This window comes from Lactuca saligna, chromosome 2, assembly GCF_052625555.1.
Source record: "Lactuca saligna cultivar CGN05327 chromosome 2, ASM5262555v1, whole genome shotgun sequence".
Lineage (NCBI taxonomy): Eukaryota > Viridiplantae > Streptophyta > Magnoliopsida > Asterales > Asteraceae > Lactuca > Lactuca saligna.
The window spans coordinates 48,405,475-48,477,563 of NC_136418.1; positions in this window are offsets into that span (position 1 = coordinate 48,405,475).

Below are 72,089 nucleotides of genomic sequence, written 5' to 3' on the forward strand. Positions count from 1 at the left end.
TATGTAGCGAAAGAATAAAGCAGTGGAGGAAGATGCTTGATGGTGTCCGACGTGTCTCAGATGAGAGGATACAACACTGATGGTGGGAATGAAGACAAAGAACAGTAGAATCTATGCTTTACCACCAAACCACTCAGCGAGCACTTCAGCGAACTTGATGAACTGATCAAGAAGGTACAATCAGTTTTCGTCTCATTTAAAGTCCCACAATGCTCATATGAAAAGGAATTAAAAAATGTTAATTCAAGAATCTCTCATCTGGATAGTAGTTTAACTCAAACTCGGGTCACCAATTCTAACCTAACTGATCAATTAAGCAGGGTGTCTTTGAAGAGTGAGGAATGGCGGATGTGGATTGAACTGAAGGAGTCAGAGTTAATCAAAATAAAAGATGAAAACATCTACTTGCAAAGAGATAACTTAAAGCTTTTGAAACAGCAAAATGTTTTTTGTCTGATTGCCAAACGTCTTTATACTAATATTACTCAGCTTCATTTAAATTGTGAAATAGGGCAAAAGATTCATCGCATGATTTTACCCTTTCTTGAATTTAAGGAAGATGAAATTGATGCTGATGCATTTAATTGTGAGAGTATTATTTCGTCTGAGGATGTTAATCCAACATATTTATATGGACTGGACAAAATTGAATCTTTCATAAAATCCAAGGACCACAAGAATATGCTCAAAAAATCTTTTGGATGAAAATGATAAACTGAAGCTTAGAACCGAAACTATACAAGAATTTGACTCACTGAATGTCAACTTAAGCTCGGAAAATAAAATTGATGTTGAAAATGCATCTGAGCTTAATGAGGACGATAACATAAGTGAAATTTCTGTAGAAGACATAGTTGATTGCTTAGAATTTGTCAAAAATGAACCCGAGAAGCACAAAAATCTCATCTCAGAAAATTCTGTGGAATTCGCTCGGTTGTCCCAACAAAAGTCCCCGATTCTTGTAGAGAAGGCAGTTGTATACCAAAAAGTTAGGACCACTCCGAATCAGGTATACAAAGTCACTGGTGTAACCGAACATCAGACTACTGAACTAACAGCTATTGTGAACGAAGACAATGCTGATGGTTGTGATGAGTTCTTCTGGTCGGCTCCCATTGATAATGCTGATGAAACGGTAGGTATGTCTGAAAGGACTTCATGGAAAAGCAAAGGCAGATACGTTCCAAAACCTTTAAATAAACCTGATTGCTTCAACGTGGCAAGTACCAGTGGAACGAAAGATGTTCCTCAAGAGAAAGAAATTCCTGCAAAAGAAGTCACATCTCCAAGCAAAACAACATCCGATCAGAGTGGTTCAACCAATGAACATAAAGCTAACGTCCATCATCGACCAAAGCAGATGAGAAGTCAAAAACGGGAAAGGAATCAGAGATACAGGAAAAATCTTTCCGAAAGAAAACAGTTTTGGCGATCGCAAAATGCCTATTTCTCACATCATGACAGAAATTTAAAACCAGCGAAAAATCCCGAGGGATCGACAGAGAGTAACAACAACAGAAAGCAGAGGTTCGGTTCTGAGCAGAACAACAACCGAAAGCAGAGGTTCGGTTCTGAGCAGAACAACAACCAAAATCAGAGGTTCGGGTCAGAGCACAACAACAACCGAACAAATAGATTCGGTTCAAAGAATGATTTCAACCAAAAACACAGGTTCGGTTCGGGAAATAAAAGAAGTCAAAACTCTAAAGTTGGTCTTACCGTTTGTCAAAAGCAGAAGAGTCACCTAGGTTCTTCAATCAAGAAGTCATACCGTTCTGAGTCATCTCTTCCTAACTCTTCTAACTCCACAAAATCCTCTGTCTCCTCTCGTGCTAAAGTCCACTCTATTTTTTCTCAAAAGTCTCAGTCTTCAGCTGATCAAAAATGGAAACAGAAGGTTTCAGATACTGAATCAAAATTAATTCCAAAACCGTTAATTCCAAATAAAATCAAAGTTTTCACCATCAAAAGAAAAGACAATAAAACACTAATAAAAAGGACATATGTTGTTGACATCTCTCTTACTAATCCCGCAAACAACTCACGAGGACCCAAAAAGCTCTGGGTTCCTAAATCTACTTAATTTTTGCAGGTTATCAGTGACGAGCAGTATGATGAAGAATGGTACATTGACAGTGGCTGCTCGCGTCACATGACAGGGAGGAAGGAAGAACTAAGGGAATTCAGATCTCTTTCAAATGGTGGAAATGTCAAATTTGGGAACAATTCCTTCGGAACAATCAAAGGCTACGGGATGATTACAAACGGTGATTTTTCAATCAGGAAAGTTGCATATGTTGAGGGGTTACAACATAATCTCATCAGTGTATCTCAGCTAGTTGGAGGTACAGGTCTCAAAGTCTCATTCGATGATGAAGGTTCATAAATTATTGAGAAGAAGAAGAACAAAGTTATTCTCCAATCAGAGCACAAAGAAGACTCTCTCATCTCAACTTCAAAGATATCAACAAACTTGTCACTGGAAGTCATGTGAGGGGTCTCCCATTGCTCAAATATGATAGAGATCATCTGTGTGCTGCATGTGAAATGGGAAAGCAGAGTCGTCAAAGTCACCCATCCATAATAAACACTAAAGTCGTTGAACCACTGGAATTACTTCATATTGACTTATGTGGTCTATCTTCTGTAGAAAGTATTGGTGGTAGCAAGTATATTCTTGTTATTGTTGATGACTTTTCACGTTTTACATGGGTGTTCTTTCTGAAGCTTAAATCTGAAGCAACTCACAAGTTAAAAGTGTTCATCAAGCAGATTGAAGTTCAGCTGAAGAAGGTCGTTCGCAACATCAGAAGTGACAATGGGTTGGAATTCAAAAATAAAGAATTTGAAGAATTCCTGGAAGAAAAAGGGATCAGTCACAACTTCTCTGCTCCCTACACACCTCAACAGAACGGGATTGTCGAAAGACGAAACCTATCCTTATGTGAAGCTGCCCGAACAATGCTAAGTTTTGCTTCCTTACCTTTATATTTTTGGGATGATGCTATTTCTGCTGCTTGTTTTACACAGAACAGGTCGTATCTTAACAAACGCTTCACTCTCACTCCTTATGAGATCATCAACAACAGGAAGCCAAATGTGAAGTTTTTCCATGTGTTCGGTTCCTGAAGTAACATACGCAAATATAGTTATTAGACTTATCCAAGTGGGAGCCTGTTGGATAAGGTGTCTAACTCCATAATTTATTTGGTATATACTTGACCCAACCCGACATGGTCCATTTGGGTTGCATCTCATCCAAACTATTTATGGATAATTTTATGAGAGTTATACACATATGTTTATTAATATATTATAACTTATACTATATTAATATGAGGTTATGTTATTTAATTAGTTTTAGTCTTAAATTAATTATGAATTAATTTAGAGATTAAAAGGAAGACTAATTAAATTGTGGGCTATTATATTTTATATAGTGTGGGCTAATACTCATTTGTTAATGGGCTAAGCTAATATGGAAGTCCATGGATGATCCATGGAGTTTTTAACCCATGGATCCTTGGAAAAGGAAAGGTCATGGGTTATTAGGGTTTCACCCTAACCATGCACACTATATAAGCATGCTTATGGAGCATGAAATGGAGCCCTAGTGTAACTAGTGAACTAGTGTGTGTGAGCTTGTGTGTGGCCGAAATATACAAGTGTATATACTCTGTAAAAGTTTTCCAAGAGTTTGTGGTGTTTTGTGATTCCATTTGAGGCATTCACACTATTGGTGCTTGGCCCTCAAACTCCTCAAGAACCAAACACATCAAAAAAGGTATGTAATCTCTTCTAACTGTTTATGTTGAAATGTTCCCCATGCCATGTTAGATAGGTTATAAACCTTGGAAAATTATTATTTTGCATGTATTTAGACAAACATAAATCCAAGGTTTATTAGGGTTGCATGCACACTTAGGAAGTGTTAGATTGCTCAAAACCCAACACAAGGACCCTGTCGGGAGATGCACTGTGATAAATGGAACAGGAAGGGGCACACTGCCTGTTTTTATAAGGCCCCGAAGAAAACAATCACCCAGATCCGTGGTATTTGAGTAAGCAGGTGGAGGTAGGGAATATAGGTGGAGTGGGGAGAGTTTTGGAAATAGGTGATGATGAATCTGTAGCAGAACCACGGTGGTCACGGATACGTTTCTCCTCGATAAATCTTATGCATGCATACTCTTCGAAAGTGGAGCGGAGAGGGGTTTCGGGAGCCACAAATTTAAGAACTTACTCAAACAACAACCACAAACACTAAAGGAAACATTTATCGTAGAAATGGCTAACGTAAAGACTGAGAGAACTAGCGACATATATATATATATATATATATATATATATATATATATATATATATATATATATATATATATATATATATATATATATATATATATATATATATGAGATGCACCCTCACTCTAAATAACTACTCTTTCCAAATAGACCTTATGCGGTCTCAATAAAAAGTTTCGATATTATCATCGGCATGGATTGGTTGAGCCCCCATCGTGATGACATCCTATGTTATCATAAAGTCGTTCACCGTAGTCTACCGAGTGGTGAAACCCTATTCGTCTATTGCGACAAACCATGCATGAACTTTTGAATCATCTCATGCATCGAGACACAGAAGTACCAACGAAAGGAATACCATGTGTTCTTAGCCCACGTGGTAGAAGGGAATCAGGAAGCGAAAGACTTAAAGAGCATTCTTGAGGTCTGTGATTTTTCCGACATTTTTCCTGGAGATCTCCCTGGAGTACTACCAGAACGCCAAGTCGAGTTCAGAATCAACTTAATCGCTGGAGCTACCCATGTAGCCAAAATCACCTTATCATCAAGCACCAACAGAGATGCGGGAACTATCCAGTGAAATAAACGAACTGCTCAGCAAGGGACTCATCAAACCGAGCTTCTCACCCTACGGACCACTGGTCTTGTTCGTGAAGAAAAAGGATGGATCGTTCAGTATGTGGATCGAATACTGTGACCTAAACAAACTAACCATTAAGATCCGATACCCTCTACCGCGTATAGACGACTTGTTCGACCAACTTCAAGGAGCAAGCTACTTTTCAAAATTGATTTAAGATCCTGGAATCACTAGTTACGAGTTCTAGAGGAAGATGTTCCCAAGACAGCCTTCTGAACTCACTATGGTCACTACGAGTTTGTAGTGATGCCCTTCGGACAAACCAATGCACTCGTAGTGTTTATGGATTTAATGAACAGGGTTGGTCTTCCTTACTTAGATAAATTTGTGATAGTATTCATAGATTGTTGTGAACCTCTCTTACCTGGAATGTTTAGCTCGCACTCGTTATTGCTCAACAACTAACCTGGAACGAAATTCAGTTCATTTAATTATGCTTGGAACAAAAGTAAGGAAGACAGAATGCGAACATGTGATGGGATTCGGCTTGGCTCAAGTTTCTCTTTTGTTCTGTGATATATTGATTTGAAGCTAAAGGTTATGAAATTGGATTCACATCGTGATGCTCGGAATGAAAATGATTTCAATTTTGTATCAACGATCTTGGAATGAACTTAGATTCGGTTGCTTGTGCTTGAAACGAAAGTGCCCTGAAGTGGTGGTATTCGGAGTTACAAGACATTCCAGTCAGGCCCGTACATCAGGGGTATAAGGGGATGATGACATGAACATACATTTGTGGTCCCTATATCTTTAGCATCTTGGCAATATCAGATCACTTTTGGAACTTGTTACAAATTAAAGAGAAAATGATGCATAATTACCATTCCAAACCCTGTATTTCAGCAAGTGACAGTTTACGCTTAATATTTAGAAAAGTTTGCAAATTTGTGGGCTGGTGAACAATTTTGGATTTTTTAACGCACATATTTATTCGTTAATAGCAAAAAAAAGATTCCATGAAGTCTTGGCAGTTCGAAAAGTCGTTTTTCATGATAAAAACAAATGTTTACAACTTTTTCAGATTTTATACTTCATTGTGTATACCATTTTGTCACGGGGAGCACAATAATTATTTATCCATTAAAGATCATTCTCATGACCAATTGAAGGCTTTATAATCATGTTTTTGATTATAAATCAGGGGAGAAATTGGTATGACCATTTAAAATTGGATTTGTGCCTTTTCAAATGTGAAGATTTTTTATAAAGCTTATGGTAGAATGATGAACATTTCTTTTACAGTAGCAGTTCTCCATTGAGCTCTTCTATAGCTTTTACGGAAAAGTATCCTTTACAGTAGTTGTTCTTCATCGAGCTCTTCTAAGTACTTTTATCTCTCCGACTTCTAGTATTTTCTCGATCGAGTGGCGTTACGAATCTTAATATTTGGGTGTTACATGAAATTTTTGGTGGCTTATATCATTAGCTTATTTGAAGATCATTGTGACTTGGAACAGGAGCTCTTCAAAGACAAGAAGTGATTTGATTTCTTTGTTCTAAAATGGGCTTTTTAAGCGGGTTTGGCTTTATTGAAGATCTTTGGGATTACATCAAAAAAGGAAGTTTAAAAACATTACTTCAGTGCTTGGTTTTTGTATATATCCTAGAACCTGTGGTGGAAGACTATTGAAGAATCAAGATGCGTGGATTGCTTCAAATATTCCTCGTTGCAAGATCTTTTATTATTTTCTAGATGGTTATTTTGGAAGTTAAATATTGCATCCATTCCATACTTTGAGGGGGAGATTGTAGGGTTTCAAAGTACTCCATGGATGATGGTAATGGGCCCCTTGATGAATTGTAGGTTAAAAGCCCAAGACATGTCTTTTCCTATAAATAGTCATGTATTATTCATAATTAGGGGTATGACTGAGGCAAAATGTAGCCGCCACCTTGTGGGGTTTCCTATAGAGTTATATTCTTATTCTTAAATTGTAATATGTTCCTCATAATTGAATAAATCGAGTGATCATTCGACACATCTTCATATTTGTGTTTGTTCTTGTTTTCGCATCTTGTTCATCAAATCACAATTAGGGTTTAAGTCCCAACAAATAACAATAGGACCTAGTGGCTGAACTTACTGCCAACATTCTAAGGGCGAAAGTTCTGCGAATATCTAAAACAATCAAAGAGCATCAACATGGAGATAAAATTACATAAACCAAAAATTAAATATCCTAATTTAAACTAAATACATACCATAGTAAAACTACTAAAAATAATAAGCCTAATAAATTTAAAATAAACTAAAAATAACATAAAAATTAAAAGGATAAACTACGTCACTTGTCATCCTCATCATCATGTTGTCGTGTTCCTAATGTGCTTGCTCTATCACCCCTCTGCCTATATGATGGAGGAAAGGTAACTGGATGATGATACCCCTATGAATCTAAGAACCTAGTCAATACTCCCTTAAACCACTGTTGTCTACCCTCCACTATATCAAAGCATTCGTCCATGTGCTGAAATCTCTCGTCCATGCCTTGAGCAAGGTAACGAATATGTATCTCTAGCTTAGGTCCCTGTTGCACTCCTCGAGGAGCAAGTCGACCCGTCTGGACTCTCTATGGCTCAAGTGCTAGTGCAAAATCCTCCAGTGCCTCACCATCAGGCACCACCCTAAAAATAAAATCACCCCCTCGTGCAATCACCCGCATGGACTTCAACATCTAAACACCCATCTCCTTCATGTCATAGCGGACCATTATCCTTGCAATATCCCTGGTCAACAATGAGTATGATGTAGCTAACGAAGTAATAAAATGTCCACTACAAGTCGGACTATCCTCCCGATGTCCTCTGGCCTTTCACGCCATATACAATTGTAACATCCCAAATTTCGAGGCCAAAAATTTCATTTTAAATTAAGTATTTCACAAATCAATTTACCAAAACATTTCCCATGCCATGTTATTGTATAAAGAAACATAACAAAGTGTCTAAAAATCATATCGTCAAAACTAAAATAAATCAGAGTACATTCCCAGAAAACTTTATGCGGAAATCATGTGAATGTGTGATGTACTGCTACACCGCCGACTCCTTCCCCTTGGATGAAGAGGTATCTGAAACAAAAACTGAAACTGTAAGCACAAATCTTAGGGAGTTCCCCTATCATACCACATACCATACAAACACATAGCATACATGATTTCGGTTGTACATGCATTTTATACATGTACAACATACAGTCGATTTAAATGGGTCATAACACGTCAAAACCATAGATATGGCCTCCTAATGTCCATTTTATACATAAAGTTCCAAACTTGGTGTACATGCATGGGGTTTTTGGCTAAACCATCCATACAAGGTGCTCTACAATGTGCATGGGGCTCTCATGGCCATAGAGTTGGCACGTTTATGCCATGAGACTCGTCCAATGACTCAGATCTGAAAGTAGAACCCCATGAATCACTTCCCAAATCCAAAAATGGCTTAGAAAGGCCCAAGTGCACCCAAAATCTAAATCCTAAAGATGAACAACCAAATAGAAGACCAAAATAGGGGGCATTTACCTTGATTGAGCTAAAGATGAAATAAGATCTCTTGATCTACAATCCCCAACTCGAATTCCCAAGCTTCTTCCTTCCTTTCAAGCTTCACAAACCACCCAAAAGCACAAAAAATGGCCTTAGATCACTTAAAGCGGCTAGCGTTTCAATATGAGGTGTTTTGGAAGCATAAGGGACAATGGAGGCTACAATAAGATGTTTAAATAGGGTGCAAACCCTAAAATTTAGGGCTTCACTCAAACAACACCTACTCACCGAGTCAATCTACGACTCGTCGAGTAGGTCACTTAGACTTCCCACGGATCCCGTCTCTACTCAACAAGTTGGGCCACAACCTCGTTGAGTCCCAGAGAAAAATACATAAGATTCTTGAATTAAAGACGTACCAGGAATCAGGTGGTACAACAATGCTAAAGTCTAGAGGAGGTTCAGGTGCCTTCATTGGCTACCCATAGTAGTCCTTTTGGGTTGCCTTCACTAGAGTAACTTGACAGACATTTGTAGGAATACATTAAGTTTTGTAGAGTCAAGTGCTTTTGTAAAAACATCAGCAATTTCTTCATGACTAGGAACAAAGATGAGTTCAATATTACCTTTCAAAATATGGTCTTTGATGAAATGATACCGTAGCTCAATATGTTTTGTCTTGTAGTGTTGAATAGGATTATGAGAGATCGCTATGGCACTTTTAGAGTCATAGTAAATTGGTATCCACAGCATCTTGTGTCCGTAGTCTAACAATTCTATCTTCATCCAAAGGACTTGCGAACAACATTTGGCTGCGGCCACATATTCTGCTTCTGCGGTAGATAACGAAACACAACTTTGTTTTCTCGAGGACCAGCTGACAATTATTCCTCCTAAAAATTGGCATCCACCAGATCTACTTTTTCGATCAAGCTTGCATCTGGCATGATCTGCATCAGTAAATGCTTGAAGACTGAAGTCATTGCCTGCGGGGTACCATAGACCCAAAGATTTGGTTCCTTTTAGGTACCGAAGAATTTGTTTGGCTGCGGTCATGTGTGACACTTTTGGGTCAGCCTGGTACCTTGCACATACACCGATTGCAAAGACAATGTCAGGTCTGCTTGTGGTGAGGTACATTAGTGAACCAATGATACCTCTATAAGTCTTGTGATCCACAGATTCACTATAGGGATCAGCAGAGATCTTATATCTAAAGTTCATAGGGACTTTAGCAGAAGAGCAGTTGTCCATATAATATTTCTTCAGAAGTTCAGTAGTGTATTTCTTTTGATGAATGAATATTCGTTGTTGAATTTGTTTGACTTTAATACATAGATAGAAGTTAATCTCTTTATTCATGCTCATTTGAAATTTGTTTGTCATGAACTTAGCAAATTCATCCACCATTCCTTGATCAGATTACCTGAAGATGATATCATCCACATATATTTGTACAAGCATAAGGTGAGTCCTATTTGCTTTTCTATATAGTGTGGGATCAATCACTCCTCTTTTGTATCCTGAAGAGACTAAGAATTCAGGGAGAGTTTCATACCAAACTCTAGGGGCTTGTTTCAGACCGTAGCATATGTCTCATCGTAGTCAACACCTTCCAGTTGGCTATAACCTTTAGCAACTAGCCTTGCCTTATTTCTGATAACCGCACCATATTCATCTAGCTTGTTCTTGAAAACCCATCTTGTACCAACAATAGTACGACCTTGTGGAATGAGAACAAGTTGCCATACTTTGTTTCTTTCAAATTCTTCCAGTTCTTCTTGCATTGCAGAAATCCAATCTGGTTCTAATAATGCTTCATTGATAGATCGAGGCTCGACTGCGGACATAAATGCTGAATAGTGACAATGATCATATAAATCTTTGGCAGATCGAGTTTGGATACATGCGGACGTATAGCCAATAATTTATCCTGGTGGGTGATCCTTCGTCTATACATGTAGGCGAGGCATCAGATGATCAGCAGCTGGGGTTGAAGGAATGTTTTCAAAATCATAGGTTGCTTCGGATGGGGAAGGAAGTTCCCCCTGGATTTGAGAACAACCTACTGAGTCATCCTGACTTGTTGGAGCGAGAGAGACATTTTCTTTGATAGGTTCCCCCTGGATTGTTGAAGGGAGTCTATCTGGAACCTGAGAGGGTTCCCCCTGGACTGTGGATGGGAGAGTGACAATTCTTCAATCGATTCGAGTATCAATATTCTCTATGAGTCCATCATCCGAATCTGAAGATACGTTTGATGGTAATGCTTCTCTACGGGCAGGAATATGAACAACATCGTGTACTGGAACCTCGATGGTTGTGGCTAGATCTGGAGTAGAGCTTTCCCCATCAACCGGAGAGGTGGAAGTATTGAGAGATACTTCTTTGAATGGAGATGGTCCATGAATGTCAGCATGCTGTTGTTGAGCTGTTGGAGACATAAGAACTTCGGATAGTTTTTCCGTTTCAACAGGTTCGAAGAGATCATCATAATTGACTTCTACTAGGTTTAAAGGACCAGAAGAGTCAGGAATGTCACATTCCATGATTGCGGTGGTTTCAATGGATGAAGGGGCATCGCAGATGTGAGAATCATCGAATATCACATCGAAGCTTTCAATGATCAGCTTTGTACGCCTGATAAGCACTCGATAAGAAACCTTGTTAGTGGAATAACCAAGGAAGATGCCTTCATCAGACTTAGGTGCAAATTTAATAAGCTGATCTCTGTTGTTGATCACAAGGCATCTACACCCAAAAATATGAAAGAAACAAACGTTCGGCCTGCGGTTGTTAAGACCTTCGTATGGTGTTTTGTTGAGACGTTTGCACACAATGCTTTGGTTTTGGACAAAGCATGCAGTTGTTACAGCTTCAGCCTAGAAGTAGGGAGGAAGGTGGGCGAAGTTAAGCATGGTTCTGGCTGCTTCTACTAATGTGTGGTTTCTTCTTTCGTCAACACCATTTTGTTGCGGAGTATAGGGTGCTGAGAAGTTGTGATAAATACCCTTGGACACCAAGAAACTGTTGAGAAGATGATTAGTGAACTCGGTTCCATTATCACTGCGGATGCGTCAGACTGGAAGCTTGATCTGAAGTTCGATTTCTTTGATGAAGTTGATAAAGATCTACGTTGTCTCTGATTTGAGTCTAAGGAAGAAGACCCGTGTGAAGCATGTATAGTCATCAACAATAACCATTATGTATTTCTTATGGTGTAGACTTGCTATAGTTGAAGGACCGCAGAGATCAATGTGCAACAGCTCTAGTGGTTCAGAAATAGACGAATCCATTGTCAGAGGGTGAATTGCCTTGACTTGTTTTCCACATTCAAAAGCTGGATAGAGAGTGTCATTGCTGAACTTGAGAATAGGGAGACCGCGGACTAGTTCTCCAGTGACTAGATTGCTGATGTATCTGAAGTTGAGATGAGCCAGCTTATGGTGCCATAGCCAGCTGACTTCAGAATGAGCTTTAGAGAGAAAACACAATTGCGGTTTACCAATGATGAGAGAGATATCCACAAGATACATTGTGCCTTCGGAACAAGACTTGATTAAGCAAGTGCTTCTATCACTTGTCATTATGTAACAGAATTGATCATCAAACTCCACTCGATACCCTGCTTTATATAGTTGGCCAACACTGATGAGATTGTGTTTACGGTTTTCTACATAAGAAACCTTCTGAATGGAAAAGTTTACTGTGGTGAGAACACCGTAGCCTCGTATGATGCCACTTGCATTGTTTTCAAAAGTGAAATTTCCACCATTGCATATAGGCCTGAAATCCCGATGGTACTCTAACCTCCCAATCATGTGCATGGAGCAGGCACTGTCGATCAACCATTCTTCTTCTTGATCATCATTGCAAAAAGCCTATGAAAACTAAGTGGTTAATTTGGGCACCCAAGTGAGTTTGGAGCCCGAGGTCACATACGATGTGTTAATCAATGCATGATGCGAGGTGGCAGGGATAGGTTTTAAGTCAACTTTTAATCCTAGTCCTGGGTGTTTGAAGTTCTTTGGATTTTTCTGAGATTGTGAGTAATTATGAGTAATTTTGAAGAAATTAGGATTGACCCTGAAACCCTGGGTGTTGGAAGTTCTTTGAATTCTTTTACATTGACATTGACAAGAGAACTTTTTTTCATTTTTCCTTACATTTGACATGGTCTGAGGTTTTGAAGAAAAAGTATGTTTTTGTCCATTTCGAGGATTGTCAGATTTGACCTTTTTGTTTGTGAGTTTTGAAAAGGTGTTTTGCAGGTCTGGCAGGTGTGAAGGCATGTGTAGAGCTTTGGTGATGTGATTTCTTAAACATTTGAGATGACCTTTTGGGTGCCGCAGTTGGCAAAATTCCTTTCCATTCTTGAGATTTTGACACTGAAAATGATGGAGTAAGTAAGATATCTTTCAATTTTGGATCATTGATAGAATAGATTTGAAATCCATTTGAACGAAAAGACTTATCCTCATGTTTGGATATTTTTTGAGTATTTTCAGAAACAGTGAACTCCTTTCTTTTTGTTTTCTTGGAAACAGTTTTCTTGAAATGATAATTTGAAAAAGTAAACTTCTCAGGACCTTTTGATTTTGGACATTTCACAGATTTCTTAACTTTTGAGCAAATTTCTCATAGCTTGCCACGAGAGCGAAATTCTTCTTTAAAACCAATTTTTGCTTCGGTCTTAGGAGAACCACAGTCAGTGATATTTAATTGCAGTTTCCTATAATCTTTTGAGGATTTTGAAAAATAGTGACTCGATTCATCCGAACTTGAGAAGTTAGGACTTTGAGAAGATTGACCAAATTCAAAATTTTCAATTGGTAATTCATGATTAATTGGCTCAATGGTCACAGAACTCTTGACTTCGATCAGTAGAGTAGTGCTTTAGACTACCGCAGAGTTAGTATTGGTGAATACTTCTTTGGGACAATTGATATTAGGTAATGGGGCTGATTGCAGTATGTGACTACAATAAGAGACACTACAGCCAGACTGTAAGGATGAGAAGTCTAAAGAGACTTCAGGACTTTCAATAACAATTTCCTCATCAACTACGGATGATGTATGAGAAGCTGTGTTGTTGACATGAGTAGAAGATTCAGGGAGAATTTCTTCTATAACACAATTATTACTCAGATCATGAAGTTTTCCAAAGTGGGCTTGGATATCCTCAGGAAATGTTTTGTCATTGACTGGAAACAAGAAGTTGCGGTCTGGTGGGACATAGGGATGTTCCAGTGTGAACCGAGGTGATGAGTCCGTTGCGGTTGCATAACCGTTGGATAAACCCCAGTTAAAAGTGTTATCAACATTCCCATTATTAACAAGATTCTCAATGGCCTTAGTTTCATTAAATAACTTTTCAATTAATAGATTTAAACATATAATTTCATTTTGTGCTAGATCTCTCTGATTTAAGGCTATCTCTAATTGGGTTTCACTAAGCATTCTAGCATCTTTTTGCCATTTTGAGCCTCTTATTGTCCAAACATCCTCTAACATGGAACATCTCCTGCGAAGTGATGTTCTTCTCATCTATGGCTTTATTGTAGTCTGTAAGGATAACAGCACAAGTGTCATTGAGTGTGTCTATGAAAGGTTGAAAATCATGCATGTTGTAATTTAATGTTTGAATCATGAGTTTTACCTATTCCACAATGCTGAGAGTTCCATCTTTAGCCATATAGCAATGATTCTTCTTTAGATTGGTTGAGCTATCTTCATCTGCAGTTGCCACTATACAGATTTTTCCTTTACCTTTGCTAAGGACATATTCATCTTCGTCTCCTGATGACTATACTTTATGATTCCTCTTCACTTGTGAAACGTAGGCCTTTCCCTTTTCTTTATCTTCAAGTTCTTGAGCCATTTGAAGATAGAAGGCTCTATCTTTTACCACGTTTGCCTTGCAATCTTTCGTAAAATGGTTTTCCTTATTGCACTTGTGACATGTGATGACGTCACTCTTGTCTTCTATAGAGGTATCGAAATCAGTTGATTGAGACTGCGGTGGTGCTTCTTTGGACTGAGTCTATTGAGACTGCAGTGGAGGGAGAGGATTTTTGGTGGAACTGAAGTGATTGTGTTGAAAGTTGCGGTTGAAAGGTGGTCGATTGTATTGTTGGTTTTTGCAAAATGAAGGTGGTAAGTGGTTGAATTTTTGACTGATAAGAGTAATGGCATTCTGAAACTCTTCTTCATCGTCATATTCTAAGTTAGCTTCATATGACTGCAGTGGAGAGTCATACGAGGTGGGATAGGTTTCAGTGTGAGGTAATTGGGCTACTATTGCGAGTGGTCCTCCGAAGTCTGAACATTCCTTGAGTAAAGTAGACTCTTGAGCTTGCAAATTCTCCATAAAGCTTATAGAGAGATAAGGAATGAATCTTCCTGTCACCTTGTACAATCATTTTGGTTGCTGTCCAGTGTCTTACTAAGCCATTAACAAACTACAAATTTGTTTCATGATTGCTACAGATGGTACCTGCATTGGACAATTTTGTAAAAATCAAGTTGAACCTTTTAAATGAGTCATCCAAACTTTCACCGGAGTGGGCTTTGAAGTTATTGAATTCGTTGAGTGCTGTAGTGAGCTTCTTGTCTTGAGCCTGCTCTGAACCTTCGTACAAGTTTTTGAGAACATCCCAAATCTCCTTTGCTGATTTCCAATTTATGATGATGTCGAAGTTATCAGGAGCAACTCCACAAGAGATTTCATAAAAGGCAATAGCATCACTTTAAATCTTGTCTAGATCATCTTTTATGGGACGATTCAAAGCTGGTTGACCTTCTCCAAGCCTTGTTGTGGCTCCATCACTTTGAACAGGCGTAAGGACTAGAACGTGGGGTCCTTCTTCTATAGATCTCTAGACATCTCTACCAAGTCATTTGAGATACCTTTACATCCTTTGAAACCAATGATGGTACTCTTTTGTAACCAGTATTGGGGCTCAATCGGAACCACCAACACTATTGGAAACATTTAGTGATAATGATTGTGCCATTTGAAATTTTGTTTAGAGATGAGCTTCAGTGGTATAGAGGGCTCTTTGAAAAATCAGAGTTCTAATTTTCAAAAAGCAACCACTATGGCTCTGATACCAATTGTTGAGAGAAAAACTTTGAGAAACACTTGAACAAAATGGTTAGAACAAGTATATAGCAGAATAGTTAATCTCGAAGGATCTGTTAGCTCAACAATAATATTAATAGTTAGAAGTAAGTGAGTTAGATGCGGAAAGTAAAGTAATGTAAATGACAACAATTGTTATATCAAGAATACACGTAAATTGATTCATAACTTGGAATGCATTCAAACCAATGTTAGTAAGTGAGATCAAACTTAGTGAAGAACTCACAAGGACTTGCTCCGAAGAGAGAATATAATCTGATATGTTTGAGTAAGAAGTGGAGAGTGAAGAGTGATAGAATGATAACTTTAGAATTTGTATTCAGATGAAATGCATAAGTTATCAGTAAAACAGCAGAGGTAAGCCTGACAGAAGAATACGTCTCTATTTATAGAGACATAGAAATAAACTAGATTACAACTCTATAAGCAGCCATGCAAGGCATACAGGATAATAGAGTGTATTACATAAAAGACAAACAAAGTAATTGTTGATGTATATTGTAAAAAGTCGAATAGAGTGTTTTGTGTTGTTTCCCATTTTGTATTATTTTACTAACTCATTTTTTGTGCGAAGTGAAAATGTATAGACTTAGTATATTTTTTGTTTGTTCCCTATAAATAGGGACTTAGGCTAGAAGTAGAGAGACGAATGCTAGAACTCACTTTTGCTTATTCTGTAATCAGTCTTAATCAATATGAGATTTGATTAATATTTACTCTTTGTGTTCTTCATCTTTAATCGTTCAAATCTATCTTTTCTTTTCTAAATTCTCGATAACAATTCTCATCAATTGGTATCAGAGCAGGATTCAAACTGCTTAGATATGATTTTCGTATAAGAATCATTTGCTTTCTGAGTTACAAATTTACTCAAAATTTTCCGCGCATTTTTGGTTTTGAAAATCACTATTGATCTTCAGATTTGAATTGATTCTGTATTTGAATTGTTAAGTCGAGTAATCGATTAGTGATTTGTGATCAATTCATTTGATAAAATTATGAAATTCATCAAGTTTTCAATTTTTCAGATATTATCTGTGTTCATCAATGGCGAACTTCAACATGAATTCAATGACTTCTTTCTCTCACTTGCTTGGTTCCTCAACCAAAATTCCGATGTTAATTCCAGAATACTATGATCAGTGAGCTGATAGAATGGAAGATTACTTAAATGGAATTGATGAAGAACTTTGGAAGTGTATCGATGGAACAGTACAAGCTCCCGCTAATGTTCAACCAATTGGATCATCCACTGCATCTACTGATGTTGTAGAACAACGAAATCGACTGAAGAATAATGAAAAGAGATGCATGAGAGAACTAAGAGGTGCTCTACCTCTTGTGGTTTACACTTACATTCGTAGTTGCAAAACAGCAAAAGATATATGGAATACTCTAAAAGAAAAGTATCAAGGTAGTGAAAAGACGAAGATCAACTTTGTGAAGCAATGTCTAGTTGAACTGAAGGAATTCAGACAAAAGGATACAGAAACTCACGAAAATTGCTATGATCGTCTGAATGAGCTTATGTTTCGCTGCAATAGGTATGGTATCACTAGATCTCTCATGGAGTTCAATTTAACTTTCATTATGGGTCTTTCCAAGGAATGGCGAAGTGTGAGCATGATGATTAAGAATCAACAAAGTTTTGATACAACTACATTGAATGATCTTTACAATCAACTGAAAACACATGAATGTGAGGTAACAGAAATGTATGAAGAATCAAAACAAGTTATTGGTGGTCCTTTGGCTCTTGTTTCAAAGGTATCACATACTGATGAAAAAGATGGTTTAGATGTAGAAGGATTTTTGATGAACTCCGATGATGAAGCTGTAGCATACTATTCAAACAACAGAGTTAAAAAGTTTTTCAAAAAGCCTTTTAATCCAAAAGGAAAGAATAGTGATGTGAAAAATGATGTCACAAGAACTGGAGGAGAGGAGAGGAAGAAAATAGAGAAAATAGATGAAAAACAGAAAAATGCGAATAAAGAGAAAAAGTTGAAGGGTGATTCAGGAATTTACTGTCACTATTGCAATGGTGCGAATCATTTCGCAGCTGATTGCATGTTGTGAAAGAAAGAAGAAAAGAAAGAAAAAGTGAAAGATTAAGCATACTACTCCGAAAAGATTGAAGAATTACGTGCTAAGACCACATGAGTGTCTTTAGTTGTTTAGGGAGAATCTGATGAAGAAGAAAGTGGAACTTATCAGATCTGGTCTTCAGGATCTGATGACGAAGAAATGAGGCATCCCACACATTGAGCAATGTTCGCAAGTTTTGAGGATTGCGAAGAGAACATTTCAGGGCAATGTTTTATGTCTAAATCCACTAACAAGTCTCCCATGACAACCAAGGTACACGTAATTCTTGAATCTTTTAATATTCCATTAATTGCTTATGATGCTGAAATTGTTTCATTTGATGATACGGTGGCTTATTTTGATTCTGTTATTGTGTCTGCTAGTAATGAAGCTAAGAAATTAAATGTGCAACTTAGTGAGACACGAAGAGATTTAGAAATAAAGAAGAGCAGAGTTGAAAATTTGGAAATGCAAGTCAAAAATATAGATTGTGATAGGAATAATCTTTCTAATGATGTTAGGTTGTTGCTAGCACAAAGAAACATATATTGTAATTCAACAAAATGATTGTATGCAAAATTAACAGCTTTACATTATTCTTCTAACATTAGCAAAGAACAACATAGGAAACTTTTACCTTTTCTTGAGTATGAATGTGAAAAAGTTGATGTTGTTTCTTATGATTGGGAAAGTACAAATGCTCAGTTTGACAAAATACCTGATGATAGATATTCATATGGTATTGTCAAAATTGATGAATTTCTGAATACTGATGAGTTGGTTAACATTGTAAATGAAAGTTTGACAAAAAGTGAACAAGTGAAAATCTTAAGGAAAACCGAAAATTCAACTCTTACTTCACAATTCAATTATGCTAATATTGATGAAAATTCTGATAATGTGAGTGAAATCAGTGAGATAGTGTAAAAACGCAAATGTTCAAACCAATTTTTTTTTTTTATTTCAAAAACAAAGTATTTTCATTCAAACCAAGCATAATTATTCCAAGTGTTATGTCAAAATAAAATTCATAGAATTCCCAAGATCTCAAAACATCAATCAGTGTGTACACATCACGCCGGCGCCTTCCCACGGTCCTCGCTAGTTCCTGAAACACATACATAACAACTGTAAGCATAAATGCTTAGTGAGTTCCCCAATATACGACTTACGAATATACGCCTTTCTAGGCCCTGACCTTCCGGTCCACAACACAACGCCTTCCGGCCCATAACATAATCGCCTTCCGGCCCATAACATATTGCCTTCCGGCCCATAACATATTGCCTTCCGGCCCATATAACATACATAGCACGCATAACAATTAACTTACCACATATAGCACGTATATCACATATCATATCCGACCTTCCAGTCACACAGTCAAACCCTTCCGGGTACAGTATAGTGAGAAGACTCACCTCGTGGATACTGAAAGCTAGCAACTCCTGAAACCACTCGTACTCGATCCGCCGAGCTACAAACTCCCTATAACATCATATATCTCTTATTAACACTTTTATCTTCCAAGTTAACTGACCCTAAGAAATCACACATAGGTCAACTCTGGTCAACGGTCCACGGTCAACTCGACCGGACTCGGCGAGTACCCTGGCGACTCGGTGAGTCTAGTCGTCCTCCAATCCTTTAAGATTCCCTTTCTACTTGTCGAGTATCCTCCTTGACCCGACGAGTTACTCCTGGAAGAATCGCGGGGCCACCCCGACTCCAGTCGCCGAGTCTGAAGAACAGCTCGACGAGTCCCAGTTATTCTTCAAGCTACTCGCCGAGTCTGTTCATCGGACTCGGCGAGTCCATTCCATGCAGCCGCTCAAACTGCTTCCTAAGGTCAGAACTGCTCCGACCATTCATAGGTCTGGCCTTCCTAGACTGGTCCATCATGTAAGGTCCTCATTTCGGTGCTCATGCTACACCCCCAAGACTTATAATTTACATATTGACCTAAGGCATAAGGATTTCAATCCAAAACCTTCATCACTTCCCGAAATGCACAGGCATGGGACATTCTGGACCTCCAAAGGTCCCAACATGGGTTTACAATCGTTTGGGGGACTAGGGTAACATTCAATCTATCCAAAAAAAGGGTTCCATAAACCCTAATCCTCTAAACACATCACCATAGCAGAGCATACTCAAATTCTTACCTGGATGATGTACTCTCTGTGTCCCCAATCCTCAGAACGTGACTCCCTTGCTGTTCCTTTAGCCAAGCCCTTCTCTTCCTTGCACAACAACTCCTTCAAGATCACCAATGGCCTTTAACCTTGCTCTAGATGCACACAATCGATTTAGGGTTCCTCTCAGAAGCCTAAAACGAACAATGACGGCCAATAAGTCCCTTTTATACGTCCGAAATCTGAACGGCTAGGGTTTTCGCTAAATAGCGCAGACTCACCGAGTCCATATCTGGACTCGTCGAGTCCAGTCGCGAACCCGCGACCAGGTCTGCGATCCTACTCGGCGAGTCTGGCTCCAACTCGCCGAGTCCCTTCTTAGAACACCCCAAAAACATAATTTTAACAATACCTGAGATTCCGGGCTGTTATAATTCTCCCCCACTAGGATTAGACTTCCCCCTCGAAGTCTCATTCTGAAAATAGTTCCGGATGCTGCTCCCGCATCTCACGTTCCGTCTCCCAAGTCATTTCCGATCCCTTCCGGTGTTGCCACTGAACCAACACCAGAGGTACTTCCTTGTTCCTCAGAACCTTGGTCTTCCGATCCCTGATGGCCACTGGTCTCTCAGCATAATTCAGGCTCGCATCCACCTGAATATCCTCTAATGGAACCACTGCCGACTCATCGGCTATGCACTTCCTCAATTGTGACACATGAAAAGTGTCGTGGATTTGCCCCAACTCTGCTGGCAACTCCAAACGATAGGCTACCCGGCCTATCCTTGCAATTACACGAAATGGCCCAATATACCGGGGTCCCAAATTGCCCCTCTTCCTGAACCGAATCACTCCTTTCCAAGGAGAGACCTTCAGGAGAACAAAGTCGCCGGCTTGAAATTCAAGTTCGGATCGGCGTCTGTCCGCATAACTCTTCTGTCGGCTCTGGGCGGTCGATAACCTCTGCCTAACCTGCTAAATCTGCCTTGTCGTCTGAAGCACGATCTCTGTACTGCCCATTACTCTCTGTCCCACCTCTCCCCAGCAAATGCGGGTCCGACACCTCCTACCATACAACAGCTCAAAAGGTGGCATACCAATGCTCGAATGATGGCTATTGTTGTAGGAAAACTCTGCCAAGGGTAAATACGCATCCCAGCTACCCCCGAAATCTAACACACACGCTCGAAGCATGTCCTCTAGCGTCTGAATCGTCCGCTCGCTCTGACCGTCTGTCTGGGGATGGTATGCGGTACTAAAATGCAATTTAGTACCCAGCTCCTCATGGAATTTCTTCCAGAACCTAGAAGTGAAGCGCACATCACGGTCTGAAACAATCGAGATCGGCACTCCATGCCGAGATACTACTTCTCTCACATATATCTTCGCCAACTTCTCCGTTGATGAACTCTCGCTGATGGCAAGGAAGTGTGCACTCTTCGTCAACCTATCCACAATCACCCAAATTGCATCAACTCCCCTGGCAGTTCTCGACAATTTGGTGATGAAATCCATAGTGATATGTTCCCACTTCCACTTAGGAATCTCCAATGGCTGTAACTTGCCATGCAGTCTCTGGTGCTCGGCCTTAACCCTACGGCAGGTCAAGCACCTCTCAACGAACCATGCGACGTCCCTCTTCATACAGGGCCACCAATACTCCTTCCTCAAATCCAAATACATCTTCGTAGCACCGGGATGGATTGAGAATTTCGATCTATGAGCCTCTTCCATCAAAGTAATACGTGTACCGCCCACAAAAGGTACCCAAATCCGACCCTGAAACGTCAGAAGTCCCCATCCATCCTTAACGAACTCTGAAATTAACCCAACGACCTGCTCTTTCTTCTGCATCTCTGGTCTCACAGCCTCGGCCTGTGCCCCACGAATAGCATCCAATACTGGAGTCATCACAGTCAGTCTCAAACATACATCTCGCAATGGGGTGCTCTCCGCCCTGCGGCTCAATGCATCGGCTACCACATTAGCCTTGCCCGGGTGGTACAGGATCTCACAATCATAATCCTTGACCACATCCAAACACCTCCTCTGACGCATATTTAGGTTTGGCTGATCCATCAAATACTTCAAGTTGTTATGGTCCGTGTATATCGTACATCGAACCCCATACAGGTAGTGACGCCAAATCTTGAGAGCGAACACTACTGCCCCCCAACGCTAAATCATGCGTGGGATATCTCGCTTCATGAGGCTTCAGCTGCCTCGATGCATAAGCTATCACATGACCTCTCTGCATCAACACTGCACCCAGTCCCGAAATCGATGCGTTGCAATATACAACAAAATCTTCCATCCCTTCCGGGAGAGCTAATACCGGGGCTTCGCACAGTCTCTGGCGAAGTGTCTCAAAGGAAGTCTGCTGCTCGGGTCCCCATGAAAATGCAACACCCTTCCGGGTCAATCTGGTGAGCGGCACTGCGATCTTGGAGAAATCCTTGATAAATCTCCGATAGTACCCTGCCAACCCAAGGAAACTCCTGATCTCATAGGGTGACTTCGGCACCTCCCAACTCATCACAGCCTCAACCTTGGCCGGATCGACCAATATCTCTTCCTGATTAACAATATGTCCTAGAAATTGGACCTCCCGTAACCAGAAGTCACATTTGGAGAACTTTGCATAAAGCTTCTCCGACCTCAATACCTCCAGGACCTCCCTCAAATGCTCCTCATGCTACTCTCTAGATCTCGAAAACACTAGGATGTCGTCGATAAATACAATCACTGACCGATCCAACATCGGCCTGCATACCCTGTTAATGAGATCCATGAACACAGACGGGGCATTGGTGAGCCCGAAAGGCAGCACCACAAACTCATAATGCCAATATCGCGTCCTAAACGCTGTCTTCTGGACGTCCTCATCCCGCACTCTCACCTGATGGTACCCTGACCTCAGATCGAACTTGGAAAACCAAGATGCTACTTGCAACTGATCGAATAAATCATCAATCCTCGGTAACGGGTAACGGTTTTTGAACGTCAACTTTTTCAACTCCCGGTAATCAATACACATCCGGTGCGAACCATCCTTCTTCTTGACGAACAGAATAGGTGCTCCCCACGGTGAGCTGCTCGGCCGAATGAATCCCTTCCCCAACAACTCCTGGAGCTGCGAGGACAACTCTTGCATCTCTGGAGGTGCAAGACGATAAGGCACCTTAGCAATAGGCGCGGCCCCCGGAACCAGATTGATACCAAACTCTACTTGCCTCACAGGAGGTACTCCCGGTAGCTCCTCGGGGAAAACATCTGGAAACTCACGCACCACTGGGACCTCTTCCACTGACCTCAGTCTCTCGGAAGCCTCCCGCGTATCCATTACATACGCCACAAAACCCTTACAGCCCTGCTGTAGACACTGCCTCGCCCTAGCGGCCGAACAAAAAGCTGATCCCGAACGGGTACCCTCGCCGTACACCGAAAGAACTCCCCCACTAGGGTCTCGTATAGTAACCAGCTGACGCTCACAGTCGATGACAGCGCCGAATCGGCTCAACCAGTCCATGCCTACGATGACACAGACATCACCCATCGCAATAAGAATCAGGTCAATTGGGAACTCAACCCCGAAAATCTCTAGCATGCATCCCCGGAGAACCTCCGTGGCACAAATCACTCTCTCGACCGCTATAGAAACTCTCAGAGGCCGACTCAACGAATCACGACTAACGCTGATATGTTGACTAAAAGCTAAGGATACAAAGGACCTACTCACACCCGAGTCAAATAACACTAGAGCAGTCACAGAGTTCACAAGGAAAGTACCTACGCATATAATAACATAAGCATAACACCTCGACTTTAAAACAAATACATGAATTACAGCATACCTGCCACAACATTGGGCGCAACGCGGACCTCCTCTGCAGTCAGCTGAAAGGCTCTCCCGCGAGCCCTCGGGGCCTCGACCTTCGCTGGTCGAGTCTCAGTAGTCCTGGCAGTAGGTGCAGATCCCTAACGAAGCTGAGGGCACTCGGCCTTCCGATGGCCTGTCTGGTTGCAATGAAAGCAAACCATAAACCCCTTGGGGCAATCCCTAGCGATGTGTCCCTCCTTGCCACACTTGTAGCAAACACCAGCTCGACACGCCCCATCGTGACCCTTGCCGCACTTTCCGCAAGTGCGGCCCTTCGGACCTCCCGTCCTCGAATCGGCGGACTTGGTACGCTTGGCTGCCGGCTGAGACTGAGCCGGTCGCCGGTCCACCTGCTGAGACTCGGCCTCCTCCCTGGCCTGGGTCTCCAACTCGATCTCGCGCTTCCTGGCATTCGCCTGAAGCTCAACAAAAGTATGATAGGTGGAGTTCGACACAAACTCCCGGATATCCCTCTTCAAAACACCCAAGTACCGGCTCATCCGAGACTGCTCTGTGGACACCAGCTCGGGGCAGAACATCGCCCTCTCATGAAACTTCCGCGTGATCACTGCAACCGAATCAGTACCCTGCTTGAGGGTTAAGAACTCCTGAACCAATCGTTCCCTCTCCACTGGGGGAACATACTCGTCCCTGAACATAGCAGTAAACCTCTCCCATGTCACTGCTGTAATCTCTGCCAAAGTGAAGTTCGCCGTCACGAACTTCCACCAATCCTTCGCTCCCAGACGGAGCTGGTTCAAAGCGAACCGTACCCTCAGGTGCTCCGGGCATGAACAAGTGTAGAAGCACCCCTCAATATCAGCGATCCACCTCATCGCAGCAGTCGGATCCTGCATCCCATCGAACTCAGGTGGTTTCGTGTTGCTGAATTCCCGGAATAGCAATGAGTCACCCCCCTGTGGCCTGGCAGCGGCCACAGCTGCGGTAGCGGCAGCGGTTGCAGCTTCAGTTAGTGCGGCGTACCGCTCCTCAAACGTCTCCATCAGGGTGGTCTTAATGGACCCAAACATCTCCGGGATCTCAGCCCGGATCGCCGCAGCTACTTCCTCCTGAATCATCTGACGAATCTCCTCGTCACTCACACCGCTCGAACTCGCCCCGTGGTGTGGTCTAACCATGATGTCTCTGAAATACAACATAAAACTATCAGAGACTCCATCAAGTGCAATCGCACTCGATAACGCAACCCTACACAGTCTCCGATATTCAGGGATTCTTACTTGGGTCTCCCACTGACCCGGTGTCCTCGGTAGTACGGGCCCAATACTACCGACCACACCGTATCAGCATTCGTCCCAAATCTTCCTCCCCAAACCCCGGTTAGTGAGTACTCTACTTTTGATATGCACTATCTACCTGCACGCTATCAAACATCTCATATCGACAAACTCCCTAGACTAAGGCATCACAAATCAGGCCACTCTAGTCCTATCATGAGTACCTAGTCTTCTAGCATGCATAACAATTCATATCAGAACTCATCTCATAACATAACATTGTAAGGTATTTTGGGGATCTTTACCGTTCGGGCGCTGATTGATCGTACACACTGCTTCTTTCTTATTTACCACAAAATCATTTATAAAAGTTTATGCCTTTATTTTTAAAAGTTTTTCTCAAATCCTCGGTTTGAGTTCAGTTACGCCCGAAGGTGCACCCGAATCCCTCAAACCAAGGCTCTGATACCAATTGTAACAACGCAAATGTTCAAACCAAATTTTTTTTTTTCATTTCAAAAACAAAGTATTTTCATTCAAACCAAGCATAATTATTCCAAGTGTTATATCAAAATAAAATTCATAGAATTCCCAAGATCTCAAAACATCAATCAGTGTGTACACATCACGCCGGCGCCTTCCCACGGTCCTCCCTAGTACCTGAAACACATACATAACAACCGTAAGCATAAATGCTTAGTGAGTTCCCCAATATACGACTTACGAATATACGCCTTTCCAGGCCCTGACCTTCCAGTCCACAACACAACGCCTTCTGGCCCATAACACAATCGCCTTCCGGCCCATATCAGATTGCCTTCCGGCCCATATAACATACATATCACGCATAACAACTAACTTACCACATATAGCACGTATATCACATATCATATCCGACCTTCCGGTCACACAGTCAAACCCTTCCGGGTACAGTATAGTGAGAAGACTCACCTCGTGGATACTGAAAGCTAGCAACTCCTGAAACCACTCGTACTCGATCCGCCGAGCTACAAACTCCCTATAACATCATATATCTCTTATTAACACTTTTATCTTCCAAGTTAACTGACCCTAAGAAATCACACATAGGTCAACTCTGGTCAACGGTCCACGGTCAACTCGACCGGACTCGGCGAGTACCCTGGCGACTCGGCGAGTCTAGTCGTCCTCCAATCCTCTAAGATTCCCTTTCTACTCGTCGAGTATCCTCCTTGACCCGACGAGTTACTCCTGGAAGAATCGCGGGGCCACCCCGACTCCACTCGCCGAGTCTGAAGAACTGCTCGACGAGTCCCAGTTATTCTTCAAGCTACTCGCCGAGTCTGTTCATCGGACTCGGCGAGTCCGTTCATCGGACTCGGCGAGTCCATGCAATGCAGCCGCTCAAACTGCTTCCTAAGGTCAGAACTGCTCCGACCATTCATAGGTCTGGCCTTCCTAGACTGGTCCATCACGTAAGGTCCTCATTTCGGTGCTCATGCTACACCCCAAGACTTATAATTTACATATTGACCTAAGGCATAAGGATTTCAATCCAAAACCTTCATCACTACCCGAAATGCACAGGCATGGGACATTCTGGACCTCCAAAGTTCCCAACATGGGGTTACAATCGTTTGGGGGACTAGGGTAACATTCAATCTATCCACAAAAAGGGTTCCATAAACCCTAATCCTCTAAACACATCACCATAGCAGAGCATACTCGAATTCTTACCTGGATGATGTACTCTCTGTGTCCCCAATGCTCAGAACGTGACTCCCTTGTTGTTCCTTTAGCCAAGCCCTTCTCTTCATTGCACAACAACTCCTTCAAGATCACCAATGGCCTTTAACCTTGCTCTAGATGCACACAATCGATTTAGGGTTCCTCTCAGAAGGCTAAAACGAACAATGACAGCCAATAAGTCCCTTTTATACGTCCCAAATCTGAACGGCTAGGGTTTTCGCTAAACAGCGCAGACTTGCCGAGTCCATATCTGGACTCGTCGAGTCCAGTCGCGAACCCGCGACCAGGTCTGCGATCCTACTCGGCGAGTCTGGCTCCAACTCGCCGAGTCCCCTCTTAGAACAGCCCAAAAACGTAATTTTAACAATACCTGAGATTCCGGGCTATTACAGATAGAAGAAGAAGAAGAGATTGCTTGTTCTCAATTGTCGATCGTTAATATCACATCTAAGATCAAATGTAAAGAAATAATAGTTGATTCAATAGTAGAGGATGAAATTGATAAATCTTCAACTTCGCAACATTGTAAGTTCGATAATGTGGAAGTTGAAAGCTGGAAATCTGATGATACTGATGAAAATAAAGAAGAAAAGAAAATTTCAACTGAAACACATCAAAGGGTTGTGGTTGATCAAGTGTTTGGAAATACAAAAGAATTTGAAAAAATTTTAAATGACAAAGGCGCACATTATTTGGAAACCAACACAGTGGTATATCCAAATTTTGTATGTACTGATAAAACATTTTTTCCAAATCAAGTTTTTGTCACTACCGGAAATGCTGAGAAATTTCATCCTGAGTTCAATAAAATGATTGAAAAAGATAATCAAAAGTCCACAACTGAAGGTTTTTTCGCAAATCAAAACACAGAAGAAAACAATTTAACCCAAAATCCTTATGTGTTTCAAAAACAAAAATCATTACAAAAATGGGTGGTTAAGGGTGAAAAATCAAACAAAACTTTTGAAAAAGTTGAAAACTCAAAGGTTGAAGTGAAACTAAATTCTCAAGAATTCAAATTACTGGTTGGAAATTATTCAACAGAAAATAATGTTTCAAAAAAACAAGCAAGAAAAGCAATATTCTGGCAAGTTGTGACTAATGAAAAATCAAGAGATGAAAAAGAACAGATTTCAAAAACATCATCAAAATTTCAAAATAAAAACACACAAACAAATTCAAGTTTTCATAAACAAATAAACTCTGTTGACAAAGTTCCATCTATTCGCAAATATGACAAAAATCGAAAATTTGAGAATTCGCAAAAATTTGCAAATAATCAATAGTTTCCAAATGTTGGCAAATTTACGAATACTTCATCAAGTTTGAAGAACTCAACTCAAGTCAAAGTGAAATTTTTACCAAAACAACCAAATTTTCCAAATCCTTCAATATCAAAACCATTAAAAGTTTCATACATCAAAGGAAAGTCTGATGTAAGTATGATCAATAATTGGTTTGAAGGGAAAGGAAAGAAATATCAAAGTGGAAAGTTTTCAGAACAACAAATCAAAAGTGCATTTGATAAGTTCACAAATAATTCTTCAACTGCTAATACATCATCCCATAATTCGCAAGTTTCGGTTCAAAAATGGAAATCAGTTATAAAAAATGCGAATGTTGTGAAGGATACGATTACAATCAATGAGAATCCAAAATTATTGAATGACTATAACTCAATATCTAGAACTGATGATGTTCATATAATGGATTCTGTAACAAAGAAAGTGAAAACATGGTTTTTAAATTCCAAAAAGTTGTTTAATTCTACTAATGATGGACCCAATAAGTCTTGGGTTCCTAAATTTTTTCAATAAATGCAGGTGATTTGTGACGAGCAATATGATATGAAATGGTATATTGATAGTGGTTGCTCTCATCATATGACTGGAAGAAAGGAAATTTTGCGAGATTACAGAAGCTTGGAAAATGCTGGAATAGTCAAATTTGGAAATAATCACAAATGTCAAGTGAAAGGGTATGGAAAAGTCACAAATGGAAACTTCACAGTAAACAAAGTTACCTATGTTGAAGGACTTCAACATAATTTGATAAGTGTATCACAACTTGTTGTGGGTACTGGAAATCAAGTTGTATTTAATGAAGAAGGAAGTATCATCTCACATGCAAAGAAAAATGAAATACTTCTCAAATCCAAAAGATATGGTGATATGTTTACACTGGACATCAAACCAATTGTGGGAAAACCAGTTGTGTGTTTACTATCAAAAGCATCTAAGGATCTCAGCTGGCTTTGGCATTGAAGATTGTCACATTTGAACTTTCGAAATATAAATAAACTTGTAACTGAAGATTTAGGTCGAGGGTTACCAGTACTAAAATTTGACAATGATTCTTTGTGTGCAGCTTGCGAACAAGGAAAACAACATCGAAAAGGTCATCCGATTGTGATAGATTCAAAAATAGTAGATCCATTGGAACTTCTTCACATTGATCTATGTGGACCATCAACTGTTGCAACAATAAATAAAAAGCGGTATATTTTAGTTGTTGTAGATGATTTCTCTAGATTCACATGGGTGTTTTTTCTCATGTTGAAATCTGAAGTTGCTCAGACGATGATTGATTTTAACAAAAAGATTGAAATTAGTCTGAAGAAGAATGTATGAAAAATTAAAAGTGATAATGGTTCGGAGTTTAAAAATCAAACTCTTGACAATTTTCTCACAAACAAAGGTATTTCGCATAATTTCTCATCACCATATACTCCACAGCAAAATGGTGTAGTTGAAAGAAGAAATCGATCTCTATGCGAAGCAGCCAGAACCATGCTAACATATGCGAATCTACCTCAATATCTTTGGGCAGAAGCTGTGCCCACGGCATGTTTTACTCAGAATCGATCATACATTCATCGAAGATTCAATGTTACTCCATATGAAATAATCAATAATCGGAAACCTAATGTAAAATTCTTTCATGTTTTTGGTTGCAGGTGCTTTATTATGAATCTCAAAGACAATAGCTGATGAAGGCATCTTCTTAGAATATTCACAAAATTCAGTTGCATACAGAGTGCTTAATAAACGAACAAGAAAAATTGAAGAAACTTTCAATTTAACATTTGATGATTACTATCTAAAAGAGATTGATAGTAAATTCGATAATAAACCAATACTTGTGGATTCAAATACTCAAATTGATAATTCTGAAATTAATGATTTTGATTATGACTTAATTTTCGGAATTCCTGACAGGGCAATTGATGCAGAAAATAACGCTCCTGATAAACACACATCAGAATCTTCGAAACATACTGATGAATCAGCAATAACTACAACGTCGATAATTTGTGAAAGCACACCAAATGTTCATATGGAGGAGGAACACACAAGTATCCATGAAGATTGTATACCAACTTTTGAGGGGGAGAAAGACATTATAGAACATCAAGTTGAGGGGGAGTATTCACAAAATCAACAAGAACATCAACTTGAGGGGGAGCATTCGCAAAATCAACAGGAACATCATTTTGAGGGGGAGTATCCAAATGCAGATCATGTTGAGGGAGAGCATGATGAAACAGAGACAACTAATCTTGATAAAAATGCAGAATTTCATGAATTTAATGATAACTTTTCTGTTGCAGTATCTGAAAATGAAGATATGCATGATGATGCACCATTAGAATATGATCCAAATTATCCACCACTTGCAAAATGGACAAGAAATCATCCAAAAGAATAGGTAATTGGTAATCTACAAGAAGGTGTGTTGACTAGAGCTCAAATTCGTGCGAAAAATGAGCTACTGAATACTAACCAAGAACTTTGTATGTTTAATGTCTTTATTTCGAAAATAGAGCCAAAAACAGTAAAGAATGCTATGGAGCACTCAGATTGGGTTGTTGCTATGTAATCTGAATTGGCTGAGTTTGAACGAAACAAGGTTTCGAGATTAGTTTCTAAACCTTCTAATGTTTCAATTGTTGGATTAAAATGGATTTTTAAAAACAAAACCGACAAAGATGGCAATATTATTCGAAATAAAGCAAGACTAGTGGTTAAAGGTTATTCGCAACAATAAGGCATTGATTATGAAGAAACATTTGCACCTGTTGCAAGACTTGAAGCAGTTCGCATATTTTTAGCCTATGCAGCTCACAAAGACTTTGATGTTTATCAAATGGATGTTAAATGTGCATTCTTAAATGGAAAACTGGAAGAAACAGTGTATGTTGAACAACCACCAGGATTCGTAAACAATGAGCATCCTGATCCTGTTTATACTTTAGATAAAGCTGTATATGGGTTAAAACAAGCACCAAGGGCCTGGTACGCAACACTTACAAATTTCTTGAAACAATCTAAATTTAAACAAGGATCAGTAGACCCCACTTTATTTCGCAAGAAAGTTGGGTGTCATCTAATGCTTGTTCAAATTTATGTTGATGATATTATCTTTGGTTCAACTGATACAGCATTGTCACTTGAATTTGAAAATTTAATGAAAAGTCAGTTTGAAATGAGCATGATGGGAAAAATTAATAATTTTCTTGGTTTAAACATAAGACAGAGCAGACAAGGAATCTTAATCAATCAAGAAAAATATACGAAGAACTTGCTTGAAAAGTTTGGAATGCTTAATAGCACGAAGCTCAGAGTTCCTATGGCAGTAGCAACACAACTAACTCCTTCGTTAGACACTCCTGCTGTTGATTTAACATTGTATCGTAGCATGATAGGGTCTTTATTGTACTTAACTGCAAGTAGACCTGGTATTATGTTTTCGGTTTGTTGCTGTGCTAGATATGAAGCAAATCCAAGAGAACCACATTTGACGGCAGTGAAAAATATTTTTCGATATCTAAAGGGAACCGTTTCTTTAGGACTTTGGTATCATGTGAAAACAAGATTTTTCATTCAAGCTTTTTCAGATTCTGATCTAGGAGGATGTACCTTGGATAGAAAAAGTACGACTGGTGGATGTCAACTATTGGATGGAAAGTTGGTGAGCTGGCAATCAAAGAAATAGACTTGTGTGGCTATATCAACTGCTGAGCCAGAATACATATCTGCGGGTGCTTGTACTTCGCAAATTATTTGGATTCAGAGTCAACTTCGTGATTATGCAATAAACATGAAAAATATTCCTTTGTATTGTGATTCACAAAGTGCGATTCGCATTTGTCACAATCCAGTTCAACATTGAAAGACAAAACACATTGCTCTTCGATATCATTTTATCAAAGATCATGTGGAAGATGGGAATATTGAAATTCATTTTGTCAAAACAACTGAACAACTTGCTGATATTTTTACAAAACCTCTTGATGAAAAATCATTTGTTAGAATTTTAGCAGGTTTGGGGATGATAAATGCGAATTCAATTTCATCAACACAAGAATAAACGTTTTGTTCAGCAGATATGAGTAAATCTTATTCAGCGGTTACTGTTCATTCAGAGGTTTCGCATGGCTTCGCATCTACATCTTTTCGCATCTGAGTTCATAACAAATAAGGTAAGTTTTTCGAATATTATTTTCTTTTCTTTTGAAAAATCAAAAATCCAAAAGATTTTATTTTTTTTTGTATTTTCTTTTGAAAAATCAAAAATCCAAAAAGATTTTATTTTTTTGTATTTTCTTTTGAAAAATCAAAAATTCAAAAAGATTTTATTTTTTTTAATTTTGAAAAATTCAAAAATCACAAAAATATAATAATTTTCTTTGTTCTTTCAACTGTGTGCTGAGAGTTGAATGCAGGGCTAAAATGCGAAGAGGTCATACATTTTTGTTTCTATGGGAAGGTATTAAATTTTTTTTAAAACTAGTTAGGATGTCCCTAGAAGCATGTTGTTGTATGTAGACCAAAAGCCTCAACACGACTCTATGTGTTGAAAAGAAAGCCTTAATGAAATTATCACATTAAAATTTCTTCCCAAAAAGGCTTATATTCGCATAAGTCAACATGAGCTACCTTACTCTTCTCAAATGAGTTAAGAGTTTTCTGTTTTGTCCATAATCACAAAGGTAAACTTCGATTCTTATCCAATCTTTTTAAACCAAACAATTCTTACACTCCAAATTTTTTATTCAAAAGATTTGTGCTTGAGGTTTTTGATCAAACCAATCAAAACCTAGACAAATCACAACTTTGTGTTTATGATCTATCATCATGTGTCCGTGATGAAAGTGAAACGCAAAAATCATAAACCTTAAGGAATTGACGGGGAACTTTGTTCTAGATTTTTACGAAACCTTTGTTTCGGTATCAAAAATTTCGAAACTTCAAATCATATTTAATTCGCACGTGTGGTCTTGATCAAATATTCAGAACCAAGAATGTTTGTTACCCAACAAGATCCAGAACAAATTTTCTTTTGAATATGATTTCAGTGTAAGTTTTATTCGCAAATCCTTGTCATGATAAATATTTTCACAAGCCAACTTGTCACTGACTACACTGGTCAAACAAGTAATTTCATTTACAATTTCTCACCTTATGTTAAGGCTGATATGTAATGAAATTTCAAACCAATCCAAAATAACTTTTAAAAGAAGCCCTTTGATACTTCTCTACAAGTATTCGATTGTAATTCACGGGGAACTATACAAGCAGTTAATTATCTCTTTTGATAATTAACGAAGCAACCTTTGCCCGGGGTTTTACTGCATTCATGTCAAATTGAATTTTTGACATCACAACATTACAAATATCTTTGTTTCTTATCTTATTTCGTTGGCACAATGCACACACGAAATCCTTGAGGTTCTGAGTAAAACCAACTCAGAATGATGATTTCGCAAGTCTGGCATATGACTTCACTTTAAATCCCAAAAGTGAATGAGCCTTGCTTCCATGTGAAGGGTTTTACCGGTTCGAATTCTATAACGGATACTTGACAGGCTGTATACTCAAAATCGTTGGTATTATGTCCGGTTTTCGAGGAGATGTGACAGCTACTTTTTGGAATGTTGTAACCTTTTGCAGTCATGATCCGAGTTTCAAGGTGCCACGTCGGATAACATTAAATGTATCCCGCTTCAATTTCAAATCAATTTTGAGCAACCTATAAAAGGGGATTCAAGAACACTATGTACGGTTATGCAAACAAGAACTCTCACAAAACTTCCAAGATTAATCCTTGATTCAACCTTCAACTTTCTTTTTCAAAACCATAACAATGGCAGCCACTACTTCCAACACTGATGAGGTTCTTTCTCAATCCCTGATGAAGATTCAAAGCACTAATTACCAAGTTGATCCGAAAGTTTTTGCTTATCCAAAAGAATTGAAGATGCTTATTGTTGCTCTGAAACGATCACCTTTAGCAACTGCCATGTTCAGTTCATTCCTGGTCCCAATGGTGTGGTTATCTCGTGCAACTTCAACGACTTCATACAATTACACGGCGGATGTGATTACTTTCAACTTAACCAACAACAAACGAGTTAAACTGTCCAAGAACTTGTTTGTGGAAATTTTGCAGATTCCAAACAACCCTCCGTTTGTCAAACCTGTCAATTCGCAGATCATTCATATGTTCAATGAGATGAGGCATCAACCGGAGTTGACAAAAATAAGTGATTTCTGAAAGTCTGGGTTGCCATATATATGGAATTTCCTATTTGGCATTTTTCTAAGGTGTCTTACAGGAAGATCAGTCGGATTGGACAGAGGAAGAATGGAAGTCTATGCTATGGTAATGGGCATATACTATGATATTAATGTTGATTATGCAACCCAGCTGTGGAAGGAATTTGTTAAAAGCCTGGAAAATACAAATTCGGAGAAGGGGATTTCTTGTGCAAGATACTGGAGCTTAATTCTTGAAAAAGTGTATGAGAAAGAAGAAATTCCAATGATGACAAATGTTGAAGTTGCTAAATTTTCTTTCTATCAATTCCCAAAGACTGTAGAAGATGATGAAGCAATATTTTCTCATGTGGCTCGTATTCCAGATGCGATGCTTCGCAAAGTTTCTCCAACTCACAAAGTTTTGGTGAGATATTTGCGAACTATTAATACAGCTGCTCAGACTAGAGTCTTACCAGATGTTGCTATTCCATCTAAGACAAAGAACGTTAGCAAGAAAAGTGCCAAGGGTTCATCTTCACCAATAGTACCAGATGAAGCAATTCCAACTGAAGAAACTTCAACAAAATCAAAGAAGGAACTCTTACCTTCTAAGTCTGGGGTACTGAAGCAAATTCGCAAAGCTGAAGTGAGTAGTAAAGGTGTTACTATTCACAATATTCCTGCACCAGTATCTCCAGGAAAGAAAAGACAACGAGCTGAAGACGTTGCGAAAAATATGCAACGTACGATGGTGAAAAGAAGGAAAATGGTGATTCGTAATGAATCATCTAATGAAGAAATAGTTCCAGAAACTCCACCTGTCACAGCTATGGTACCTGTTTCTTTACCCATAATACACACTTCGCAAATTTCTACCACTATTCCACAAACCAAACCACTCGAAATAGTTCTCACCAAATCAGTTACTGAGGAGGTTCCTATTTCCGATATGGTTGTCAACGTATCTGATACGGGGGCACCTATCCTGAGTGTTGCACCATCAATTCAAACATCTTTACCCATTTCATTACCAGTTACAACTTTATCCACCACTTCATCCATTTTTGATCATGCCCTTCAAAACCCATTCACCACACTTTTTCCATCACAATCACCCGAAAATCCTCAACCTTCGCAACCATTGTCTGATAGTGACGTCGAAGGAGGTGCCTTTGGTGGCATACTTGATGATATTCCTTTTGATTCAGATGAAGAAGATATTCCTGATCATATGCTGATAACAGGAAAACAATTTAAAATTCTAAATCAGAAGTTAAAGACCATTATTCAAACACAAGCTGATTCTGGTGGAATGTCTTCAATTTCTGCCATGGAGGTTGATATTATGATCAAAGGAGTTAAGAAAAGGATCATGGAAAAGATTGCTCAATCAGATAAAAATAATGAGCTCAGAATTACATCACAAGGGAGTAATTTTACTTCTGTTGTTCAAGATCTTAGAGCAGTTACAAAAGAGCTTCATGTTCTTTTTGTACAAGATGTCAAGAAAGGTCGTGAGGATGTCAACTTCAAAATTCAGGAGTTGAAGTCTGACCTTGCGAAGGATCTTCAGGATGTTCACATGAAACAAGAAGAAGTTCAAAAGCAAATTGTAGACATTTCTTCTCAACCTCAAAAGCTCAATGATATTCCTATTCTTGAATATCATAAAGCCGAAACAATGATGAAGTTTGATAAGCTAATACAGTTAGTCACTGATCTTAAAACAACAGTTTCACATTCTTCATCCACTCAAATCATTACTCCTGAATTCTTGTCTCTAAAGATTAATACTTTAGAACAAGCTATTCAAAAAGCTCTTGCACCACTTACAAATTTCACTTCTTTACTACCGAAGGGTGCTCCGCCTATTTCCACATGGGTGCAAGGGGGAGAAGAATGTCGAAGTAAAGAAGAGGATGTGAAAACTGTTGGAAAAGTGATATCAACTCAACTTGTAGCTACTCTTCCAATTCCTTTGAAACCGATTTCTGCAACAACAATTACCACAAAAACAATTACCAAAGGTATTGTTATTGGAGGAAACGAAGGAGGTTCAAGCTCAAAACCTCAAAAAGATGCTGTAGGAAGAGGAAAAGGAATATTATATGAAAAATCAAAAGAGGAGTTGAAAGCTGAGGCTGAGGCTGAAATGGAGAGGATGAAAAAAGTTCAGAGTATAATGAGACAAAGGGCAAGTGATCCTCCCTCCATGAACAAAGGAGATCCTGCAAAACTTTACTCTTATGAAACAATAGAGTCAAAATTTGTGTGTAGGGAGATGTATGAGTTCGAGAAGAATCCAAAAAGAAGTTATGATATTGCGAACTCAGATCATTGCCAATTGGATTTCCCGATAAATGAAATGTTGTTCATCAATGCTCAATACAAGATCAGTGAGAAATTTGATAATCCGAATGATTATACTCAAATGAAAATAAGATTTCATGTAGTCTTGGAGAAGAATCCAGATGAAGTTTGGTCCTTGATGAAAATCAAAAAAGGTGGTGACAATAAAGAAGGATGTTTTATTTGAAAAGATGCTTCAAAATTTTCGATATTTTGTTATCAGAGCAGACAACAAACAATATGACTTCACAGTTGCTGACTTTCCATTGATGAACTGCAATGATTTAATTCAAGTAGCACTGATCCTGAAGCATATGGAAGAAAACAATCTTAAAGGCTCTGATACAGATGTATTCAAGCTTGGCTTCGCACATGTAAAGACTTTCATCGATAACTATTTCGATTGTCTAGCTCTTACAAATGATGAATTAGCAAATGTGTTGGGAAGGGAAGTAAAAGTTCCATGGGAGGAGACTTTGACTCAATCTGCTTTGTCAAAGTATGGTGTTGGTGAAATATGCCTGAAACCTTTTGGCATGGTGTTTTCTGGCAGAGATACAAAAGGAAATCCGAAGAAATTTTTGTTCAAAGTCTCAGAGATTGAAAGATATAATTCTTTGCAATACACTCACTTTATAGTATGTATGAATAATTGCAAGAAGAATAACGAAGGAGACAAGAAAGATTTGAAGAAGGTGATCTCCTGGTATGGAGAAGTGCGAAAGACAATTCACTATGCAGTTCAAAAGCTTTTAAGTTGAATTGTATCGACTGTTTACAAAGGGGGAGAATGTTGATGTATATTGTAAAAAGTCGAATAGAGTGTTTTGTGTTGTTTCGCATTTTGTATTATTTTACTAAGTCATTTTTTGTGCGAAGTGAAAATGTATAGACTTAGTATATTTTTTGTTTGTTCCCTATAAATAGGGACTTAGGCTAGAAGTAGAGAGACGAATGCTACAACTCACTTCTGCTTATTCTGTAATCAGTCTTAATCAATATGAGATCTGATTAATATTTACTCTTTGTATTCTTCATCTTTAATCGTTCAAATCTATCTTTTCTTTTCTAAATTCTCGATAACAATTCTCATCAGTAATCTAGCTAATGACTGCGGTAGCTGACTCCGAGTGCTGATGTGGTTGCGGTAGCTAAGTTCAAGAGGGTCACTTCCATGATTCAACAAGCGTATCCGTAAAAACTATGCAATTTTAGTGAAAACGTCCGTTATGCTCAACATAGTACAAAAGGGAAATAAAGTATGAAATTTGCATAAGCTTTATGTATATTCCAGAAAACATTTATGTTTAGCTTATAAGAAAAACATTTATGTTTAGCTTGTATTCCACCCCTGAAAACCTTAAAAATACAGAAAAATGTAGGGGTATGAACTCAGAGTTGTTTCGTGGGTGTTGACTGAAAAGAAGATTCCTGAGTTGTTGCACGCGACACTTAACGAAATCATATTATCAAATAAATACGTATATGTATCTAAATTAGCGATTTCGATAAATAAAGTGTCAGAAAACACTTGAATTTGGTTGAGTAATGTTACCAAGACTTGCTTGAATCGAAGAAATGGGTTTTCAGCCAAAAGTACCACCAAAAAGGTGTTTACGGCCGTGAATAAGAGTTTACGGTTTCTGAAGACTTGGCGAGTTTACGTTTTCTGAAGACTTGGCGAGTTTACAGTTTCTGAAGACTTGGCGAGTTTACGGCCGTAAACTCAAGAATAGAGTTTACGGTCTTTGAAGGTCGGATCGTAAACTCAAGAACAGGGTTTACCGTTCTTGAAGGTTGGACCGTAAACTCGGAAGAATGATGTTTGGATGTTGATTCCGATGAGCTAAGTATTTCCAAACGTGATTTTCTCGATGTTTTCCAGAGTTTGAATGCGTTCTGAGTGTTTACGGTCGAGTTTCTTAGAGAGATGAGGAGAGAGTTTGGCCAGAAACATCCTAATGAAGTTGGAGGCATCGTATTTATAGGGTGAGGTGAGGGGTCCACTCGTCACTGATCGTAAACATGTTTACGGTCATAAACGAGTTTGCGGTCGTAAACACGTTTATGGTCGTAATCACACTTCGACCAGAAATGTTTGATTTTTTTCCAGATTTTCGGGTTTCCGCGTGATTTTTGGTTCCGCTTCGTAAATAATTTAATGTAACATACACGTCCAGTTAACGTGTATTGTAAAATATAAAAGAGAATAATATTATGTGAAATTGAGTGTTAAGTTCTAACAGATAGTTTTTACTAATAATGAAGTAAAACTGTGTTTAGAATCACTCACAAAATATAATGAAGTAAAACTGTGTTTAGAATCACTCACAGAATATTGGAAGTCTTATGAGATTCCAATTAAAAGTCAAATAATGAAATTTAGCGAAAATATAAAATTTGAAATAAGTAAAATTTAATTATTTAAAGTTGTAAATAATCTCGTTAGAAATGTTTAGGCGAAAACCTCGTCGAAATCCGAGTTATAACGAACAAGTTATGACCAATCGAAGATCCGCGACAAAACCGGCACGACGCTGAATGACGTAAAAAGTGAGCTTTTTTGATAAACTACTTTTTAGCCTTAGTGATCTAAATGAAAGTAGTAGTATTCATTAAACTGAGAAGTTCGACAAAAAGAACGCCAAAATATGACTTCGTATGAGGAAGTTATGATTTTTCTAAGTTTCGAATTAGCAGTAGATAGCTAAAAACTCGAATTTTTGATCAAGCGATCGTCATTTGTATTACAAAGGTAAAAGACTGACGAAAAAGGACATCGGATGAAGAAGTTATGAATTTTTGATGGACTTTTCCTATCCCGGTCTGTTAAAAATATAATAATAAAAATGAAATCAAAATTAGCCGATGAAGTCTAAATGAAAGTTGTAGAGTATATTCTCACCTACGCGTGCATATAAAGAATGTCAAAAACGAAGTTCATATGTGAAATATATGAATTTTTGGAGTTACTAAATAAAAATAAATGAAAAATCAAAGTATTATCCGAGGTCGTACGCCCCGCGTACACAAGGTTACGCCCAGCGTACCTCGCACGTATCCGGTCCGGAGTCAGCCACGCCTACCACCTTCGCATGATTGCCACATAGAAGCCACGTCCGAGACCTAGGAACCGAGCAAGAGAAACCTCACGTACGCCTAGCGTACCAAGGATTTACGCCCCACATAGTAAGGTGCTTCGCACCCTATACATAGAATATGAATGCAGCCGGATTTGGTTTAAAATTATTACACTTTTTCACCTTATACTCTCTCCAAATTTACCCTAACACCCCCCGGAGTCCTGGTATGAATCCCGATACCCGAAGCAAGTCCCGGCACCCCGAAGTTCCCAACAAAATCTTATTTTCAAGTCAAAACTCTGCCCGAGTAAAGTCCGGTTTTCAACGAAAAACTCCGGTTTCATCGCCAAAAGTCATATTTAGAGCCGAAGTGCTGCCCAAATTAATATTTTAACCCTGGTTATTTCAAGGTGAGTTCAATATGTAGGAACAATTGTATGTTATATGTTATACGTGCTATGTGCTTTTCAGTGTTATTATTTCGGGTTATTATCCCGTGTTATTTTTTTATTCGCTATTTTTAATAGCAAAGTTATACCTTTGACCATGTGATCAGTGAAAGGACTTAGATTCACGGTGGTACTATTATGTAGCCTCTGGCCATGTAGAACATGACTCGTAAGAGAATGACTTCTATTGTATGGCATTGGCATAAGGTTAGATAGGAATGGTATGTAGCCTCTGACCATGTACAGATGACTCCGTAAGAGAATGACCTGTATTCTATGGTATTCGCAAATGGTTAGACAGGGTTATAAGCCTGAAATCTACCAAAATGTTAATCAGAAATTATGTGCCTTCTGTGCCATTTGGGCCAAAGCTTTATTGATGCATATCAAGTATTGAAATCCTTATGTCTCATTGATCGTGAATCTTTGAATCAATTCTTGAGTTGATATTAAAAGCCTGACATATGATATGCATATGCTATTGTTGTTCTTGTTCCCTTTTTCTTCTTTCATATTGGTATATATAAGGCATAAGATTATATTGTATCTATTTATTGAATTCACTAAGCGTTATCGCTTATCGTTCTCAATATTTAACAATTGCAGGTGATGAGTATCCAATATAGCTTTATACTGCTGAAAGATTTAGAATGTTATACTATTTCTCTGTATTTTAATGTTCATGTATGTATATGAATAGTAGATTCCTGAGTAGACATGAAATGTAAAAAACCTTAGTCGGTTTGTAACCAATCTTTTGTAATCACTTTATCAATAAAAAATATTGTTTTATAAATATGCATGTAGCATGTTTTGAGGAAGTAACTTAAGAAATTTTTTTTGAAATAGTATGAAAGTTTGGGTCTTTAATAAATACGAAAGTTGGGGGCTTTCATTAATTAAATATAACTAGATTATTTTAATAAACAAAAGAGTTTGACGGAAAAGTTAACAAATTTGAATTTTTATTAACAGAATCACGTAACGGAAACGGGATAAGTTTCGGGTTGTCACATCATCCCCCCATTAGAGAAATTTCGTCCCGAAATTCAAACCTAGAATACAAATCATGGATTAGGAAAGAGATGCGGATACTTCTATTTCATCTGATCTTCGCGCTCCCATGTGAATTCAGGCCCTCGCTTGGCATTCCAGCGAACCTTCATTATAGGGATGCGACTTTGGTTCATTTGTCTGACTTCCCGATCCATGATTTCGACAGGTTCTTCCACGAAGTTGAGGTTCTCGTTGATTTCAATCTCGTTGAGAGGAATCACAAGTGTCTCATCGGACAGACACTTCTTTAGGTTCGATACGTGGAAAACAGGATGAATGTTGTTGAGTTCTCGCGGTAACAGGAGTTTGTATGCTACGGGACCGATCCTTGCAAGGATCTCTAATGGTCCGATGTACCTTGGGTTTAGCTTTCCATGCTTTCTGAAGCGTATCATGCCTTTCCATGGTGAGACATTCAGAAGGACACGGTCGCCAACCAGGAACTGCTTGGTTTTACGTCTCTTATTGGCGTAGCTCTTTTGTCTATCTCGAGAGGCTTTCAGTCGTTCCTGGATTTGTACAATCCTCTCAGTTGTCTCTTGGATGATTTTAGGAGCGGTGAGAGTACTGTCGGGGATTTGACCCCTGGCTAGCTGCGTGTCGCCCACCTAAGCCCAGCACAGAGAGGATCTGCACTTACGGCCATAGAGGGCTTCAAACGGCGCAACATTGATGTTGGTATGGTAGTTGTTATTGTAGGAAAATTCAACCAAAGGAAGATGAGTGTCCCATGACGCGCCCTAGTCAATGACACAGGCTCTCAACATATCTTCCAAGGTTTGAATTGTTCTCTCACTTTGTCCATCACTTTGCGGATGATAAGTCGTGCTCATATCCAACTTGGTTCCCAAAGCATTTTGCAAGGACTGCTAGAATCTTGATGTAAATCTATTGTCTCGATCGGAGATAATGGATGCAGGTACACCATGAAGGCGAACTATTTCTTGAAGGTAGATCCATGTGAGTCTCTCAATCTTGAAGCTTTCTTTGATTGGCAGGAAGTGGGCGGACTTCGTCAACCGATCAATAATTACCCAGATGGCATCGTGCCCACTCGGAGATATGGGTAACTTGGTGATAAAATCCATGTTTATCCTTTCCCACTTCCACTCAGGTATTTCCGGCTGCTGAAGTAGACCTGAGGGCTTCTGATATTCGACCTTCACCTTGGCGCAAGTCAGGCACTTGCCCACGAAGGTAGCAATCTCTGCTTTCATGTTTGGCCACCAATAGATTTGTTTGAGATCCAGATACATCTTATCCGAACCTGGGTGAATGGAGTATTTAGTCTTGTGATCCTCGTTCATGACAACCTCTCTGTAACCACCGAACTTTGGGGTCCAGATGTAACGACCGAAAAATACAACCAATTTAAATTTTTCAAAACAACCCGATTTTCATTAAATTGTTTACAAAAAGGTTTTCAATACAAATCATTTAGAGTATTCCCAGAATCACATTGCTACAAAATCATGAGGAGCGGTACGATCGCGCCATCGCCTTGCCACAGTCTCCTGAAGAACCTGAAAAACATTAAACCACAACTGTAAGCCCGAAAGCTTAGTGAGATACCCCCAAAATACCAACCACATATACGCCCTTCCACGCTACGAACTTCCGGTCCAAAACATATTGCCTTCCGGCCCATAACATATAAAACATACATAACATAACATAACATAGAACAGCCATGCATATCAGGTCTACTGTGTGACTGGTCCTCCGTATCGGGCCTTCAGTCCACCGGATCCATCCTCCAGGTCTAGTCATGTCCTTCGAGTCTACAGTGGGGTTGGTCCGCCCATATTGGACCTTTAACCCACCTGGTCCACTCTCTGAGTCTACAGTGTGACTGGTCCGCCCGCATCGGGCCTTCAGTCAGTCTGGTCCACTCTCCGAGCCTCGGCACGTCTGCTCCGCCCTCGTGGGGCCTACAGCCTATATGGACCACTCGCTGGGCCTTCAGAATAACCGGTATGCCCTGGGTATCTTGGCCTACAGCACAAAGCAGGACCCGCCTCAACCCATCTCCAGTCCAAACAACCATGTGCACAAAACATACAATCATATAACAGTCATAGCCAACAAACCGAGCAAGCAGATCACATAGCATATCATTACCCTAACCAGGTTACCGACCTGACCGGTCACTAGCATAGAATCACTCTATATATCGGGAAACTGAACATAACAAGGTCTCCTAGCATGTACCATCCTAGCTACCAAGATGCAGACACCTCAAACAATAACATAATAACCATATCCAAATCTCACTCCAATAAAGGGCCGGCCTTGGTGCCTTAGACCCTGTTGATACAGTGAGGATAACTCACCTCGAAACTGCCGGCTGAAAGGATAAGATCCCGCTGCTCCGAACTCTGACACGAACTCCTTCACTGAACATCAAAACATTCAACTCAATATATATATACCCTTATTTACCAAAATACCCCTAGAAGACAACTGGTCAACCCCTGACTGACTCTACTCGCCGAGTCATCCCGATGACTCGCCGAGTTCCCAAGCTCAGAACTTCCCTCAATCCGCGACCTGATTCGCCGAGTCACCCCGAGACTCGCCGAGTCCAACCACTCTGAGTCCACTCGCACCCAACTCACCGAGTCATCCCTTGACTCACCGATTCATCGACTCAACCAGAAATATTAGGACTCTTCGACAAGACTCGCCGAGTCCAAGAAGAGACTCGCCGAGTCTAAGGCTATCTTCAACCTACTCGCCGAGTTGTTCTTCCAACTCGTCGAGTTCCAGGTTATCTTCAAGCAACTCGTCGAGTCCACCCTTGTGACTCGTCGAGTACCACCGGTCTGAATCCATACAGAAGCATCTCAGGCCATGCAATTGATCCAAAACATAGATATAGCCTCCTACAACCCATCCATCACTTAAAGTGGCAAACTTTACGTGAATCCATGAAGATCTAAGCATAATACACATTAGAACTAAGGTTTGGGACATGATAGCTCCATTAACAACACAAGAACAGGGGCTTTAACGCTCTTAAGATCTTCTCCACTCCGGATCTGAGGTAGCAACCTCAGATCCATCCTTCAAACATCAAGATGCCACACAACTAAGCTCCCCACACAACCCTAAAATGAGAATCTAGGAAAACACAACCCAAGAACAAAAGTATTACCTCCAAAGGATGCCTCAAAAGCAATGAAACTCGAATCCAAGCAAAGCCCTTTGATCCAAGCCACTTGTCCTTCAAGATTTCTTCAGCCAACACCTCTCCAAGCTCTAATTTGCTCAACAATGGGGCTCTCCACGAAATTAGGGTTTCTGGGACTCAAGGGGGGGGGGGGATAAAGGAGGCTGTGGAGGAACATAATGATCTTTATATAGGGCTCAACCCCGAGAATTAGGGTTTTCTCCACACAGCACCTACTTGCTGAGTCGATCTTTGGACTCGCCAAGTAGGCCACTTGATACGCGACCAAAGTCGCGACCTGACTCGCCAAGTCTATCCATGGGCTCGCCAAGTCGCCCTCCGAAACTTACACTTTTAGCACTTCAACTCTACTCTTGTGATTCCGGGATGTTACACCAGATTTGGTTCATGAAATAGTAGACTTTGTCTCCCTTGATCTCTAGATTCTTTTCCATTCCTCTCAAGGCTTCACCAGGCATGATGGGTTTTGAGCATTCTAACACTTCCTAAGTGTACATGCAACCCTAATAACCTTGGATCTATGTTTGTCTAATTATCATGCAAAGTTGAATTCCAAGGTTATATTCCTATCTAGCATACATGGGGAACAATTTTAACTTTAAGTATAGATAGAATAACTTACCTTGTTGTTGTTTGTGTTCCTTGAAACCTTGTGAGCCTAGCACCCCAAGTGTGATGCCTCAAATGCTTCACACAACACCAAATGCTCTTGGAAGAACTTATGAGAGAACACACACTTCTCAAAATCGGCCAAGCCCTCTTGTTTCTTAGTGTGTAACCGATTTTGGTGGAGAACATGTTTCTTATATAGTGTTGACACATCTAGGGTTACACCCTAATGTGTCATGACTCTTCATTTCCATGACCCATGGGTTTGTAACTCCCATGGAGCATCCATGGAGCATCCTATGGGTGGAACCCAACTTGATAGTCCATGGAGCCTTTTAGCCCACTATACAAGATATGGATGATTTACATAATCAACCCATATATTTAATTAGTTATCTTTTGATCACTTAATTAATTCTAAATTAATTCTTGATCAAACTAATCAAATAATATTATTAATATATTAGAACTTATAATATATTAATAATCTCCAAGTGTTATTTCTCTCATTTAGTCTATCCAATTGCATGATGCCATGCAACCCAAATGGACCATGCCGGGTCGGGTCAAGTACATACCAGAAATAGTTATGGACTTAGACACCTTATCCAACAGTCTCCCACTTGGATAATTCTAATAACTATTACTGCAAATATGACTTCAGGAACCGATCGGCAATCGTAGCTCTTTACAAGGTTTCTCGAAACTGAGAAGATGATGGTATGCCAGTTAAGATAAGTGATCATATAATCCTCTGTTCTAGATATCAGTCGGACAAATACATGGAACAATGTCTTACTTATTGTCCAACAGTTTGTTTCCGGATTTCCGATTTGTTTGACAAAGAACTTCATTGAACACATCAATTTAGTTCTGACCGGGCCCGGTGCATAGGTCAAAACAAAGTCATCGAGGGGCCCAGATATCAGCTTCTAATCCAAGAAGGAACAGATAAACTTCGACTCATATGTTTGTTCTACTACTCATTGAATTACACACAAGAGCGCGATTTATAACATCGAGTTACCAATGCATTTTTCGTACAATCAATGCATAACCAACTTGTAAGTAACAAATCATATCTCTAGGTTTAAAGAATTATATGATATTACCGTCTCACGATCACTCGAGATAGAATTCCATGAAGTGATTCCAGTAAGCGTGGGTTGAGTCCAATGCTCAGAACTTTTGAGCACTCATGATTGCTGTAGCCTTGTCCAAGACCTCTACAACCAAACATGACAGTCTTGATTCATATCTACTTCCGACATATGACCGACTGTGGAGGTCTGAATAATATGTTATACCAAACAAAAATTATTCTGGAAGTCAAAACATGCAAAAGAAATATAGTAAATGATCGACAAGAGATAGCAACACTTTACTCATAAATAAAACACTTTTATTCATCATCAGATGTCAATTACACTTTACAAATTTCGAGGTTATCTAACTACTAAATCTAATATCATCCTTCAGCCCTATGCTCCAAGCATGCTGGAGATGCTTAACCCGAGTCAATCCCTTCGTGAGGGGATCTGCCGGATTCTCATCTGATGATACCCTCTTTGCCACGAGGGGTCCTTCTTCGATCCGATGTCTGATGAAATGGTATTTTCTGTCGATGTGTCTGGATCTCCCATGATCCCTTGGTTCCTTGGCTAAGGCAACAGCACTTTCACTATCACAGAAAATTTCCATTGGCTCTTTAATAGCTTGTACAACTCCAAGGTCTCCAATGAATTTCCTCAGCCATAACGCCTCCTTTGCTGCCTCACTAGCTGCAATATACTCTGATTCACAAGTAGAATCTGCCACTGTCTCTTGCTTGGAACTCTTCCAAGAAATTGCTCCTCCATTTAGGGTAAAGATCCAGCCCGACTGAGAGCGGATGTTATCCCTATCAGTCTGGAAGCTAGCATCACTATACCCTACAACTCTCAAGTCATCACTCCCACCGAGGGTAAGGACCCAGTCCTTAGTCCTTCGTAGGTACTTGAGAATATTCTTTACCGCAGTCCAGTGTGCTTTGCCAGGGTTCCCCTGAAACCTGCTAACCATGCTCAGGGCAAAAGCTACATCAGGTCGAGTACACGTCATAGCATACATGATCGATCCTACAGCCGAAGCATAAGGTACTCAACTCATTTGTGCTATCTCAGCCTCAGTGCTAGGGCTTTGTGTCTTACTCAGTTTGGCGTTACTCTGGATGGGCAATTCGCCTTTCTTGGAGTCTTGCATTCTGAATCTCTTCAGCACCTTATCCAAGTAGGTACTTTGACTAAGTCCAATTAGTCTTTTACTCCGATCTCTCAAGATCCTTATCCCTAAAATATAGGCAGCTTCACCAAGGTCCTTCATAGCGAAACACTTTCCAAGCCAGGACTTTACTTCCTGCAGAGTTGGAATGTCGTTTCCTATGAGTAGTATGTCATCCACATACAATACCAAAAAGCTAACTATACTCCCACTAGCCTTGACATACACACAAGATTCATCTTCACTCCTAGAAAAGCCAAATTCCTTGACCTTTTCATCAAAGCAAAGATTCCATCTGCGAGGTGCTTGCTTTAATCCATAAATAGATTTCTCAAGCTTACACACTCTATTGGGGTACTTGTTGCTGACAAAACCCTCTGGCTGACTCATGTAAACATCTTCAGCCAACTTTCCATTAAGGAAAGCGGTTTTGACATCCATTTGCCAAATTTCGTAGTCATGAAATGCGGCTATGGCTAACAGAACCCGAATAGACTTAATCTTGGCTACCGGATAAAAGGTTTCATCATAATCCACTCTAGGAATTTGAGAGAAGCCCTTTGCAACCAGTCTAACCTTATAAGTGTGTACTTTACCATCCATGTCGGTCTTCTTCTTGAAGACCCATTTGCACCCTACAGTCTTTCGACCTGGTATATTCTCAACCAAGTTCCAAAATCGATTGTCATACATGGATTGTATCTCGCTATCCATAGCCTCTTTCCATTTAGCAGACTCGGGGCCTGCCATGGCTTCCTCGTAGCTGTTAGGATCATCTTGACTTACTAGTGTTCCATCACTAATAAGTGTCTCACCTTCTACAGTAATATAGAATCCATAGTAATGATCAGGTGCACTCCTAACTCTTGTGGAACGCCTCAGAGGTACAAATTCGTCAATTGGCTCAACAGGAGTTTCCTCCTCAGGTTGAGGGCTAGAGTTTGAAGTTCCATCACCACTTGACTCTTGAATTTCTTCAAGATCAATTTGCCTCCCACTGTCTCCTTGGCTTATAAACTCTCTTTCTCGAAAGACTCCTTTTCTTGCTACAAAGACCACATTATCACTAGGTCTGTAGAAGAGGTAACCAAAGGATTGATGTGGGTAGCCGATGAAAATACACCTCTCGCTTCGGGGTTCGAGCTTATCATGAGTCTCGCGTCTCACGAAAGCCTCGCAACCCCAAACCTTGATGTGGTCTAGTTTAGGTACTTTACCAGTCCACATCTCGTGAGGAGTTTTGGCAACTTTCTTTGTAGGGACTAGATTAAGGATATGTGTGGCAGTCTCTAAGGCATACCCCCAGAATGAGATTGGTAGCGAAGCTCGACTCATCATGGAATGAACCATGTCCAGCAAGGTTCGATTACGCCTCTCAGCCACACCATTCAACTGCGGTGTCCTGGGAGGTGTCAATTGTGAGACAATCCCACATTCCCTTAGATAGTCGAGGAACTCTGAACTAAGATACTCACCACCCCGATCGGATCGAAGCATCTTAATGTTCCTGCCCAATTGATTCTCGACTTCCTGTTTAAATTCCTTAAACTTCTCGAAAGTCTCTGACTTATGCTTGATTAAGTATACATATCCATATCTACTGTAATCATCAGTAAAAGTCAAATAATAACGATTAGCATCCCTTATGGCATGTTTGAATGGTCCACACACATACGTGTGTATAAGGTCCAACAAACCTTCACCCCTTTCACACGAGCCTGTGAAGGGTGACTTTGTCATTTTTCCAAGTAAGCACGATTCGCAACTATCATTTGACTTTAGATCAAACGACTCCAAGACTCCATTTTTTTGGAGTTGGCCTATGCGTTTCTTGCTTATATGTCCAAGACGACAATGCCATAATGATGCTTTATCCAAGTTATTATTATTATTAGAATCAATACACAAAACATTATTTCCTAAGTTATCTACAACAGATACAGCTTCATACACACCATCACATGGTAATGCTTTAAAATAAAGAACATTATTAAAGAAAGCATTAATCGAACCAACTTCATTATCAAACGAAAAGGTGAAACCTTGTTTGTACAATGCATGAAAGGAAATAATATTTCTTGCCATTTCTGGCGAATAACAACATTTATTCAAATCTAAATTTAACCCACTACTTAGCGATAAAGCATAAACTCCAATCTTGGTGACAGGTGTAACTTTCCTATTCCCCATGATTAAGTTTATTCTTCCTTGCTCCACATTCTCACTTCTTCCTAGTCCCTGCAAGTCACAACACATATGAATACCACAACCGGTATCAAGGACCCAAGATTTCGAATGGGGTGAGTTATTAGAAATGGTAGTGTAAATACCTGCATGGGTGGGTTTGACTTTCCCATCCTTCACATCCTGCTGGTACTTTGGGCAGTTCCGCTTTCAATGAGCTTTTTCATGGCAATAGAAGCATTCAGCCTCTTTTGGGTCAGAAGAAGGAGTAATGAAACCTTTCTTGGTTCCACTTGAAGAAGAGCCATCAAGGGTCCGAGCCTTGGTACCCTTTGAAGATATCTTTCTCTTCCTCCCTCGACTTTGCCCGATTGCCAAAACCGGAGTTGAGTTTGGAGTAGGAGTGATAGCAACCGACTTCCCCTTAAGACCTGTTTCTGCGGTCTTGAGAAGTCCCTGAAGTTTGCTGAGGGTGACCTCTTCCTTGTTCATGTGATATGTCATGCGGAATTGATCATAGCACGATGGTAAGGAGTGCAAAATGATATCTATTGCAAGCTCCTCAGGGAAGTTCACATTAAGCTTCAGCAAACGATCCACATACCTTTGCATTTTCTGCATGTGGCTCGTGACGGAATCTCCGTCCTTCATCATGGTTGTTATCATGGAGCAGATGATTTCGTACCTCTCTTGTCGTGCACTTTGATGGTATCTTTCCATCAGATCTTGGTGCATTTCATAAGGGTAGAAATCCTCATAGGACTTTTGGAGTTCTGCTGTCATTGTGGCCAACATGATGCAAGCCACCTTGGTTGCATCTCTTTCATGAGTTTGAAAGTCAGCGATCTCCTGGGGAGTTGCAGTGGACTCATCAATTTCCTTAAGCTCCTTGTCAAGGAGATATTCTTTGTCCTCGTAGCGGGTAATCATCCTGATGTTTCTGATCCATTCATTGAAGTTGGATCCATCAAAGGTGACTTTCCCACACAAACTCATAAGAGTAAAGGAGCCATTAGAATTCGAGCTAGAAGCATTATTTGAAGACATCTGAAAGAGAAGAACAAGTTTAGTATAGATTTAAGAGAGTCCTTAATAAAACACCCAAATGTAATATTAAGGCTAGGATCCAATCACAATATAATATAACTTAGAAGAGGTATGCCGTAATCTAAGCTATACTATATTTGAAAGGTAGGTGAATGACGATTCACCAATTTCCACCACGAAAACCAAAATATTAGATATTAGGTTTTATTGGATTTTTAGAAATTCCTAGATTCTTTGAGATTCAATGAACTTTTCAAAGGCATGTTTCAATCTCGAGAGTGCCCTCCAAGTTTTGTGACTGGGATACCGAGGATCACAAAACGAGGTGTGAAGTAACCATGCAAATCACTTGGTACCCTTAAAGTTTATCACTCAATCAATGTGCCGGTAAACCACACACGCTCCACCGATACTATAATAAACCTTAAGTCACCCTTTACCTACCTTGTTAAGTCCATGTTAGTGTGCCGGTTAACCACATACGCTCCACCAACGACTTAGACAAAGTGTAAAGTGTAATTTCATGGATTAGCACCTTATTCACATTTTCCTAAAGTAACCAAGATTGGGAATTTAATAAAACATTTAGTTACTTTATTATATTCATCATACTTTGAATGAGAATTTATAAGTCCTTGTCTTACCCGTTCGGCTAACGACCCTCCACCAGTCAAGCAAGCGGTGGGTGAGAGTAGACACCCATTAAGTCACCATTTTATAGGCAACAACCTTATACCCACCTTATAGACCGGCTTCATGAATGAGGCATACTAGCGGTAAGACGACTTTATTCTTATACATTTATATATATATATATATATATATATATATATATATATATATATGATTATTAAATCATCATAATATAAGTATAAGGGTTGAATTTTAACTTTTAAAATTCTAGGGGTTGGAACTTAAAGTTTTAACTTAACTTTACTTGTTCCAAAACTTGAGGGCAAGTTTTGTAACTTTCAAAACTTTTCATTTCTTGTAACTTATGAGTTTAATAGAGTAATAAAATGAAGACTCTTCATTTTTCTAACTCTTGTGTTTGTTTTAATGGTTTTAATTCAAGTGTGACTCTTGGTTTTCCATAACTTAAGGATAAGTTATGGACTCCATTAAAACACATTATGATCAAGAATTAATCTACCACATAGGTTACAAATAATTCCTATGATCATCTAAAACATCATAAGAACAAGAACATGAATATGAACACAATCAAAAATTACATTTAAAACTTTGTAATTTTGATAACTAGTTGTTTGTAAATGAATTAGCAAAGACATTACACCACCAAAAACAAGTTTTCAATTACCAAAACAGTTTAGGGTAATGTTTCTAATTCATTTCCAGCAACTAAATCGAAATTTTGCAATCAGTCGACCCTACTCGCCGAGTGCATGAACTCACTCGCCGAGTTGGTTGAAGATACTCATGAACTCGACGAGTCCCCCCTATAGACTCGACGAGTCCATTCGCAGAGAGCAAGATTTTCGATTCTTTTTCAACTTTTAAGCACAAATAAGAGCAAACAAGCCTAGGCTTTGATACCACTGATGGGTTTTGAGCATTCTAACACTTCCTAAGTGTACATGCAACCCTAATAACCTTGGATCTATGTTTGTCTAATTATCATGCAAAGTTGAATTCCAAGGTTATATTCCTATCTAGCATACACGGGGAACAATTTTAACTTTAAGTATAGATAGAATAACTTACCTTGTTGTTGTTTGTGTTCCTTGAAACCTTGTGAGCCTAGCACCCCAAGTGTGATGCCTCAAATGCTTCACACAACACCAAATGCTCTTGGAAGAACTTATGAGAGAACACACACTTCTCAAAATCGGCCAAGCCCTCTTGTTTCTTAGTGTGTAACCGATTTTGGTGGAGAACATGTTTCTTATATAGTGTTGACATGTGACAACCCGAAATTTCCATTTGTACGAACATCATCTATTCAATAGAAGCTAGTCCAATTTTTGTAAATTTCAGACTTGTCCGAACAAGTTTGTGTACATTAGGGTTTACGTTTCTGGACATATCCGGAGAATGGATGCTCCTATGATCGTGAAACTTGAACATTGTAAGTTTCAAAATGTTATAGTCCGACTTCTGGAATAAAAATATTTTCTGTCAAAATATTCCAGGACTATAAATAGTTTTCTGAACTAAATTAATTCATTATTTACAATTCCAACTAGAGAAAAGCCAATTCTCTCTGACGGATCTTCGGGTTTTCATCCCGGATTGTGAGTCTGCTTTCCTAAACATGTTTTAATACTTGCTATGTGCTTTATAACATCATTTATATGTCCAAAAACACAAGATCAGAGGGGTTTACGGCCAAAGAACTCTTAGGCCGTAAACCCCTTTCAAATGGGCAAACATGCCCTAACTTGCCTCCTTGAGCGTTGAGACTTTAACCACTAGTTCTTGTGCTTGTTTTGGACTTGAAAACACATCCAAATGATAGAGTTTTAGGAATTTACGGCCAAGGAAAGGATCTTGGGCCATAAACTGTCACAACTTGCATTTTGCTAGGAAATTCTACTCTTAAGTAATCATTCACCTAGTGTAATTACTTGTACTCTAAGTGAATACTCTAGTTCATACTCATTCGAATACATCTCATATGTTCAACTAAGGGTTGGAAGCCCTAGAAATTCATGTTCAAATTAGTTATGGACTATGAATTCTTTATTGGATCTTATTGGGCCGATGATTCCTCCGTTTGATCTACATTGGGCCGTGAACTACCTTAAAGGCCCAATGGGCCGGAAATTTTATGATTTAGCCCCAAAAATCCTAACTAAATTTTAATGGGCTCAAACTATTCCATTCCCACTCCTTGGCCCTAATATCTCGGCCCAACACCAATTAAAAAAAAAAAAAAAGATGATTAGTGATGTGCCACCTCACTAATAACCATTAGTTAATTATACCATTATCTCACATACATTTATGCAAATAGAGATGGACCTGCAAGTAAAAACCAACTCAAGCCCCTTTATTCATCTTAAATCTCGGCCATGAGGCCAAAAACAAATCACCACACTTATTTTGCATACACAAATCTCTAAAGAAAGCTTCCAAGAAGTCCTACATTTCCTCTAAATTTTCGAAGCTTTATGTGTATCTTCAAGAGGTTCCCATCTAGATCATCATCTTTGGTAAGTTTTTATCATTCTTAAGTCTTTGGTTTTCATCTTTAAGCTAAAAACACTCCCTTATAAAGCCTCATTTCGTGATCTATGTTTCATAGAGCCCAAAATCACTCAAGAAGCTTACTAGGGCCGAAAACCACACCACTTTCTTCTTATCTTCATCAAAACCGAAATCTAAAACCCAAGGTGAGTTTCATACCCCCTTATTTTCGGTTTTTATAAGTTTTTGTGGGGGAGAATACAAGCAAAGGTGTAGATCCATCCTTATGTGTATGTTTTGGTTGATTTCTATGATTATATGTGTGTTTTGTATGATTTTGATGCTAGATCTAGTTATGAATTGCTAAAAACCGAGATATATTTTACACTAGCATAAAATATACTACTACATGCAAAGTATACTAAGAAAAATAGCCAAATGGCTTGACAACACTTATTTTGGGCTAAAAACTCATTTTTTGACATAAAATGTTAAAAATACAAAGTTGAAGGGCCTAAAATGAAATATTTCGAAATCTGATGGGTGAGATGAGTCAAAACAGTTTACATAATGTATTTTCTGAAAATATACTATATGGAGGGTTAAAAACATAAATTCCAAGCTTAATGGGCTAAAAATGACATTTTCGGCCCAATGAGGCCCATTATGCGAAATTTTCTGTTTTGGAGGGCCAAAACTGTATTTTTCTGTAAAACAGTGGACTATAAGTGTTCCAAGTCCTTTTCAAAGGTTTAAAATGCTTTTTAAATTTAAAGGGGACTAAAGTTGCAAAAATTTTACAATTTGGGCCAAAATTGTCAAACTTGCGAAAAGGATGGGTTATAACCGAGAAAACTGAAATTTCAGGGGCTTAAGCTGTTTTCTATGAAAAATATGCTGGAAAATATTTATTTCAATAATTTTTGGTATTAAAATGTCAAGAAAATTGATTTAAGTACCAAACCGTAAAGTATTTAAATAAAGGGGTTGAAAAAGTGAATTTTACAAACAAGGAGGGACTGAAAACAGAAAATTCTCAAGGCTAGTTCAATACATGCAATTTGACCAAATGATGGTACCACGACTATCGACGAAATACAATACATTACAACACCAAAAGTCGTTGTCAAACGAATTGGTTCGGTCTCGAACCAATAAAAATCCGAAACTACTAAGACGACGACATTATGACATTACGACATTACGATTCATAACTAATAACGATTGGGAAGTCACTATACAAGCGAGTGTGCACAGACGTCTACGCACCATCTTTGGGCCCCAAAAGTGTAAAATCTTGTTTGTTGAGCCTAGCTAGCCCAATGACCTGATCTTAAGGCCCGAAGACCTCTCTCTTACAAAGTGTTGGGTTTTACCGATCCAACATAACGTAAAAGGACTTTCAATCGAAAACATGCTGCTGGTCCCCAAGGGTCCTTCAGTGCTGCTAGTAAAGTCGGTAACTCACGATTGCGGGTTGGGCTTCGGGCCCTTCGCAATTGCAATGGTCTTGAACGACGCGGGGAAATACCGAGGGTTTCGCACCTTCTCTCCTTCCCTCCGGTCGTGGGACTACACAAGTCCGGGAGGATTGAGTTGTGTGAATAACTGCGAGTGACGCCTAAGGGATCGCTTGTAAGGTTGTCGACTGGACGTTTTCATCAACGGACGTCACAACAATTCACCACCCACTGTATACGCAATGCCTCCGGAGCTCAACGAATACCTCTAACGCAACGAAATAACAGTACACAAACTAAGTAAAGCAAAGTGATAGGAAAACGTCGGGTTTTCCTAGGGTTTTCAACTAATACACTTACGAATTACATGCCGAATTTTACAACTCGTATGCTTACATCTATAGAAAACAAACAAGCATACTTACGGATCTTCACATTTTTTTTTTCACCATACTATTTTCAGAAAATATCGGATTTTCTGGTGGTTTTCGAAACGATACAAACATTGGATTTCAAACATTACTTATGAACTCACCAACATTTCATATGTTGACGTTTTTCAAAATACTTGTATTCTCAGGTAACAGATAAGTCGAAGGGATAAGTGTACTCAGTGACGTTTTGCTGCTTGTTTAATTAGTACCGAACAATCTACTTTTTGGGCATGTAATGTTAGGGAACAATGTACTAAATGTAAATGCTACCAGTTGTATTATTCCAATGCTTGGTGATGTATAATGTTATGTTTCATGTATATTCATTGTGATGGTATTCAATTGAGTCACAACAGCCTCTGGACGTTTCCGCCGTCTGGTTCGGGGGTGTGACAGGTTGGTATCAGAGCTCTGTTTATAGTGAACTAGCATATCTAACCATACATTGATATGCAACTATAAACCAAAAGAGGGACTAACATAACTCTGAACAAAACAAGTAAAACATAACAATAAAACACCCTTGCTTGTATTAGGAACGAGAACCTAACACCGAACCAAACAAGATAATGCTAGTATCTCGGTTAAACCAGGACTGTTCTTGGTTGTATCAAGGAGCGGATGTAGCTTGATCAACTACATTCCCTCCAAGGTACAACCATCACATGTCTGGAATAAATCGTGATAGCTAGGGAATCTAAAAACATACCCCTTAATCCCGAAGAAGGGAACCCCAACTAAATCTATGCAATAGTTGTAGAATTATAGGAGTAATTGGTATGCTATTTGTTTCTAGTATTCATAGTCCTTCGTGCAATACGCTATAGACAAGTATCATTAGTCAGGAAACCCTATCTCCCTAGTCAGGATATAGTAGGGTGGCTTGACCCAGAGAAATAACCACCGGAGGAACACGGAGTAGAACTCGCAGGTGAACCCGCTGAGATAATAGTGGACCTCGAGGAGGAAGAGCCCAAGGGCAGAGATGATGATGACTCGGATGCATAATCTGATGCCATTAACCATCCATGAAAAGCCAGAGTACCGACTTATCGTGTGGGTCCCAGTGGCCCCATGCCCCCTTGGGCATACGAAATTTGGAAATAGAGTCACCAGCAGGGGATACGACCACACTAGGGCAGGAACTGAGGTCTCTCCGACCATCGGCCATAAAAGACCCGCTGACCAGGCTCTCCCAGTCATGGCCCGACGCATCCGAGGTATTGATAACCAAGCTCAGGACACCCCAAATCGAACGAAGCAAATGTGGTTTGCTAATAGGAGGGATGAAAGGCAAACACGGGAAGTGAATGGAGACTCTCTAGCGAGACAGTTAGTTTGGGAGGTACGCCTACGAGATACCGAGCAACAAGTAGCTCGTCCCTAAGGTGCATCCACTTCACCAACACCACCACCAGACACTTCCCGCCACGATTAGGATCAGCCTTTTCTAGTTCCCCCCTACTATCCGACATGACTCCCTTTCGTGTACTGAGATAGTACTTACCCCTGAAATAATTATGTGCTATATTGAATTTCATATTACTGCAAAGACTCAATTATATGCACAAGAGAACCCTCGAAACCACTAGATACTTAAGGATCTCGAAACTAAAACAACCCATATAATCTAAGGATAGACGTAACAATCATGCCAAATCTGTGATTACCTACTACCGTAGATACATCATAGGGATGTAGATGGAGGCAGTAAGAATTATACAACAAGATGCAAAACTTATAGAGTACAACCAGGAATGACGATCATTACTTACGATCTGGATTATCAACGTGCATCAGGAAAAATGCCATCCCGCAAGAATAACAAGCGCACCCGCGAGACACCACTCCTGCAGATGGACTCTGCTACATTTCAAGCTGCTGTAATGGCAACAGTAGCCGCTGCTATGGCACGGATCAAGGCAAACAACCCTAATGGAGGCAGGAATAACATTGACAACTCCAGCCAAAGGAATGAACATGGAAACCAACAAGTGACAACCTGTCAAGGAAACCCAAACCCCAAGCTTAAGAGCAGGAAGCTGAGGTCTGGAGGTAAGAGAATGGGACAACTCACTCAAGGGTTCTCAAGGGAGCAACAGGTTGTTGCTGTCCATGCGACCATGACCCCTATTACACCAACAACTAGGAGACCATATGTTGGAATCCTTCCAAAATGCAATCAGTGCAAATTCCATCATAATGGAGCCCGCCGGGAGATGTATTGTAACAAATGCAACCGAAAGAATCACACCGCCAAATTCTGTAGAACTTATCCATACCAGAATCGTCAGCCAAATGAAAACGACAACAAACGCAACAACCCTAACAACAACACCAATGATGAGACCAGTCGCACCTACTATATGTGTGGAAGAACTGGTCACATCAGGCGCAATTGCCCTAAGGATAACAAATGAGGAGCAGAAGGATCAGAAATGGTCCTGACTTGGGGTCAAGGCGAAGCAATCCAAAACCCAACGGTTGTTACTGGTACGTTCCCGCTTGACAACTCTTTCGCTTACCTCTTATTCAATGGTAAATCCGAGCGAAGTTCCGATTAGTATCAAATTCAAACACTTACTAAAACAACATCCCCAAAGCTAAGCTAAGCCTTTTCAATGGACTTGGCCAATGAGGAAAACCGATTTAACTTAGGGTATTAATGTGGAGTACACCTTAACACTAGACAACCATTCATTACAAGTAGGTTTCATGCCAGTAAATAATAGGAATTTTAATGTGATAATCGTCATGGTTGGGTTAAGCCCCCACCGTGCTGATACTATGTGTCGCGAAAAGGCCGTTTGCCTTCACCTTCTTAGTCACGAAAACTCTAATAATCCATGGTGATAAACCTGGCGCCAATCCTTTTCCTACCTCATGCACCAAGGCACAGAAGTGCCTGCACCAGAAGAACTACGTTTTCCTCACTCATGCTGTGGACAAGACCAAAGAAGAGGTAGGCATACAAGGTATTCCAGTAACATGTGATTTTTTTTTCCAGATGTGTTTCCCAAGGAACTTTTGGGAATATCCCAGAGAGACAGGTCGAATTTCGAATCAACCTCATATCGGGAACCACATCAATTGCTAATTCACCCTATAGGATGACTCTTGCCGAAAATTCACAAGTTATCTAGTTAGCTGAGTAGAATTGTTGCGTAAAGGATTCATCAGACCAAACTTCTCTTCCTAAAGAGCTCCGATCTCGTTCTTCAAGAAGTCGCATCCTTCAGAACGTACATCGATTTTAGGAAATTGAATAATCTCCCCATTAAAAATCGATACCTACTTCCACGGACTGACGATCTATTTGGCCAGCTCCAAGGAGCTTGTTACTTCTTTAAAATAGATCTAAGAATCGGTTATCATCAACTCTGAGTCCGAGAAGGCGACATTCCAAAACTGCACTCCGAACTCGTCACGTCCATTTCAAATTCATTGCGACACCCTTCGGTCTAACGAATGCTCCCACACTATTCATGGTCCCTACGAACCAAGTCTTCCCAACCATTCCTAGTCAGCCTTTTCATTATTTTCATCAATAACGTACTCGTCTGCCCACGAAGTGAGAACGAAACACAGTCAACACCTACTACCAGCCTTGAAGGCATCAAAGCCGGAGAATATCGTAAAGAAAACACTACATGGACGGATAAAACTCTTGAAGTCGAGGAACGAACTTATAGTTACGCAAGTTGAGATGGGCATTATCCGGGTGATCGTTGATAGGTTAACCCAATCCGCCCGTTTCCTGACAATACATAAATCAAACAAGACAGAAAGATTAGTTGGGATTTATATCAAGGAGATTGTGAGACTCCATGAAATATCGGTATCTACTATCTCGGATCGAGATAACAGATCTTCTTCAAGACTTTCACAATCACTTCTGAGGGCTATGGGAACATAGCTAGATATGAGCGTTTCTTACCACCTTCAAACCAATAGCCAAGGCAAACGAACCATTCAACCACTTGAAGTCATGCTACTAGTCCGGGTGTGTGAATTCAACAAGTTAGGGAATACCCAGTTTCCCTTGGCTGAATCCTCATACAATAACAATTATCGCATGAGCATCAAGACTGTTCGTTTCGAAACTCTCTACAGTCATAAATACATATCACTCGCCAGTACTCTCATGAGACCAGAAACCATTTGCGAAGCAACAGAGAAGTTAATCCAAATGAAAGCCTGACTTCAAGCATCGCGAGACCGACCGAAAAGCTATTCCGACAAGCGGCATAAGCCAATAGGATGTCAAGTCGGGGATCGCATGTTATTAAAGGAATCTCCTTGGAAATGAATGATTCTCCTTAGAAAACGAGAAAAACAAACCCACGATACGTCGGACTGTTCGAGATTTTTGCTCGGATTGGTCTAAAGACTTATAGGCTGCAGCTACCAGTAGAGCTCAGCAACGTACACCCTGTGTTGAACGTCTCGAATCTGAAAAAGTGCCTATCAGGAAAAACTCTTATCATTCCTTTATAAGGGATCGAAATAAACAAGAATCTCATGTTCATCAAAGAACCAGTCGAGGTGTTTTAGATAGAGAAGTAGAGCATACAAAACAAAGCCACATTTCGATTGTGAAGGTTCGATGGAACACAAAGTGTGGACTGGAATTCACATGGGAAGTGCAAAGACCAGATGAAGTACCTATTCTCTCATTCATGAACCTATCTTTCAAGAGAATTTCGGGACGAAATTCCCTCTAACGGGGGGATGATGTCACAACTTGCATTTTGCTAGGAAATTCTACTCTTAAGTAATCATTCACTTAGTGTAATTACTTGCACTCTAAGTGAATACTCTAGTTCATACTCATTCGAATACATCTCATATGTTCAACTAATGGTTGGAAGCCCTAGAAATTCATGTTCAAATTAGTTATGGACTATGAGTTCTTTATTGGATCTTATTGGGCCGATGATTCCTCCGTTTGATCTACATTGGGCCGTGAACTACCTTAAAGGCCCAATGGGCCGAAAATTTTATGATTTAGCCCCAAAAATCCTAACTAAATTTTAATGGGCTCAAACTATTCCATTCCCACTCCTTGGCCCTAAGATCTCGGCCCAACACCAATTAAAAAAAAAAAAAAAGATGATTAGTGATGTGCCACCTCACTAATAACCATTAGTTAATTATACCATTATCTCACATACATTTATGCAAATAGAGATGGACCTCCAAGTAAAAACCAACTCAAGCCCCTTTATTAATCTTAAATCTCGGCTATGAGGCCAAAAACAAATCACCACACTTATTTTGCATACACAAATCTCTAAAGAAAGCTTCCAAGAAGTCCTACATTTCCTCTAAATTTTCGAAGCTTTATGTGTATCTTCAAGAGGTTCCCATCTAGATCATCATCTTTGGTAAGTTGTTATCATGCTTAAGTCTTTGGTTTTCATCTTTAAGCTAAAAACACTCCCTTATAAAGCCTCATTTCGTGATCTATGTTTCATAGAGCCCAAAATCACTCAAGAAGCTTACTAGGGCCGAAAACCACACCACTTTCTTCTTATCTTCATCAAAACCGAAATCTAAATCCCAAGGTGAGTTTCATACCCCCTTATTTTCGGTTTTTATAAGTTTTTGTGGGGGAGAATACAAGCAAAGGTGTAGATCCATCCTTATATGTATGTTTTGGTTGATTTCTATGATTATATGTGTGTTTTGTATGATTTTGATGCTAGATCTAGTTATGAATTGCTAAAAACCGAGATATATTTTATACTAGCATAAAATACACTACTACATGCAAAATATACTAAGAAAAATAGCCAAATGGCTTGACAACACTTATTTTGGGCTAAAAACTCATTTTTTGACATAAAATGTTAAAAATACAAAGTTGAAGGGCCTAAAATGAAATATTTCGAAATCTGATGGGTGAGATGAGTCAAAACAGTTTACATAATGTATTTTCTAAAAATATACTATATGGAGGGTTAAAAACATAAATTCCAAGCTTAATGGGCTAAAAATGACATTTTCGGCCCAATGAGGCCCACTATGCGAAATTTTCTGTTTTGGAGGGCCAAAACTGTATTTTTCTGTAAAACAGTGGACTATAAGTGTTCCAACTCCTTTTCAAAGGTTTAAAATGCTTTTTAAATTTAAAGGGGACTAAAGTTGCAAAAATTTTACAATTTGGGCAAAAATTGTCAAACATGCGAAAAAGATGGGTTATAACCGAGAAAACTGAAATTTCAGGGGCTTAAGCTGTTTTCTATGAAAAATATGCTGGAAAATATTTATTTCAATAATTTTTGGTATTAAAATGTCAAGAAAATTGATTTAAGTACCAAAACGTAAAGTATTTAAATAAAGGGGTTGAAAAAGTGAATTTTACAAACAAGGAGGGACTGAAAACAGAAAATTCTCAAGGCTAGTTCAATACATGCAATTTGACCAAATGATGGTACCACGACTATCGATGAAATACAATACATTACAACACCAAAAGTCGTTGTCAAACGAATTGGTTCGGTCTCGAACAAATAAAAATCCGAAACTACTAACACGACGACACTATGACATTACAACATTACGATTCATAACTAATAACGATTGGGAAGTCACTATACATGCGAGTGTGCACAGACGTCTACGCACCATCTTTGGGCCCCAAAAGTGTAAAATCTTGTTTGTTGAGCCTAGCTAGCCCAATGACCTGATCTTAAGGCCCGAAGACCTCTCTCTTACGAAGTGTTGGGTTTTACCGATCCGACATAACGTAAAAGGACTTTCAATGGCAAACATGCTGCTGGTCCCCAAGGGTCCTTCAGTGCTGCTAGTAAAGTCGGTAACTCATGATTGCGGGTTGGGCTTCGGGCCCATCGCAATTGCAATGGTCTTGAACGACGCGGGGAAATACCGAGGGTTTCACACCTTCTCTCCTTCCCTCCGGTCGTGGGACTACACAAGTCCGGGAGGATTGAGTTGTGTGAATAACTGCGAGTGACGCCTAAGGGATCGCTTGTAAGGTTGTCGACTGGACGTTTTCATCAACGGACGTCACAACAATTCACCACCCACTGTATACTCAATGCCTCCGGAGCTCAACGAATACCTCTAATGCAACGAAATAACAGTACACAAACTAAGTAAAGCAAAGTGATAGGAAAACGTCGGGTTTTCCTAGGGTTTTCAACTAATACACTTACGAATTACATGCCAAATTTTACAACTCGTACGCTTACATCTATAGAAAACAAACAAGCATACTTACGGATCTTCACATTTTTTTTTTCACCATACTATTTTCAGAAAATATCGGATTTTCTGGTGGTTTTCGAAACGATACAAACATTGGATTTCAAACATTACTTATGAACTCACCAACATTTCATATGTTGACGTTTTTCAAAATACTTGTATTCTCAGGTAACAGATAAGTCGAAGGGATAAGTGTACTCAGTGACGTTTTGCTGCTTGTTTAATTAGTACCGAACAATCTACTTTTTGGGCATGTAATGTTAAGGAACAATGTACTAAATGTAAACGCTACCAGTTGTATTATTCCAATGCTTGGTGATGTATAATGTTATGTTTCATGTATATTCATTGTGATGGTATTCAATTGAGTCATAACAGCCTCCGGACGTTTCCGCCGTCTGGTTCGGGGGTGTGACATAAACCCCCCTTTCTTATGTAAAAATCATTCCAAGCACACCTAAGGCCTTAAGACAATTTACCTTGTATACTTGGGACTAGAATGGAGAGTAGAACACATCAAAACCACTCCTTGAAAGGAGTTTACGGCCAATGAACATATCTTGGGCCGTAAACTCCAAGTGATGCCCTAAATGTGTGCATCTTGTCCCCATTAGCCTTAGATAAATTCATGGAAGCCATCCTTGATGTTTAAGAGCCTCAAATCAATTAAAATCCAAGAGTTTACAGTCGTAAACTCTAGGGTGAGAGGTCTTTGGGCCGAAAACTCCATTAAGGTGTATACAAGAGCCTTAAACTACTTCATATTTTATTCAAACAAAGCAAGGAGTGAGCTAGGACCAAGATAGCACCATAAAACACCCAAAACTACCCTTTGAGGAGTTCACGGCCATAAACCCATGAGTTTACGGCCGTAAACTCCAAGATGTGGGGTTTGTTGGTGGTGAACTCCTATGCAAGGCCATTTGATGTTTCAAACCCTTTTGCCTTGTCCCGTAGCAACTCAGATGCAACCATTTGAACCTTAAACACTCATAAGAGTGTTTACATGTTCCTAATTGTATTAACTTACTTTGTTAAATTATTATGTGGCTAATTAGTTATATATATGCTTATTATATGATAACTAGGCTCGAACGTGTGAACAAGTCTCCGTTTGACACTTAGCACGGTACCCGATACCTCAATTCAAACGACTCACCACAAGTGAGTTCATACCCCTTGAATCAACCTTTGAAATGATTTTAAATGTTTTAAACACTTTATGGGGGGGATACAAGTCAAATACTTATAGTTATTGCTTCAGTCACATGTGATTTCATATAATCACATGTGATTAATAACTAGGAAAACAACGATTTTTACCAATGTTCAAACTGTTTATCAAACTGTTTCACTTCAAATGTTTTACAAACTCTTTTTACTTATCAAATGCTTTTATTAAACTTTGTTTTACTCCTTATAAAATGCATGCCCATATATGTATATATATATAAGTAATGTTTAAAGGGCTTAGGAAAGCCATCCGCCCTATTTCCTTTTCGCGCACTGAGATGTGGTCTGGTGGGACTTCGGGTGACCATCCGAAAGTCGTTTCAACATTCGTTATATATAATATATACATGTATAGACATAAAAGTACTTCCATGTTCATATTTATCAGTACATCAATAGTTAGTTACCATCGGGGTAACACAATACATATACATATACTAGAAACAATACATATACAATGATGCTAGAAACAATACATATACATATACAAGAAACAATACATATACAATGATGCTAGAAACAATACATATACAATGATGCTAGAAACAATACATATACATATACAAGAAACAATACATATACAATGATGCTAGAAACAATACATATACATATACTAGAAACAATACATATACAATGATGGTAGAAACAATACATATACATATACTAGAAACAATACATATACAATGATGCTAGAAACAGTACATATACATATACTAGAACGAGGAACAGTACATATACATGAATACTTTATTATTGTGATTTAAATCGGAGCATGACTTATCTGTCATGGCTCGAGTTGTAGCCAGAATTCTCTTGAAGGGAGAGCGTGAGTATGCGTATAGATCTATACTGGATTGACAATCCTACACCTTGCTACTAGCTACAGCCGGACCTGCAGGTCTGTGGGTGCCAAACGTCATTCCGTTATTACGACCATTCATTTGTCGTTGTTACTAGTCAATAGTATGGTGCAATTTATCACGTAATGCCTTAATATAAATCCGGTTTAAGGTAGTTAGTACCGCAGTATTCTGATAATACAAAGGCTACAGTACTACATTAATTTACCCATTACATATTTTAGTGATCACCTCACTTAAACGTTTATGTACAAACTATATTTTGTTAAATGATAGTTACATTTGGGAAATTACACACTTTTACATCAAACGAACATACAAAACAGACAAGCCTTGGTAGAAGGCTTCTTTAATGGAAAATATAGGTTTTTCTGAGAGATTCAAACTTTTACAAACAATTGCAAACTTTTACATACATTTTACAAACTTATACTCGATACAGATTCAAACATTTTTGAAGGACAACTTCTGACATTAAAATACTTATGAACTCACCAGCTTAATGCTGATAAACTCTTTCAAAATAACTTGTATTCTCAGGTCGTCAGTAGACAGGTACCGATGCCAGCTTTTGAGAAGATGGAGCGCATTCAAGACTCATCTTATTATTTTGATATACGTTATTTTTGGTGTCTACAATGTACAGAACACACTTGTATTAAAATTATATATTTAATGCAATGGATGATGTTGTTTGCTTATTTACATTTACTGTGTTATGATACTTACATGACGTCCTCCTCCCCAGAACGTTTCCGCCGTTCTTGGTTTTGGGGTGTGACAGATTGGTATCAGAGCATTGGTTATAGTGAATCAAGTGTATCAACCCATAAAAGATATACTAAACTATAAACCCATTTGGGATTAAAACACTCTCACCAAGAGTCTATACTTAAAATACTAAAATATTTAATTAAGTATACTAGTTTACATTCATACTAAAACCAGTGTCACAACGACAAGAACAAAAGTATTACGATTGTTAAGTATCACAGGTAAGCTCGAGGATATATGGTCAGTCCTGGAAATGGCATAGCCTGATCAACTATGGTGGTCCGAGGAGTGATTAGCGTATGCCCTAGAATGGTTGTGATGTGTTAACAAGTCTAAAAACTTACCAACAACACCACAAGAAGATTCAATAGAACCTAAATTTGAAATACTATAGGTGTATTTTGTACTACCAACTACTTGTATACTATATCTTTATACCTCTCTTCTCGCGTAGATTTAGATGGCTGGATTCCATCACGGCGACCCGTACTTTCCAAATGAAGGCAACGCAGGATGGCTCGAAGCAGAGTCTGACGATGAACACCCAATTCCATTGGATGATCATCAAGATGAAGGCTTCTCAGATGGATCAGACTCTGAGCCTGAAGTCAACAACCTACCTCCCGTAGGTCAAGCCCCGAACAACAACCCTCGACCAGCTTTTCTAGGTCCCACTCCCTTGTGGGTAGATAACTTGAATCGCTGGAGTGGCGAACAGGGTCAACTCTTACCATACTCTGCAGCAACGTCTAGTTGCCTCTCAAGCTGAGGTCATGGAACTTCGAGCTCGTCAAAGGGCTCATGAACGACACCTTCAAGAGGTGGTACGCCAAATGAGAGACCTCAGGGTTCTCCCGAGGAATACTCATCGCCGTTAGATGGTGTCTAGTACATCATTATCTTTTGGGGTTAAGGATTAGTCTTTTAACATTTGTGCCCTAAGTAGCACTTATCTGTAAAATATTCCTAACTTTCAGTACTCTAATTAGGAATCTAGGAACTGTCAAACTTTCCGTATGGTATGATGTAAGACCTACTGTTAGGTCAATTTTCATTGAACTCGTTACATCAGTAATACCAGTATTATTGACAACTACCTACTCTGTGGGATAAATCTTTACATTTGGATTTCCCTACACATCTTTCTAGTTGTGAACACAAACACTTATTCAATTGTTGGGCTATGGTTAGTTAGTCCATGTGTTATTCGCACATTACTCACAAATTGATTCTTACCACTTTTCTCATCTTTATAAACTTATAGTTGAAAGATGCCTCCTCGTAAATCTCCCAGGACTAGGAATAATCTTGTACCTCCACCGCCTCCTCCACCTGCGGTCATCGATACTGCAGCTCTGAACGCTGCCGTAGCTGCAGCAGTGGCAACTGCCACGGCTCATTATCACTCATCAGATGCTAGCAGAGGTGGAACCCCGGTTAACTCCATTCCGGTTGAAACTCCTGTGCGCTCGAGAGAGTGCTCTTACAAGGATTTCACCAACTGTAAGCCGAAACCATTTCATGGGACCGGCGGAGTCATTTCTCTTTCGCAATGGTTCGAGAAGACTGAATCGGTCTTCGAAATTTGTTCTTGCCCTGCTGCATGCAAAGTCAAATATGCCGCATGCACCTTCAAAGGGAAGGCACTGACGTGGTGGAACAGCCACGTTAAATCTCTAACTCTCATCGTGGCCAACGACATAGGCTGGGATACGATGAAAGACCTCATGATTGAGGAATACTGCCCGAGGGGCGAGATCTAGAAATTGGAACAGGAGTTTTGGAGCCTGACCATGAAGGGCACCAACATTATCGCTTACATTGCCTGGTTTAGCGAACTGGTGGCCCTCTGCCCTAACATGGTTCCCATTGAAGGGAAGAAGATTGAAAGGTATGTATGGGGGCTAGTGCCTCCTTACCAGGGGAATGTCTTAGCATCCAACCCTGCTACCTTCGACAGTGCCAAGCGACTGGCACAGCGGCTCATTGACCATGGTGTCAAAACCCCTGCAACCACAACAACCCTAGCCATCTCAGAACCACCCAAACCCGCTGACTCCAAGCGGAAGTTCTGGGATGACAAGAAAAGGCAGCGAACTGCCAAGAAGCAGCAAATTGTGGTTGTACATGCCGCAGTAACCCCTGCTGCTACTGCACCGACGAAGCAGTATGCGGGAAGTTTGCCGAAGTGCAACAAATGCAACTTCCACCACAACGGCCCCTGCCGTGAAATGCAGTGCTCTAACTGCAACAGGAAAGGACACACCATCCGTTTCTGTAAATTTCCGGCGCAACCGATCACGCAAGTCCCTGGCTCTGGCGCGAGCCCAACTTGCTATGGGTGTGGCGAAACAGGGCACTATAAGAGGGACTGCCCTAAAGCGAGAAATGCTGGAGGAGTAGGGAGGGTACTGACTATAGGCAACGGGGAAGCAGTCGCTGACCCGATAGTGGTGACTGGTACGTTCCTCCTCGATAACTCCTATGCATGCATTCTATTCGATAGTGGAGCGGAGCAAAGCTTCGTGAACCAAAAATTTGCTCGCATACTTAAACCACAACCACACGCACTTAAAGAACAATTCACAGTAGAAATGGCTAACGACAAAACAGAAAACACCAGTAGCATATACTTAGGATGTGTCCTAACCCTAGATAACCATTCATTCCCAATCGACCTCATGCCGGTCTCAATAAAACGTTTCGACGTCATCATCGGCATGGATTGGTTGAGCCTTCATCGCGCCGACATCATGTGCTTCGAGAAAGCAGTCCGACTAAACCTTCCGTCTAACGAAACTCTTATAGTCTACAGCGACAAACCAGGTGCGAGTCTTCGCATTATATCAAGTATTCACGCACAAAAATATCTGCGCAAAGAATACCACGCATTCCTTGCTCACATCGTCGACACGAACCTCGAAACGAAAGAACTCAAGAACATTCCAGTAGTGAGCGACTTTCCCGACATTTTCCCAGAAGAACTACCTAGATTACCTCCGCAACGACAGGTCGAGTTCCGAATCGACTTAGTCCCAGGAGCTACCCCAGTAGCCAAGTCGCCCTACCGATTAGCACCAGCAGAGATGCAGGAATTATCCGGTCAACTTAACGAACTGCTCAGCAAGGGCTTCATAAGACCAAGCTTCTCACCTTGGGGAGCACCGGTCTTGTTCGTTAAGAAGAAAGACGGATCATTCCGTATGTGTATCGACTACAGAGAACTCAACAAACTGACGGTCAAAAATCGTTATCCTCTACCTCGCATAGACGATCTATTTGACCAACTGCAAGGGGCGAACTATTTCTCCAAAATTGATCTAAGATCCGGATATCACCAGTTACGAGTGCTAGAGGAGGATGTTCCAAATACAGCCTTCCGAACTCGTTACGGACACTACGAGTTCGTGGTGATGCCATTCGGATTGACCAACGTGCCAGCAGTTTTCATGGACCTGATGAACAGAGTATGTCGACCTTACTTGGATCAGTTCGTCATCGTTTTCATTGACGACATCCTGATCTACTCCCGAAGTAAGGAAGAGCATGGCGATCACCTCCGACTTGTTTTAGGAACTTTACGAACGGAGAAACTTTATGCGAAGTTCTCGAAATGTGAATTTTGGATCCGAAGAGTCGAATTTTTAGGACACGTGGTAAGCGAAGAGGGAATCCACGTGGACCCATCCAAAATTAAAGCCATTGAGAACTGGTCAGCACCGAAGACGCCGACATAAATTCGTCAATTTCTAGGTCTTGCTGGCTACTACCGCAGATTCATTCAAAACTTCTCCCGAATAGCGAAACCTCTTACAACCCTGACCCAGAAAGGCGTGGCCTTTGACTGGGAAGAGAAACAAGAAAGAGCGTTCCAAATGCTCAAACGAGCCTTGTGCACCGCGCCAATACTATCTCTCCCCGAAGGGATAGAAGACTTCGTGGTCTATTGCGATGCATCGAACCAAGGACTCGGGTGTGTTCTGATGCAACGAGGTAAGGTCATCGCCTACGCCTCCCGATAGTTGAAGACACACGAAGTTAACTATACGACACACGATCTTGAACTCGAGCAGTGGTGTTTGCTCTGAAGATCTGGAGACATTACTTGTATGGAACGAAGAGCACTATCTTTACTGACCACAAGAGTTTACAACACATATTCGATCAGAAGGAGCTCAACATGACACAACGACGGTGGGCCGAGCTACTCAGTGATTACGAATGCGATATTCGTTATCATCCGGGTAAAGCCAACGTAGTAGCAGACGCCCTGAGTCGGAAAGAATATTATGGTCGCAAGGTCAAGTCATTATCAATAACCATCCATTCACACTTGTCTAACCAAATTCAGGCGGCCCAACTTGAAGCCATGAAACCTGAAAATGTGACGAGTGAATCCCTTAGAGGAATGGACAAGAGTTTAGAAGCCAAGGGTGACGGAGCCTTACACTTCATGGATCGGATCTGGACACCGAAACACGGTGGTTTCCGAGAATTAGTCAGGACCGAGGCGCACAACACTCGGTATTCCATCCACCCAGGTTCAGATAAGATGTATCTGGATCTTAAAAAGCTATACTGGTGGCCTAATATGAAAGCATAGATTGCTACCTTCGTAAGTAAATGCCTTACTTGCGCGAAGGTAAAGGTCGAGTACCAGAAGCCCTCTAGTTTACTGCAACAACCATAGATTCCAGAATGGAAGTGGGAGCGGATCACTATGGATTTCATAACCAAGTTGCCCAAGACAACGGGTGGACTTGATACCATATGGGTCATCGTTGATAGATTGACCAAGTCTGCACACTTCCTGCCTATCAAAGAAACCGACAAGATGGAGAAACTTACGAGAACATACATTAGGGAGATCGTACGACTACATGGTGTACCTATATCCATTATCTCCGATCGAGATAGTAGGTTCACCTTAAGATTCTGGCAATCACTGCAACATTCCCTAGGAACAAGGCTGGACATGAGCACAGCCTACCATCCACAGACTGACGGACAGAGTGAGAGGACAATCCAGACTTTAGAAGATATGTTGCGTGCTTGTGTAATTGACTTTGGAAAAGCGTGGGATACTCATTTACCCCTTGTCGAATTTTCCTACAACAACAGTTATCACACGAGCATAAAAGCAGCACCATTTGAAGCTCTCTACGGCCGAAAGTGCAGATCCCCTCTGTGCAGGGCTGAGGTGGGTGATACCCAATTAGCTAGAGGGAAAGCTTCCGACAGTACTCTCACTGGTCCGGAAATCATTCGGGAAATGACAGAGAAGATCGTTCAGATTCGTGAATGGTTGAAAGCCTCTAGAGACCGACAAAAGAGCTATGCTGATAAACGCAGAAAACCTTTGGAATTTCAGGTGGGAGACCGAGTCCTTCTCAAAGTCTCACCCTGGAAAGGCTTGATACGCTTCGGTAAGCGTGGGAAGCTTAATCCTAGGTACATAGGGCCTTTCGAGATTCTCGAAAGAGTTGGCCCCGTAGCTTACAAACTTGATCTACCAGACACACTTCGTAACGTACATCCTACATTCCACGTATCTAACTTGAAAAAGTGTCTGTCCGAAGAGACTCTCGTAATCCCACTCGACGAGATCGAGATCAACGAGAGCCTCAACTTCATGGAAGAACCTGTAGAGATCATGGACCGTGAGGTCAAGCAGACGAAGCAAAGCCGTATCCCTATCGTGAAGGTTCGCTAGAACGCCAAGCGAGGACCAAAATTCACTTGGGAACGCGAGGATCAGATGAAACTGAAATATCCTCATCTTTTCGCTTAGTTATTTGTAACTTCTTATTTGCTTAAATTCTAATTTCGGGACGAAATTCCTTCTAACGGGGGGATGATGTGACAACCCGAAATTTCCATTTGTACGAACATCATCTATTCAATAGAAGCTAGTCCAATTTCTGTAAATTTCAGACTTGTCCGAACAAGTTTGTGTACATTAGGGTTTACGTTTCTGGACATATCCGGAGAATGGATGCTCCTATGATCGTGAAACTTGAACATTGTAAGTTTCAAAATGTTATAGTCCGACTTCTGGAATAAAAATATTTTCTATCAAAATATTCCAGGACTATAAATACTTTTCTGAACTAAATTAATTCATTATTTACAATTCCAACTAGAGAAAAGCCAATTCTCTCTGACGGATCTTCGGGTTTTCATCCCGGATTGTGAGTCTTCTTTCCTAAACATCTTTTAATACTTGCTATGTGCTTTATAACATCATTTATATGTCCAAAAACACAAGATTAGAGGAGTTTACGGCCAAAGAACTCTTAGGCCGTAAACCCCTTTCAAATGGGCAAACATGCCCTAACTTGCCTCCTTGAGCCTTGAGACTTTAACCACTAGTTATTGTGCTTGTTTTGGACTTGAAAACACTTCCAAATGATAGAGTTTTAGGAGTTTACGGCCAAGGAAAGGATATTGGGCCGTAAACCCCCCTTTCTTATGTAAAAATCATTCCAAGCACACCTAAGGCCTTAAGACAATTTACCTTGCATAC